The sequence below is a fragment of the Meleagris gallopavo genome, chromosome 2 (assembly GCF_905368555.1).
Source record: "Meleagris gallopavo chromosome 2, MGAL_WU_HG_1.1, whole genome shotgun sequence".
Lineage (NCBI taxonomy): Eukaryota > Metazoa > Chordata > Aves > Galliformes > Phasianidae > Meleagris > Meleagris gallopavo.
The window spans coordinates 72409386-72481474 of record NC_139405.1 but is presented as its reverse complement, the minus strand read 5'-3'; positions in this window follow the sequence as shown (position 1 = coordinate 72481474).

Here is a 72089-nt window from a genome sequence, read left to right as displayed (position 1 = left end):
AGTCCTTATGATCAACTGCATTTGAGTTACGTTTGCAAAGATCAGAATTCATCTACCTCAGTTTAGCCATTTAAAAGTTAGTCATTTGAATTTTAGGTAATCTCACAAAGTTCCCTTTATAATTAAAGTACAGAAACAGATGTCTCTGGAGGATAATTCATCTTCCCACTATTCCTCATTTTAAAACTCTATCTTGGAAGGAAATGAATAGTCCTCTGGAGGTGTCTATGTCTGAGAGGGACAGTCAAGTTATTATACAAATGTGGATAATTTTTAGATGCCTAAATTAGGAAATATTAATCCCATCTTTATTAAACTTTTTCCTTTGGAAATAATTTTGTCATCATTTTATGTTATTAAAAATAAGCAGATTATTATTATAATTTAAAGATAAAGTGTGTTTCTTATAAAATTCAGCCAGGAAATATTTAGTTTAAAGTCAAATTTTCCCCAAAAAGTTATGTCCAAGTGAAAATAGGAGTGTATTACTAAAAGAATTTTTGCAACTCTAATGTATAGAATTTGACTACAAATGCACATGTAACAGTAAATTATGTTTTGTTGCCAAGATGACAGAAGTGAAAAGCATAAAAACTAACATAAACAACTTACAACTCTCTGGGACAGAAAGAATTACAATAATGTATTGTCTTTCTAAAAAAAAGAAAAAAATATGATTAATGAAAGTTCTCACTTTATTGCCAGAAAAGAAGCAGCACATGATAATAAGTCAAATCACATTTCCAATAACCCCAAAATAGGTATTTAATAGCCCATCAGGTGAGTATGAGGAAGCACACATATTTCAATCAAAGACATTTTATCTCACTCATTTCTGCCTATTCCATCTCATATAAGGAAGGACAGAAATACTCTGTTTTGTTATAATTGTTTTTGTTAATGCAGTAGAATCTGTGTTCATTTATTCTTTTTCTTTCAAACAGTTTAAAAGAATTCACGTCTCTGAGAAAAAGTAAAATGCTGTTCTCAAAAACCTACTGTCAAATTATAGCCTCTGTTTTTGTAACAATTTTTTCTATTGAATCTAAAATGAACTAATCTCGTACCAATGGCAGAAGCTATCTTCCAATACATTTTATAATAACAAAATTGATAAAATTTTTCCTTAAAAATTTTTCAAAGAATGCTGCTGCAGCATCTAAAACTCGACCTTGAATAAGGCACTACCCAGACTCAGTGCAATAGATTTATCATTGAAAATTACATTTTATCTGTCATTAGTTCCTATTAGTTTCCTAATCATATTAAAGCAGTGAAAATATTTAGAGACCTGAGACCACATATTTCTCTAAGCTGAACATGACTGCTTTATCATGTAAAAGTGAAGCATATGATGAAAGCAAATTTCAAGATACCATATGACTGTAATGGTACCAATTTGGGACTCAGATATTTGGATTTTCTGAGCTGCTGCAATTAATTTTTTTTTTTTTTTTTTTTTTTTTTTTGCATGTCCAGTGGCTTAAGGTGTCACTGCCATTTTTGTGACTGAAAACTAGCTCATAACTAAGAACATATGAAGGTGATGTCTACATCATTTTGAAATTTGTTTGCTTATACAAACTCTGAACATCAGGTCACCTAAACTAAATTTGTTTAAACCGCAGAAGTAATAAAATAAGAAAGATGAGATTGTAGAAAATTCAAATGCTGTTTCCATTCCATGGAGTTCAGAATTACATTACATACAGAATATAATTAACTCTACTATATTCTATTCTAAATAGCAGGTTAAGAGAGTAGAATTCATCTATTAGCATAAACAGAACTCGAGCAATGACATGTACTCTGCTAACTAAAATATCAGCAGAAAATAAGTTACAAGGGAAAATGAGAATGTAGACAAAATGTCTTATATCCAGAGAATGATGTGAACTATAATTAAAATCACACACTATAAATTAATACAGGATTCTGGAAGATGATGGAGATTTTCAAATAATGGATTAACATATGAAGCAGCGGGAAAATCAGAGAATGAAAAACTCTCTCCTATAAAGAATTTTGTTACTGAAGCTATGTAATTCCCAGAACTCTAAAAGCAAGAGATCAAAAGACAGAATGAGAATGTGTCACCTCATGATTCATCTCAGTTACCTTGCAGTCATCTAAAATCTAGGTTTCTCAACTAGGCTGTTTATCTGAGCTGCTGCTACTGTTCACTGAGAAGACAGGCAACTCAGAGGGCAGATCACCCTTTATTTATTAGAATGGGCTGAATTACCCAGATTAAGTCAATTTTTCTTTCCAATTGTGAATGGAGGTAGCTTGGACAGCCCTGTGAAATTACACTTCTATTTTTTAAATAGCTAATATTAATTTCAATTAATCCCTAAGCCAAAACACTTATGTGCAAGGAATATATTTTTTCAAATATTTGGTTTTGGTCTATGCAGAAAAAAGCATTCAGCAGATTGAGTATCTGAGATACTTCTAGTAAAACAAATGCTATGAATTCATATAAAACCTTTAAATGATCTTCACAAAGTAACTGAAAGGATAATATTTGCAAAAAAAATTTAAAAATCTTTCCCCTCTGAAAAATGTGGAGGTATTTTTAATTAAAATGGACTCTATAATAAAGACGATAGTAAGTAAACAACATATCAAAGGCTTGCTCTTGAAACTTCTTATCCCATTACTGCTGAACAATAGAGATTGATGAAAAGACTATATTTATATGATCCAATATAATCATGTTACTGAGAGGAAAGTGCAAATGTTTCCAGGAAACATTCTGACTCATTTATACAAATTCAGAATCCTAGATTTGTACCTGTTGTTCAAGCTCTGTAAAATCCATAGAAGGAAGAAACATTCTGGCTAAATATGTCTATTGAAAGGATTACAAAAGTTCCTTGGACATAGGTTGTTCTGAAAGTAAATAATGATACAATATTATAATAATATTATATAGTAATATTATTATTATATTATTTCCACAGAAACTACAATTGATACAAAGAGCAAAATAACACCATTTAATAGATCAAATTTTCAGATACAGAACTGGCTGGTTCGGCTTGTTTCCATGACTAGTGGAGTGGAGGCACCCACAGATCCGCGCCCCAGAAAAAGGAAAAGGATAGAGATGGGCCTAAAACAAAACAGTGGCAACAATCTGAGGAGAAACAAACTAATTTACTAAATGAGATATCAGAATGCAAGGTAACACAATATAATACAATATAATACAATATATTTAGAATTGAAGATAATAAATCAAATTAAATGAGAGTGTCCAAAAACTGAAGGCCTTACTTTAATGCTGAGGCCAGATGTGCAGTTGGGATGAGCAGAAGGGAGAAGACTTTGCCAGGGATTTTATCTGTTTTCTGAGAGCTATGTCCTCTGGGGTATGTAGTTCTCCTCTTCTGGGACAGGTACCCGGAACTGGAGAATTAACTCTTTAATTCCCAGTGCGCTAATAGAGATAACCAAATATCATGAAACCATGACAATAACATGATTTGTCAACACAGTCACCACCATTAGACAATTCACCTAGATGAGCTGATTGAGATGCTCTTCATTTTGTAGTGTGCATGGCTGTTTGTCTTTCACACTGTGCTGTTGCCACTGCTGAATCACATCACCCATCGCCTCACTGTGATTACAGCCACTGTGTGGGCTCCGTAAACATTCAGCAGGCATTGATGAATGCTGACAGGTGCCACTTTTTCTGCATGGAGGAATTCAGTGACACACCTTTGCTTCCATACACACTTCTGTATCAAATACCATGTTGTCAGACTGCTCCTCTGCTTCCATCTGTTGCACAGCAACAAAATGTAACAGAATGTTGGCAGAAGGGTTCAACATCTACTGCCATACAACCAGCATCTGTCTCTGACATTGTTGGCCAATAGAATAAAATAGGAGGCATTACTTTTGGAGCAATCTTCATATCATCTATGGTATATTTGTTTGTTTGTTGCATGAGGGTAGTATTTTGAAAGTGAGTTTCTTTTTTTTCTTTTTTTCTTTTTTTCTTTTTTTTTAGTTCAGGCACTTTCTGTAATGTAGATTAAATCCCAGTCCAGTGTGTTCCACATTGTCGGTAATGAAATGTGGGATTTAACACCTCCAGATGTATGCCTGCTATTTCAGTCTCAACACTGTATGACTATTCTATTTTCAATTGAAAAGTTACACAGAAATATATGAAGAATTAAGAATCTATCATTTGGCCTCAGCAAGCCATGAATCAATTTTGTAAAAGCAAGTAAGTTGCTTTTTGATGCTGCCTTCTTGCTTTTACAGTAGCCAAGTGGAGCTTACTTATCTTTATCATTCCATGAGATCTAATCATGCAGTATTTACTCAAAATCCCATTGAAAACAGTACAGATATTTTTCTACATCTCAAAACTATGATTACAGGTCAACAGACAAACAAAGAAAATTCAACAGACCTCTAGTCCGCTTATTAAAAACTAGCATGTCCTAATTAGGATGGAATAGGCCCCTGTGTGAAATCTACTGCTGGCAGTGAAAAGGACAATAATACAATACTACCTTTTTCACAGTCTCAATTTGTGGCATACAGTAAATGAATAAAGATCTAGTTTCTTTTAAAGGTATGGACCAGATACTCAGCTAGGCAGAGCGATATACATCCTTTTCTCCCAAAAAAACCTAAATCAACTTACATCAAATAGAATCTGACCCACTTTTTTTAGGGATCTCTCCATTGCTCACGTGTTCCTAATTTGTCTGCTTTTCTCAGTAAAATATGAAATCCCACTGCTGTTTTGCCATTTCTTCTCCAAAAAATGACAGCAAGAAAACAAGCGTCAGCAAGGAAAAATGTGCTGAGACTGATTTTTGTTTGTTTGTTTGTTTGTTTGTATTTGTCCTTTCAATGAATGAGCAGTAAAAGAAATAATAGATACAAAAGAAGCATATGCTCACCTCATCAAAATACTAGAAATAATATTAAATGCTGACTAAAGAGAATTCTGAAGCTATTAGCTTCAGTAGAGAGGTTTGGTTTTTATGTTTTATTTTTTGGTGTTGTTTTCTGATTTATCTTCTTTGGTTTACCTTAGTAGAAATGTAGAATAGAAAATGAATAAAAGAAGATGACTCAAAACAGAGCAAGGAAATACACGTGAGCAATGAACAGTTCACTAAGTACATCTCTATGAACGAATAACTTTGAAACTCTTCATTCCCTAAACACGTTCATTAAATTCACTTAGACCATGTAATTGTATGGCAAATTGAATCACACTAGTAAGCTGAAGGCAACTTAGGAAAGATCATTATTGTTTATTATTCTCATTACAGAATTTAACTTAATTTGAAATCTGAATTATTACCTTGACAATGAAAAGCACTGGAATCTTATTCTGGGTAAATTATATATATTTTGATAAACATATCTAAGTGTGTGTGTTTATATATCATACATTCCATAACAATCACTTAATTTTTCCAATTAAATGCGTTTCAACAATGCTTTGTTTTTGGAGATAACATACCTTTGCATTTAATATTTCATTGTATTTTCTCTGTCTTATTTTAGCTTGCTTTCTGAAATATTCCAGCTAATATAAGGAATTTCATGCACAAAAAAAAGAATATTTTTACATTCCTGCGTGTGTTAGTCAGATGTTCAAACTATCTCACTATCATTTAAACGATTATATATATAATTTAGAACTTCTGTCTTAAAAAAAGGATTGTTTTTCTGATTTCCCTACACATTCAGTGGAATACAACAAATCATTATGATATTGAATTTGATTTACACATATATATCAGTAAACCAAATAAAATCTGCAGCCCTGTCTTGTTTAAAATCTGCGTTCAAATAAAGCATATACATTTTATAATATCACATTAAATTATGCATCAAATCTAGTATCCGGTCTCTGTAACTGTCAAACATTTAATGCAACAGAGAAAGGCAGATCTGCTCTGGTATCAAAACGTAAAACCCAAAAGCCAGGCTAAGCACTCTGACTTGTTTCTTATGTTACTAAGGAAGATGAAAAAGAAAAAAAGAGCTGTCCTGCAACAGAACTTTATCTTTTAACAGCTTGATAGCCCTCTGCCATTATCAACATTTCTGTGCAGTGCTCTGGCCTCTAAAACTTCCAGCTATAAAACAAAAAGTTGAGAAAAGATTTTATAATGAGTATATACCACCAACATGTATTCTATGTCTATTGTTGCTTTGCATACACCAAAATGAACAAAAAAGATTTTCAAGACTCTACTCTCAGACACTTGGTTGAAGATGGCAATTTGCTGGCAAAATTAATTAATTGCTGTCACTATGTGAAAAAGAAAAAGACAGTAATTACAGGTTTAGGGATATCTGTGCAGTACTTTTCTTGTTTTTTACCAATCAACTCTGCTATGCACTTTCTAAAAGTTAGTGCCTTGTGAAGGACAGTATCCTTATATTTTCATTGAGAGACTTGATTATTTATTTTCTCTGATAGTAGAGGACATGAAAGCTAAAATATAAATATTTTTCATATTGTTTAAAAGATGTTGTTTAAGAAACAGCAATGGAATTCTTTCCTTTCATGGTGTTTAAATGGTGCTGTTTTGCAAAAGTTGTGCAGATGGATACCCTCTAGTGTAGCAGACTCATTATGATAAGAGTAGGTGAGTATTAAACAAGGCATTAATAAAAAAAAGTATAGTTTTTAAATGAAGATGTGTCTTGAAGTATTTGAAAGTCTGAGAATAAGGGACTTTTCTCTTTCTGTAATTAAAAAAGAATCTCAACAGTTTCCTGTTATAATTTACTGAAACAGATTGAATATATGGCAGAGCATCTGTCACTGCTCTTTAATATCAGCAGAAAGATGCAGTTAGTCACTTATTGCTAAGCTGCTTTTAACTTCAGTAATGTATATACTTTTTCACAAACGTGTTTGTTTGTTTGTGTTTTGCTGCAAAAATATTGTGAGTTGTTTTCTAAATTAAAATCAAACATTTCAATACAATATTTAATTGTTAGATAATTATGGATTTCTCCCAGATGTTGGATAAAGTAGGATTTATGCCATTTTCTGTCAGTCAAAATAGTGCAAGCAAGTTGGAGAGGCTTTCTTTCTCTTTGATAAAAGCGGAAGAACAAACACCTTCAGAAAATGGGTCAGGAACCTACAATGAATATATTGTAATATAAAATTTCATTCCAGAGGTATATTAGGTAGCACACCTGGACGAGATGCTTAATTTAAACAAAGTCTGGAAGTTTCATTCCACCAAGAGAAGTCAAGTGAAAGTATGCATTTATCTTTAATTGCAATTCTCTGCAAGTTCAGTGTAAGGCCATCTCACACTGGAAACGGCTTCCCAAGTCATTTTGTCAAAGGCAGTTCTACAACCATGCAAGATTTTACTATAGAAAGTGAATAGAAGGATGAGGACAAATGCCCTTTGTTAGATCAGGGATTGCTAATCTACAGTTGGTTGATATGGTATGACATTCAAAAATATGTATTATATTGTAAACCATTGTTCAAATACAGATTTCTTTTAAGCAAAATAAAGAATGACGACTGCAAAACTGTGAAGCATTTGGCCAGAGCAGTCATCCAAATTTCTTAACTTTATTTAGTAACAAAAATGTGAAAAACTATGTAGATTAGTTTCTACATTGGACAACTCAGGAATTCAAATTACATTATAATACTGACAATTAGGCTTTCCAATTCTTTTACACATATTTAATGCAGTTACAAATTTGTAGTATTAAGTAAACTTGTACTCTAAAATCTGATATGCACAGATAAACAGAGTTTTAATGTGTTGGCCACTATCAAGTCATTCATTTTCATTTTAAATCTCACATTACTTATTACATTTAGCAGGTAACAAGCAAGGTAACAGCAAAATCTGAAGTTTACAAAATTATTTGAGTTAATCCAAACCAGATGGTTAAGTAAAATGTTAGAGAGAATTAGTAAGTAAAGCGAGGAGGGAAATTACATCCAGAATAAGTAAGTCCAAAGCAATCTATACATGAAGAAAATCTTATGTTGCTTGCTTACAACTGTCTCAAGAAAGGAACCATTAGTCATTTTATTAATTGAGAGATATTTGCTTAATCTACAACTGCAGGCTGAGGGGAAACAAAGCATTAGCTTGCATAAATAGCAAAACAATAAATAGCACAGATTTTCAAAGTTCTTTTGTATAAATCAATATTATGGCATCAGCTGGAACACTGTAAGCACTACTGCGTGGCATTGGGAAATCGATTATGCACAAGATCCAAATTTTTATGTATTATTTGAACTCCTAGACAGGCTTTGCAAGATCAAGAAAGAGTCTGCGCAGAGCTGAAGAGAATAATAATATCAAAATAAAGCAATTGAGAATGAAGGCGAAGGCTACCTGCATCTCCTGTTTCCTGTATTTTTTATTCGTTACTTATTTCAGAAACACTATATGTAAAAGAGAGAGAGAGAAAGAATGACCAAAGTCAAAGAAAACACACATTTGGAAAGACTCACTGAAAAGACTATTTTTACAAAGAACAGAGAGAGGTATGATGAGTGCATACCAAATAAGAAATGGTCACAGAAGAGAAATAAATATCTGTTCTTATAGTCTTATATCAAAATTAGAAAGACAGAACAATGACAATAAGAAATCAAGGATTAAAACAGTAGGGGAAGAGACTTCTTTACATGATGTGATATTAGACAGTGGGAATCATTTCCAGCAGCTAGAGAATACTAACAGGAAAACTGAGAAAGCCTGCTAAACTTTACGCATCAAGACATAAAATGAAAACTTAGGGAGATCACTTTAGTGGAATGAAATCTGATTTCATAGAGTGTTTGGTTAATGGCTATTTAGCATAAAGGATGAGACAAAGGAGAAAGAACAAATTTAACAGCCACACACATAACCTCTAAGGAGATAGAAAAGACAATACCAGACATCAGGAATCACCCTAAGCCTTAAAGAAGTTCAGTATATCAAATTTATTATGGGATAGTTAAGGTGTTTCCTAAGATTGTATTGAGTTTACAATAGGATGTTTAAAATAAGAACCAAAAAAAGGAGAGATCTAGGTGACTTGGAAAAGAACTAGCACAGGAAAATGGAGAGGAGTGTGGGGAAAGGAGCTGCCCACATGTAAGCAAACTGACAATATGCTTATAAAACAGTCCATGCCATTTACATTTACATTTACTCTGAGTAGTTTATTTCTGACTATTTTCTGTGTGTGTTCTCTGGTATTTATGTTTGTGTGTGTATGGTACATGCATGCAGTCTACTCTTTTTCTGTAGTAAATCTTCAGGCCGGACCATGTGGCAAACAGCATGAAAGCCTTGGTGCCACCAACTGGAGGAGAGGCTGTGGACCAGAGGGGTCTGTAAGCTGAGGACAAGCAAGTGCGTGAAGTCCAGCCTTGCATAAACCAACTGACCAGAACCAGCTGTCAGCAAATCTCTGTGTGATGTTAGCAAATCTTCATCCTGATCATCAGGTCTGGGACTGTCTGCATTGTATTTTATAGTTGTGAGAACTTCTTGTGTTATTGTGGCTGCTAATTAAGGCGCCTCTCATGTGGCTGTGTTGATCTGTGTGGTGGCTGTGTTAATGTTGTTCATGCATCTGCATGTTTGGAGATGCTTGCTACAGGCTAGACCTGCAAATGGGTGCAACAACACCCACATCAATCACACTGGGACAGGAGGAACACAAAAGATGAGAAGCACACAAAGTTTGAAATCCTTTAAAGTCCTTCAAAGACAATTTAGTCCAACTGCATCTGATCCATTTTTCTCTAGTCCATATTTATCCAATTCTCCTTATGATGACAAACTTGCACTTCTTTTGGATGATGTTGGTAACTGTGCAAAAAATGTACTTGACCACATGACCTTTGGGTTTAACAATACATATTAATTTATTTCTGAAAACTTCCAAGGTAAAAACTCACTTCTTAACTGCTGAATGTTATACAAACAAAGTGCATCAAAATATTCACAAGAAACTTCATTGACTCAATTTTGTTTTTTGTTCTAAATAGAAGAACAGTTTGTGCTCAATATTTGAACCATCCTTACCTGTAAACTTCCCAATTCCAATTAATTGTGACAAGTAGCCTGTAACAAAAAGATTAATATTTACTGTAGTAAGTACCATGCATATGGATCATATTTTATGCAAGATATTTTCAAATTTAATATTATGTAGGTAGCAATTTTCCTGGTTGTAAAATTGAGTTAACTTAAGAGAGACCTATAAAAATTAGGCTGCGTATTTCAAATAGAGTGATAAAATGTCACGATGAAATCCATTACAGTAGCCATTATAACTGTGCATATGGAGAACACTGTTTCAATTTGTTTTTGAATAAATCCTGTGCTGCATAAAGAACTACAGCTCCTATTGAATTCAGTGGTGATTTGACCTGAATATTTTTTTTTTTAAAGGAAATAAAAATTTAAGAATCGATTTTTTAGCAGTGAATTACGCAGCAACGCAATGCCATCTATCATTTCAGCCAAATGCTTAGGAAAATCACCATTTATTTCTGAGGTTTTTAAGGACATTCTTAAATGATGTGCTGATGAACCCACAAAGAGCAGAGCATTGCCAGAACTTTACAAGCTTTTTATTTTTAAACAAGCAAAAGTAGGTTTTCAGAGAAAGGCTTCCATTTGCACATAATAACAGGTGCAAAATTCTACCTTTTTTAGTAGCATCAGAGAAGTCCAGAAGTAGCATCCAGAAGTCTATACTAGTACCTTCCATGAAATTACAAATGCTCCCAATACGCTTTAATTGCCCGATTTACCTATTAGCAAATAAAAACTTACTTCTATAATTTATGAGCAGCTATTGAAGTTATTGTAATAAAAATCTATATGATAGTCATGAAAAGAGCAGTCTAAAAATAATAGTTTTGTTTTTTCCTATTTCTAAAAAATACTTTAGAGCATATTAAAAGTTAAATATTAACGATTCTGTGTATTTGAAGGTACAATTTCATGTAAGTGCTGAATGGCCTCTTTAGGATTCAGTTCAGCCATCCAGTGACCACGGACAGAAATACAGAATTTATTTTCTCAAGGAAATCTTTGATTTCTTTGTTACAATTGCTGAAATGATAATATTTGTGATGATGTAAAATTGATTTTTTTCCTTTTTGTTAATATGGAACCAAGTATATATATGTGTTACATATTTAGGTCACTCTGAAAGTAATGCCTCCTATTTATTTCCACGACAACTACAAAGAAAGTAGAAAACTATCAACAGATACAAAGGTTGACACTGGCTGTGTCTGGCACAGGGCAGCCCCAGTCTCTCCACACAAAGGCTGTCCCTGCTCTTCCCATTGCCCATATCTGGACACGGACACATAGTGCACTCTGTCTTGAGGAACAGATTGTAGTCTGGTCACAAAACTGAAAGAATATCCCTAAAACTCCTGATGAAAAACAGAAATATGTTCTGTACACTGTGGCTGACTGCTAGTCTGGGATTCACACCCAAGAAACACAGTAACCTTTTTCTACCACCTGATCTTTCTAATGCCTGAGCCTCCTCCTGGAAGCCACTCTTCTACAAGCTGTCTATGCTCTCATTTCAGCTATAGAAGATGTAAAAAAAAATATCATTACAACATCGTGCTGTTTTTCAATATCTTCAAGGCATTTTCATGTTATGTAATATACAGACATAGCACTTTCATCCATAAAGGATAGTTTCACAATTCTTGTTTCTAGAAATAATATAGTGACTCTATAACACAGACTAGAGAAATAACATTGTGAAGTCGTGTGTGTTCAATAAAGGAATTAACAAGATGAAAAATATTCTGAATTGTGGCGATCTGCTAGCAGGATCAGTAATAATTATGCACAGTTTGATTACAGTTCCTTGTATATGTTTAGCAATTTTTTTTCTGTGTGCAGATGCAATGGATACTCTTGGGTACCAAATAAGATAATAAATGTAAGTTAGGAATAAAAGAAGAGTTTTGCAGAAAAAGTGAAAATATTGATTTTTGTCTCTTGGACTGCATTTAAAGATTTTCAATTAGTAGTTTCCTTAAATCTGGGTACTCAGGACTCTCTAAATACTTTTGTTTAGGACTGTTGTGTTTCTCATTTTCTATGCCACTGTCCCAAAGCACAGACATTTACTTTGCATCACTTTTAGCATATTTAGTTATTTATGTTTTAAAGGGACGAAGAAGTATTTCTAGCATTTAAATGCATGGTAAAAAATGCAGCTATGTTTCTAAAATCATCAGGAAACAAGGTCATGGGATGTGTAAATATATTGAACATTCTGTGTGTTAAAAATTGTCATGCAACAAGCACATGGAATTGTAAATGCTAATATTAAAAAATAAGCTATTACAATTAGTCATCATTTATGACTTTTTGCATACAAAAATGGAAACAACTATTCTTTAGCATTACACATACATACACAACAATCATTGTTCTGACAGTAAACAAAGGGTATATGCAAATTATTCTGCCAAAACCAAACACATAAAACAGAAATAGCCTTTAGATTAAAAAAAAAAATCTGAAGATGCTCCCATCTTTTTCTTTTCCCTTTGCTCTTTTCCTTTGTATCTTCACAACATTTGGAATATGTCCAAAAGACCTCCTTTGTTCATTCACATTTCAAAATGAGTCGAATTTTTATAAAACTAAACAAAGAGGTTATTTCAGGACCTCTTTGGTCAGGACAAAATAGTCTCTATTTTGACCTCTTTGACCTCTCAGGACAAAATAGTCTCTATAAATTCCTGATTGTTTTAAGCCCAAAATTGGGATACTTGTCAAAACCAAAAATAACAATATTTGGGGGGATAATAATGAAAGTGGCTGGTCAAATAAAGTAAACAGATGCTTTCTTTTGATCCATTTCCTTTTTGGAGCAGATAAGAATTTTTCCAACTCAAAACATTTCAAATTAAAACATAAGACAAGAGGAAAAATTTCAGATGTCTCTACTATGTTTTCATAAATCCTCCTTCTGATCCAGTTCTTTTTCTGCCATCTTGCAGCTGTCTTTCAAACGTCACTAATATTGTTTCCCATTTCCAAATTTTCAGTGCTAATTAACTAATTACAACTCTGAAGTAAACTATGTCCTCAAATGTTTCAAAATGCATATACTCTGGTTTCACGTGGAAGCTTCTAATTTACACTGATAGCTTGTGAAAGACAGAAACTATTCATGGAAAACAATATATTGAGTGTTATCATCAAAGAGAACACATAAAGGACATGTAGGTCCATTCTTTCTATACAGTATTTTGATTATTTGTTGTGTTGAAATGTCTTCATATCAGCAACTTCTTCTGTCAAGGTCAGCTAGCAACATTTCTCAAAGATTAAAACTCAGATATTCAAGAAGTTTTATAAATGCTTGTTTCTGAGTAGCTTTTAGACCTCAAAACTCCCCATCTAAATTGTATTAGTTAAAATATTCCTAAGATTCAATGTTTGTTGTTGTGTTTTTTTTTTTAATTAAGAAGCATAGTTTCTTCAGAATAAAAAGTCCATAACATTTTCCAAAAACATGAAACTTTCACATTTGAAATCCAACCTTACTATTCAGCATGATTTTACTGTACAATTTGTCACAAGTGTGATATGTAGTTGAAACATTTCCGTTAGTTTATGCTCTCAGTAACATTTGACAAATACACAATCTGAGAGGAACACGACTATTGATAACCGTAATTTCTAACAATTTGGTTTCCTTTTCACTAAGATATTTAAAAATATGCTGCATGTAAATATAAGTATAGTTATCAAGAGCTTCCCTAGGAATGATATGTTTTTAAAAGATTCTGAATTCTCATTATTTTTCCAAAGATTTGAGTTTGAAGTTCCCTCTGGAACAATGCTGACAACCTTTAATGCAGCTGTAAATGCATTTCAGCCATTTTGTCTGGAGAGTCAAAGCTACTAGATATATTATCAATTATCTTGGTTCATTGAACACATGGACTAGAGAACATAGATTCCTTAATCATGATTCCTAGCCTCAGATACTATTTTTGACCTACATACACTGTTGAGTTAGAAATGTTGGCTCAGCATGTCTATTAGGATATCTTTCATTCTGGTGTTCTACCAAAAAAAAAAAAAATCAGAACTGAAATTCCCCAGTCAGCACGAGTGGTCTGAACAAGTACCAAAACATGTTTAATACTGTGGAAACATATTATACAGTATATATTACAGACTGACTCTAAACATTTTTTTTTCTTTCAGCAAATAGACTCTATAAAGAAAGCTGCAGGGCCCTGAGGCAAATCAATTTTTATGGCCATAAAATTGTTTTGGTACTTTATTTTCTTACTAGAAGTGAGGAAGAATTTCTGATTGATGGTGTTTTCTGATGTTCAATTAATTATATACAATGATAAACAGACAAGGTTATTATCAAAAAATAATGTCAAAAATTATCAACAAGGAAGTACAAGCAACAGAAAACCTGCAATATACTGTGATCTTATTGTGTGTATAGAAAGAGGAAAATTTGAGCAGCAAATAACTAGCTCATCTAGTGTAGCAAGGATGAATCTCAGTAAGTTTCTGCACAAATTCTACATTATTGCAATGCTAAATTATGGGGTGAAAGTTGTTTTGACGTACTGCACATTTTGATCAATTCCTGGATATGAAAGATGGACCAAAAGACCAGAAAAAGCAAAAATTCAATTTACAGCTATGCAGAATGCAAGAAGGAGACTACTTCAAGAATTATAATCCCTCCCTGCAAAAAGACCCCAACACATATAATCAAATAATCAATTTATAGAGAAGTAGAAAATATAAGAAGCTAGAGTAGACTTGTCAGAACAAATCACATTAAGAAAACACACTTCTTTCTAGAACCAACTAACAGATTTTTTGGGTTGTGTTATACATCTTGAATTAAGGGAGGCTTTTGACACCAGTTAACGTGATGGTATTGCAAGCCAATTAAAGAAAAAAAGATTGTAACAAGTGAGATCTCCCATAGTCAGGTTGCACTAATGTTGGAGGAAGGAAAACACTATCTTTAATTTACATAAAATACGTGGTGTTGTTCAGCCTAAGAAAAGGGAGAAGGATAATATTGCTCAAGCACAAAATAAGCTGTTACAGATGAAGAAATTTTCCTTTTTTTTAATTTATTTATGGTGGACATAAGAGGTTGTAAACTGCAATAGGAAAAATCAGGAAACCCTTAGGAAAAAAACTTGAGTGCTTTGGACTAGGGATTCAGACTTTTGGGCAGAAAGAGAGAAAAACAGAGGAGTCAGGGCATTTACTCTCATTGGAGAAATTTACAAACAAAGAAAGTCTGTTTGGAATGGAATAGGAACTGTTGATACTGCCTTGACAGAGGAGACAAGATTAAATTTAGTGCAATACAATTCAATTTTTAGATGCTAACTCCCTTGCCACTGAGGTCTCTGTTGTTCACTCAGTACCAGCTTTCAAGTTCATTGGTGGCTATGTTGTTTCAGTTTTGAATATATCTAGAAAAAGACAGATATAACAACCTCAAGATATGATAAATTGATTTGGAAGCTGATACATATGTGCTGCCTCACTTATCTTTAGTGCTGCCTGACATGAAATAGCAAATCTGAGGTGTGTATGTTTTTGCAGGGAGGTTACAATATTCCACCACAAAGGTAATAAATAATAAAAAGCAAATTAGAATTTGTGAAGCAGGAAGCCTTATTTTAGATTATGGAACTACCTTGTGTCTCTCTTGCTCCAATTTATAGGATGGAGTGGAGGTTCTTTTACTATATGGATACCTGATGCTGAGATTAAGACACAAGAGATCAGATGTTAGTTCGACCAGTTTATTACAAATCCTAGTCATCTACGGAGATGAGGAAGGGAAGATAGAAAAGATAGGAAATTAAACAAAGGAGTCTTTGTAGAGAGTAAGAAGGAGATAGTCACCATCATGTGTCCAGCATGTGCCACGCTGAAGTTATTTGGTCACAGGCTAGATCTTCCACCAGTAAACACTCCTGAGCGCTCTCTTCTGGAGGCAAACAGCTGCAAAGAAAAATGCTTTCAAATGCAAAATTGTCCACATAATGATGCTGACTGCCACATGGCAGCACCCACCTCTCATGTTCTAGAGAAGTCTCTTATCACTCTTATCACAAAAAATGCCTCAGAAAACAAGCTTTGAGCCAAAAAGGAAGAGTTCGGACAACTTGCTTACTTTACTTCGTTTGCAAAAGGTTACTATATTTTATTATTTTGTCGGGCATTTTTCATGGGCATAATGTCTTTATTCCAGCAAAATTTCCTGGAAAAAAAATTTGAAAACAACAATTTAAGAAAAAAACATAAAATAGGCTCTTCTTTTACCCAGTAGATGCCTCTTCAACTACTATAACATCAACATCAACCTCTGAAATTGTGGACCAAAATAATAAAATAGCAAGCATTATTTTCAGAACAGACCTCATAGACCCATCCCTTTCTCCCCTGCATCCCCCTCCTCTGCTGTGGGTAATGTTGCCAACCACTAAATTTGGCACTAGATCACATTGCCCAGGGTCCCATCCAATCTGGACTTGAACAACTTCAGGGACGGGGCATCCAGAACCTCAGAACCTTCCTGGGCAGTCTGTGCCAGCACCTCACCACCATCTCTGAAACCAGCTCCCTCAACCTTTCTTCATAGGAGGTGCTACAGCCTGATCATTTTTGTTGCCCTCTTCTGGATCAATTCCAACAACTCCACATCTTTCCTGTACTAGAGGCCTCAGGCCTGGACACAGCACTCCAGATGAGACTTTTACAGATAATCACCTCCTTCACCCTGCTGGCTACCCCTCTTTTGATGCAGCCCAGGATACTGTTGGCTTTCTGGGCTGCAAATGCACAGTGTTAACTCATGTCAAGCTTTTAATACAGCGGAATTCAAAGTTCTTCTCAGTAGGGCTGCTCTTGCTTCAGATTGTACTTATATCTGGGATTGCTCTTCTTGCACTTCATTATATTCTTGTGGACCCTGTTCTAAACTGCCTTTCTTGGACTCTTCAAGCCTAGGAGAAGACAAGGTAGGTTATTAATCTAATTACTCCTATCATCGTTTCTCTGTTCTTCCTTTAGTGCAGATGAGCTTCTTATCACATAAAGAGTACTACATTATACTGAGTTATTCAGTGATTTGAAATTATGTAATGATTGGAATACAATTTCTAGAGAAGAAAGACTTATGAATATGTTTTAGCGCAGTTCATCTTCTTCTCTGAAAAGTATGAAACTGTTCCTAAATTACTTTGGTAGATTTTCATCTAACAGAATGGCTTGTCCCATAAAAACAGCAGTATGTACAGTTGTAACAAATTCTTTCTGTACAGTAACATAGATGTTTTGCTTTAGAGATAAGAATTAGGGAAAACATGATGGAATTAAATAGAAATTTTAAAACTATTTTAACTTTTCTAATTTCCATTTCACTTAAAGAGTTCTCAGAAGTTTCAGAAATAATCTGAAGATCACTGAAAACATAGATCAGTTTTCTTCCCTATATTCTGCCAGCAGCATTCCCAAGAAAATATGATGCCATTAGTTCCCTGCTCCTACTGGTAATATTAGTAATTCTCCCAAGAGTTCCTAGAGTGCAAAACATGAGTTAATGTTAATCTTATATCTTTTATTTATCGCAGCAGAAAATTCTCCCTGGTTCATCTGAGGAAAGCATACCGTTTTGAGCATCTGTTCCTTATCATCTATACTTCTAAATCAAGATTTTCTCTGTGATATCTAAGAGAATCACAAGTGTATTAAACTAACAGAGGAAGATCTCTTTATCTTGCCTTCCTCTCCTTCTGCATTTCTCCTGTAAATGTTATTTAAAAAAAATAATAATAAAAAAATGAAATGTTCTGCTTTGACTTATTACTTAGTCCATTAACTCAAGAGCTGTTGCTGTTGTTGCTGGGAAACATTGGAAATGAAGGGGGGATTTCACATTGTGCGAGAAGTTTTAGATATGTTATCTCTCATTCTGCTTACTTTTCCATGTCACCTGATTCAAATGCCAAGCCCAAATCCTCAGGCATACAAGCATGTCCCATTTACTTTGTTTCTTTTTCCATGCACGAAAGGTATACCTAATGTTTTGTTGCAGTTGTTTTGCCTTCCACTAAAGAGAAAGGAAATATCATTACCAAATTCACTGTGAAATAAACTAATTGAAACTGTTGCCATTACAATAATCATAAGCCAGGTCATTTATATATGGATAAATTGAAATGTCTGCAGATGTTCATCTACAAAATAAATTGCTCTGTACAGTAACATTAAATACAGAAGATGTTATTCATAATTCCAATGTTATGTTTTCTTCAATACCTGTAATTGATGTTCTCCTCGAGGTTTAGTCACTATGCAATTATTTCTCTTCTATATGAATGGAAATACGTAACAAAAGGAATATACTAAGTAACGCGTAAAATTTATTGCATGAAGAAATTCTTTGTAATACATGTAAGTGCCTCTGTTCTACGCTTCCTGGAAACAAAAATATTACATGGTTTTAGCAAAGGTAGTTTTGATCTCAACGTAGAAATAATTTCAGCACCTCCATTCCCTTAATTGGATTTGATATGCATTGTAAACCAAGCAGTACCTTCAATCAGCTGCAAAAATAAGCCAAGCTTTAAAAATCATGCAGCTGCAGACATTTACAACACGCATTCAGAGTCACTAGCAGGTCTATGCATCGTTTTTCTTCCGTACAGAAAGGCTAAACAAACCATTCATACTTGTAGAGACTGAGGTTAGATGCTACAGAGCACCAAATGTCCAGAGATGTACTTAACAAAAATGTGGTTCTAAATATAATCTTACTTCCAGGTGGATTTCAATTATGTGTTTAAACCAAGGTACACATTTCAGAACTTTGATAGATGAATATGAAGTTTTTGACTCTTTCTGCGATTATGTCGTAGGAAAGAAGAAGTAACTTTTGATAGCTTTTTCAAGCAAAAACCAATGTGTATAAAACAGACTGGAACATCACATAAGATGTAATTACATGCCTATGATATATGTCTTATTCAAAGAATTCTACAAAAACATCTATACATATATACTGTTTAAAAAGTACCTTTTTAAGTGGTAACTCTGGGACATTACAGTATCTAGCCTATGAAAGCACTGGTGAACCTTAAAAAAGTCAGCAAAATACAATTGTATGGGTTGCATGGGCACATCTCTCATCACTGTGAGCAAAATGTTTACTTTAGGAAACAGTACTCTACTCAATTTCAAAGCAAATTATTTGAATTTAAATTCCATGGGAGACTTCCCCCACTTTCTTGTAAGCCTTGTTGGTTTAAACATAAAAAGCAAATGATGGCTTTGAACTCCAGAAGTAGATGCATGAAGTTTTGCACTTTTCCTAGTTTTAGGCAACACAGAGGAGATATTTACTACTTATTCCTTATTCAACTGATAGTCAGATTCCTTTCACCTTTGACTATTAATGTTTCAGCTGATGTTTTAGCTAGACTAAAAGTAATTCATTTCCCTTTATGAAGACCACAGTGCTCCATATATAAACACTGAGAGTTTTATTTTTGTTTACATTTGCATCCAAATATTCTCAACATCATAGCATAATTTTTTATTTTCAAATTGTGCTTAGGCTACAATACAGCTCTTATTTTTTCTCAAGATCTTTCATTCTTACACTTTTCATAATAGCAAGAGTAAGGTAAATTCCTATTTGTGGCATAGGTATTTCTTTCAATGAGTATTTACTTGGGTAAATGATTGTCAGCATAATTGAGCAAATATAGGAAGAGTTAATTAAGCACAGCAATTACTTATTTCACGTATTTACAGAGAGAAGTCATTAGATCAGTATCTGGATTCTTGAAGTTATAGAGACTGGGGTTTGAAGGGAAGTCAAATTATCTGTGGAACTCAAAATGAAATTTCTATTCATAAGTAGTCCTACTGCCCATAAAACACTATCTTTTACCATAAATAAATAAATGAATAAATGAATTAATGGGCCAATGACAATCTACTGACAGAAAAAAGGCAGGTTGAGTTAATCAGTAGGCGGAGTTAGTGTATACAGGATTCAGTACTTATTGGTGATTAAGCCACACAATTCAGCGAAGAACTTACACCCACAAGAACAATCCTTGTTTCAGAAAGGCCGTAAAATGAATTTATGTCAGCCAAAGTTTCTATTATTCGTAGCTTAGGAGCCTAACTAGAACTCCAGAGCCAGATGGTTGCAGTATCGTTCAAGGCATTTGCATGGAGAATGAAAGCTGGAGACCTCTTCTACCAGTTCTAAACTTGAACTCCCTCCTCTCTCTTCCCAGGCATGTTCTATATGGATAATATGACACTAGCAAAATTCCACTGCCACTTCCACAATTCTGGTGACTTTCAGCAGAAAACAACTAACTTCAGTCTATAGCAATATTTATGAACTAACATGTGGGAACTAAGAAGAAATTTTTGAATAATTATTACTTTCCTGTGGTCAGTTATGTAAGTATTGAATATCTTAATTCTTAAAGACAATTTCCTAATTCTTAAAGACATTTTCCTAATTCTTAAAGACATTTTCACACACGCTTCCATGTTTTTTGGATGTTTCTTGCTGGCTATGTATAAGCTTAGCAGGTATGACCGCGGCACGTATGATACTTCTCATCAGCAGCTGTTTCTGAATTTCACACCCAGAATGGAATGTGTATCCATGAACATAGACTTAAATCTTTGAGAAATGGCTTACTTTCATGAAGATGACACAAATTTGTTAACATTGTGAAATTTTCTCCTGGATGTCAGCGTAAATTACAATGTCTTCAAGTTAACTATTAATTATTGATGAGATTTTAAAATTAATTTATTGAGGAAATTTCCTAAAATTAAAATATGCTTAACCTTCCCTAATTGTCAGGAAAAAAGCAACAGCATAAGAATACTCAGCTTCACTCTCATATTTGAATGAATGTTCCATTTAATATTTAAGATGTTCTAATGATTACTGTGTTTGTTGTAAAATTACACAAAGCTCCAAACAGGCCTAATTTAAAGCCTACTAAAACCTTTGAATAAATTTCATTGTCTTCATTGGTAATTGGATCAGACTTCTGGACAAAAGGAATAATGACAAATAATGAGTAAGAGAACAAAAATAAACCTGGTTCTCTCATGAACACAAGGTAAAAGCTACCATGTATAATGTAAAAATGCAAGTGGGGAAAGTAACAAAAAGACAAACAAAAAACACAAATGGGATATCCTGAACAACATGCTCAATCAGATCATTTCAACGATATGCTTGCTGGTGACCTTCCACTAGGCGATAAGCATAACTGGAAATTGTAATGTATTACGAATTCCAATGAACAGTTCAAAAGCTCAAACTCTCTTTTGTCTGCCAGTCATTAATTCATACAGGGAGGGAATGTTTCACAGTTAGTGTGAGTGTGCTAGCATGTAATTCAACATGTGCTAAACATCAATGAATCCTATCTTAAAATACATACATATGCTCCAGATAATGACTTCTAGAATTTGCAAAACTATTATTTCTCATTTTCACTTTGAATGTGTACAATACTCAGTGGAAATTTCAGTTGTGCTTGTGTCCTGATAAAGGCAAAACTATTTCTATAACCTAAAACTCTTTCCTGAAGACTCAGAAGTTGTCAGATTCTTTTTTTGTGTTTTTTTGTTTGTTTGTTTGTTTGTTGCTTTTGTTTTTGTTTTTGTTTTTGTTTTTTTTGTCTAGACTTCATATTGTCATCTAGAGATAACTTTATCCCTGCAAGTATGACAATTTTTCCCATCACCAGTGTTATATTTACTGCTACATTTTTATGTAAGGTACAATAATATCACATTATACATTTCTCATTTGTTCATTACTTCTTTTTTCCCTTAGATTTCTAAACCTTTCATTGAGTAGAGATTTATTGGTGCTTGTTTGCCCGACTTAGTTAGTTATCTAGCTACTCATATAATTTTAAGACAAGTTGATATTTATCTGGTAGAGAATTATACCTTTCATGAAAATATAGTAAACATAATTTTGGCCATTCTGTACCACTCTTTAAATAGATATTTCCATTTAGATAACCTGCATAAAAAGAAATGAAAAGTCAGTCTAAAAGCGAAGACTGGAAAATAGAGGTGAATCACAAAAGGCAAATTCTGTCATGTTTGTATTACCTTTGTTGAATTAAGTACTTGGTCATAAAAGCCTCACTGTTTGCTAATTTGTAGCTGAACGGAGATGCTAGTATACATGAAGCCCTATTAAAACCCAGAAGGAGCTATTCATGCCTTAGAGGCTGCCTGTTTATAGTTTCAGAGGATTCTAGGCCTATGTACCAAAAATCCTGGCAGAGAACTCAGTATACTGCTATTCCAGTATATTTTTACTAACCTAAATGACGTCAGTTTCCAAAATTGTTCAGTGAAGTTGATGATTAAATTATAAACTTTAAATATTGCAAAATATGAGTTATGTTTTCACAAGGAGAAGGATATATATCACGCTGGAGGTTTTTAATAGAACATATTCAGAGAGTTTCAAAAATATGTTTCCCTTGTTGTTTTGTAAGATGACAATTATTGACCTTGTATGCAGATATATATTAAAAAAAAAAAAAAGTTATTTACGAAGATTCATTATTTAAATTATCATCCATTACACAACTTAGACTACAGGCTAAGATTCCTTGAGTTCTTCCAAAATGTGAGCTTTCAGAAGGCCTATGGGCAGTTCATGTACCTCATGTAGACAGCTACCAATCTTGCAATGTGCGTATATACCTCTTTGTGTTTACTCATAACCAGAATTGATTTAGTTACCTGCTTAGATAGATTATGTAACACTCCATTACATAGGTATATATGTAAAGAAGGTGCTGAAGGTGCTAAGAATTAAATTAAACAAAGCATGTATGTATATCATTAATCCTTGGCTGTGGTCAACAGAAAAGAATTATGGTAACATTCAAATGAGCTATTGGGTGATATATCCGCTATAAGTTTCAGTTCTCATCCACTTTTAGCTGTGTGTATGCCTAAGTTGTGACAAAATCAATAAACTTCCATTTAAATTATCTCTAGAGTATTTTTCATTTACTGGTACAGAGAGATGTTGCTGTATGTTGCTTTGAGTATGACTAATTTTGTGGCTTTCATTCAGAGGTTTCTATCTCTCCTTATTTACTATAAACACAGCTGATTAACATCAAAGATCCAGCACTTAGAGAAGTGATTGTGTAATTGAGCCCCAGAAAATACCACATTTTGTGTTTTGAAACCTTAGCAACAATGTACATAAGCATTTAGAGCTTTCACTTATTTTTTCTATAAAGACATTAAAATGAAGTATAACAAAATTCAAATGTACACTTAAAATTTACTAAAAGATAGAGGAGGTGGTTTTTTTTTCAAATTTAGAGAACTGTGTTCATGCTGTCACACAAGGACAGCCAAAGGTGTAGTAAACTAGTGCTACTGTTAAGATCTATGAATCTTATAATATTTCTTATTATATTTTAACAGTTTGCTCATTGCTAAGTATTTTAGCCTAAGAAGAGATCATCCAGAATTCTCAGGTTGTAATAACTTGGGCATGTTGTGGAGGAAATGGCAGCTTATTTTTTTTTTCACGATTACATAAGAAATATTTGTTGGCAAGATGAGCAATGAGTGCTGCTCTGAAAGTAATACCTCTTATTTTATTATGTAGGCCCATGACATCAGGGGTGGATATTGGTGATATGACAGTAGAGGTTAAATCTCACGCCTGTATTTCATTACATTTTTTTGCTGTTTGACAGATGGTGGCAGAGGGGCAGTCTGACAAAATGACATCTGAGATGGAACTGCAGATGAAGAAAAGATGTGCAAATGAATTCCTCAAAGAGGAAAAAAAAAAATAGCACCCACTGACATTCATCAATGCCTGCTCTGTGGTTATGGAGACTAAACACTGGGTGTTAGCACAGTGAGGTGGTGGGTGATGTGTTTCAGCAGTAACAACATCAGCAGTGGTTCTCCTCTCTTTTCAGGAGCATGGCATGAAGGTTCTTGTTTATTGCTGGCAAAAATGAATGGCTAATGGTGGTGACTGTGTTGAAAAAAAATGTTTTGTAGCTGAGAATTTGCTCCATCAAATCGTGTTATTGTGCTCTTTGTGTTTGTTGTCATTTTCGTAGATATAAACAGGAAGCATTACTTTTGGAGTGGCCTACATATTTTAGCATTATTTATAGAAATTAAGGTCTCCAGTTAGGCAAAACAGGACAAGGGGGTTTTAAGTTGAGGGAGGGAAGATTTAGGATGGATGTCAGGGGGAAGTTCTTTACTACAAGAGTGGTGAGGTGCTGGAATAGGCTGCCCAGAGAGGTTGTGGATGCCCATCCCTAGAGGTGTTCAAGGCCAGATTGGTTGCCCTGGGCAGTCTGGTCTAGTATTAAATGGGGAGGTTGGTGGCCCTGCATGTGGCAGGAGGGTTGGAGATTCACGATCCTTGAGGTCCCTTCCAATCCTGGCCATTCTGTGAATATCTTTGAATTCTGTGAAAAATTTATCTATGCATGTCTATCATTTAAATCTCATCAATTTCACTGTAACTACGTATATGCGTAGTTTGACTACAATTTAAGACCTTCTCAGGATTATGAATCTTAAGAGTAGACAGGTGTTTTGAAAAATCTATGCTAATGGTAGCAACACTGTGAGACTAATATATTTTAATAGATTTTTGTTATTCATTCCCCTGATGTTTCATTAACCACAGTCTAAGGTTCCTTGAAATCTTTCACAAAACGTGAGCTTTCAGAAAGGCCATGATCATTTCACAGAATCACTGAATTGTAGGTGTTGCAATGGACCACTGAAGATCACCGAATCTGGTGCTAAAGCAGTTTCCCTTCAGGAAGTTACACAGGAAAGTTTCCAGGTGGGTTTTGTGTATCTCCAGAAAAGGAGACTCTACAACCTCTTTCGGCAGCTTGTTTCAGTGCTGTGTCGTTCATTTCACAGAATCACAGAATCACAGAATCACAGAAACACCAAGGTTGGAAAAGACCTACAAGATAGTCCAGTCCAACCATCCACCCATCACTAGCAGTTCTCAGTAAACCATATCCCTCAACACAAAATCCAAACTTTCCTTGAACACTTCCAGGGTTGGTGACTCCACCACCTCCTGGGCAGCCCATTCCAGTGCCTGACCACTCCTTCAGAGAAGTAGTACTTCCTAACATCCAGTCTAAATCTCCTCTGGTGCAGCTTGAAGCCATTCCCTCTAGTCCTATCACCAGTTATACCAGAGAACAGGCCGACCTCCAGCTCACTACAACCTCCCTTCAGGTAGTTATAGAGGGCAATAAGGTCTCCCCTGAGCCTCCTCTTCTCCAGACTGAACAATCCCAGCTCCTTCAGCTGCTCCTCATAAGGCCTGTGCTCCAGACCCCTCACCAGCTTTGTTGCCCTTCTTTGAACCCGCTCCAGGTCCTCAATGTCTTTCTTGCAGTGAGGTGCCCAAAACTGGACACAGTACTTGAGGTGCAGCCTCACCAGAGCTGAGTACAGGGGGACAATCAGTTCACTGTTCCTGCTGGCAGCACCATTTCTGATGCAAGCCAGGATGCCATTGGCCTTCTTGGCCACCTGGACACTCACGTTCAGCCAAGCATCAAACAATACCCCCAGGTCCATTTCCTCTACACAATCTTCCAGCCACTCTGCCCCAAGCCTGTAGCGTTGCCTGGGGTTGTTGTGGCCAAAGTGCAGGACTTGGCTTTTGACCTTGTTGAACCTCATCCTATTGGCTTGAGCCCAGCCATCCAGCCTGTCCAGATCCCTCTTTAGGGCCTCGCTACCTCCAGGCAGATCGACACTTCCAGCCAACTTGGTGTCATCCACAAACTTGCTGAGGGTGCACTCAATGCCCTCATCCAGGTCATCAATAAAGATATTGAAGAGGACAGGGCCCCAGCACCAACTCCTGGGGAACACCACTCATGACAGGTCGCCAGCTGGATTTAGCTCCATTCACCACCATTCTCTGGGCCTGGCCTTCCAGCCAGTTCCTTATCCAGCCAAGAGTATAGCGGTCCAAGCCACAGGCTGCCAGCTTCTGCAGGAGAATACTGTGAGAAACAGTGTCAAAGGCTTTGCTGAAGTCTAGATAGACTACATCAACAGCCTTTAATTTCATGTAACTCATGCAAGGACCTGACCCTACAATCACAGAATCACAGAATGGCCAGGGTTGGAAGGGACATCAAGGATCATGAATCTCCAGCTCCCCTGCCACATGCAGGGCCACCAACCTCCCTATTTAATACCGGACCAGGTTGCCCAGGGCCCCATCCAGGTAGTCAGATTTATTCTACACAGAAAGAGTATCAGCACTTGACTGCATGGTAAACATTGCAAAAAGAATGATCTGAAAGAAGACAGTGGCAGTCAGCACATGACTCAGAAAATGACTCTTCCAATCCATGGTATAACTTTTAGGTTGATAACGGGGAAAAATGGGCAGAAGAGAAGGGTCTGGGAAGACTATAGTTCAGCAAAGCTACAAATCAATTATTACAGTACTTGCAGTTTGCTTATTTGCTCTTTGATTTGTCATGTTTCTCACTTTTAATTAAAATGTAAGCTGTCATTAATTTAGAGTGATATAAAGTGCAAAAGCATTAACAGTCAGATCACAAAATGTTGGTACGTTTTAAACCACAGGATTTTCAAGTGCTTCAATAGTCTTCATTCGTGGACAACTCACAGGAAAGAATCACTCTTCAAGAAGTTGCTAGTACATCTAATCTACAATAAAATGCAGGTTAATCACAGAATCACAGAATCACAGAATTGTAGGGGTTGGAAGGGACCTCTAGAGATCATCGAGACCAACCCCCCTGCCAAAGCAGGTTCCCTACACCACGTTGCACAGGTAAGCATCCAGGCGAGACTTGAATATCTCCAGAGAAGGAGACTCCACAACCTCCCTGGGCAGCCTGTTCCAGTGCTCCGTCACCCTCACCATGAAGAAGTTCTTACGCACATTCGTGCGAAACTTCCTGTGCTGCAGCTTGTGTCTGTTTCCCCTCGTCCTGTCTCCACGTACCACTGAAAAGAGACTGGCCTCACCGCTATGGCCGCCACACCTCAGATATTTATAAACCTGGATCAGGTCCCCTCTCAGTCTTCTTTTCTCAAGGCTTTAGCCTTGACAGACCCAGTTCACTTAGCCTTTCTTCATAGGGGAGATGTTCCAGGCCTTCACCATCTTTGTGGCCCTCTGCTGGACTCTTTCCAAGAGATCCCTGTCTTTTTTGTACTGGGGAGCCCAGAACTGGACACAGTACTCCAGATGAGGCCTTACAAGGGCAGAGTAGAGGTGGAGGATCACCTCCCTCGACCTGCTGGACAATTCATTTACTATCTTGATGTAAAAGATTAACCCTGCATGCAAGTACTAAAACTGAGCATTTTATATAAGGCTAACACCTTTTATTGTTTTAATATTGTCTATTGGAATTTTTATATATACATGCACAGACAAACATCCATATATACATCCATATATACATTTGTTTGTCTGTATTTATGCCTTATCTACAAATCAATTACACAGAATTGGAGATAGAGAAATCAATTCTGTAGCACTAAACTCTATGAAATAGAGTCCCTACAGCTGCCTACAGCTGCAGGATCACATCAATGTGTTATTTTCATGTCATTTTCTTTTAAAAAGAAACAGCACCACCTTGTATTCTGAAATAAAGCTACAGCTATTTGGTATCTTAGTGGCTATACAGTATGTGCACATGCACAGAAACATTTATTCACCAGAAAAAGGAAAAAATAGAAATGTCAAAATAGAACACTAAAACTTGAAACTTCAGTTCAAGACGTATTTTTAGAAGAGTATTATTACAAGGAGATGGACGAGTATTTGAAATTGAAGTTTCTTGTTACTGAAAACCCTTGAGTTGTGTTCTGGTTTTGAAAAAGATTAGCCTCAATTTGCATTATCCACAGAATCATGCTATTTGTTTTCTGATCTAAACAATGATAGATGTTTGTGAAAATGCTTTAGAAACAAAGTTCCAAAAAGGTCTGTATAAATTATTCATCAACTATACTCATTAGCTGATACTTGCTCTGCTGCACTCTAAATGTTTGTCATTGAAAGCAGAAATGATGCAATATGATGTAGGTAACTAGCCATCCTCCACTGAGAAGAAAAGTGAATTTTTATGCAAAGCACAGCTGAAAAAATTATTTGTCCAAATTACATACTGAAAATTTATGAATACATTAAAGGTAAATTATTATCTGTCCATAAATCATTCTTAATAAAAATGAATGATATTTGTAACGAGTTTTTAACTGTTCTTAGAGACAAACCCATTTCCTCTCTTGTCGCATCATGCTTGCTAAGACAAAGATGGCTGGAAAACTGCCCTTCAATCAGATGATCTTTTTTAACTATTGCGTTAGTGTACCGAACTAGTGTACCTTCCAGAAGTGGAACTCATTAAAACTGCAGTCAAGTACTGTGTCATGTCTCGTTTTTTTACCTCTTCATAGCTTACAACACCCTACAGTGGGCAGGAGACAAGTGTTCTTTCACTACCAATTTTGACTTTTCTATTTCTAAACACTGATTTCTCCCATGTCACTCATTTTCCAAGATCTAAGGGCAAGATTCAACACCCAGTAAACCTGACTGAATTGCAGTCTAACCCTTAGGTGAAACCAAAATGCTAATTCTCAGAAAAGAATGTGGATTTGACCTCAACTTCTGCTAAGAATTTTTAAATCTCAGTATACACATAAAAACACAGTTAAACTTATGCCTATAAATGGTCTTGGACAAACTACTAGATAAAGGATTTTCTGAAATTTCATGGGAACCTTTAGAATATGTAAGTCTGAACTTTAAGGGAGGGCAGAGCATCTGGAACCATGATATCAGCACAGCTGCAAGTACTGGCTCTTTTTTCATAAGCAGTAATCGGGATTAGTTGAGTACAAATACTGCTGAGTTAGGCACCTTTAGAATTCACTAGCAAAAAAAGTATTTTGATTTTCTGGTTTGCAGAAATAAAACAACAACAACAAAAAAACCTGATGTGGCATGTATACAATCAGTTCAAAGGCACACAGAAGACTCCTGCAAAACTTGGCATCACTTGCAGGTCAGTCAATTCTAAGAGATTAGTGAGAAAGGAGAGACAACAGGAAAAGAAAGACTAAAGCAAAGAAGATGACTAAACATAAAATGGTGACTGCAGAAGAAAAGGAGAAGGTATACAGAATTGGCATTTTTATTAAAAACCACAAGAATGACAGCATTATCTGAACCAGAGAATGATTTAAGATCTTCAAACATTCATTGGATTCATAGCTACATAGCTATTAGGCTCTTCCTGCCTAATGTTTTCTATATCTTTCACTAGCAACTTTCTTTTGATATATTCCAAGTAATTTTATCATTCTGGAACAGATTTTTTAAAAACTTGTAAGGATTTTAAGAAAATTTAAGCTGGTTTTATGGCAGCTGTTGCCCAACTGTGAAAGTGCTAGAACTCCTTCATTCATGAGATCTCTCATGTAGAACCACCTTTTATGAGTTTCTCTGCTTTTTGCAATTGAAACTGAATTCCAAAAAGAACTTTCTTCCATCTCCATAGAATTGGAGCAATCCTAAAATCTACAAGAGGAGAGAAACATTCACAAAATACAGTAACAATGACTTAAAAAATAACATGAACAAAAAACGCCTTATTGCTTTTGCTCTCCCTTTTTTGTTTGCAAAAGCTAGGCCATTCATCTAAGAGAAAAGGGTGATGTTCCTGATGATCCTCTGATTTTTTGTGATTCAGGACTTTTCACATAGTTGATGCAGTAGATGGTAATCAATGTTTAGGAGAGTTAATGGGCAGATGGAAGATTTACGTCCTTAAAAAAAAATTGAGAATGGCAGAAACCCATTATCATGAATAGAAATTTGGATTCCCTATCACGCTTTTCATAATCTTTTTATATACACTTTTTCTTTGATATCATGGTAGAAACAATGTTGTTCCGTTTCTTGAAATCCCCTGCCTGTGGGACAGAAGTATATATATATAATACATTCCCAAGAGCAACTATTGAAGATAATGAAGTGTAATTGACTGTTACTATTTCATAACAATTTCATAAAGTAAAAAATAAAATGTTGTTTGACACGAACAACCACATTTTGATTTAAATGTATTTTGCTATTTCTATAATTCCCGTGCAACCACAGCAGAAGCAGCAGATCTCCCAGCTTTTATGCAGAGCTCCACATGCCACTTTCAGTTAAAAAATAATAGTTGTAGTGGACGTACTAAAGCCCTTTCCTGTGCATTTTTTGTATAATTCTTAATAATGACTTATTCCATGTATGCAATGCATACATATACATAATGTTGTTTACATCATCTTTAATATATAGCAATTTCTAGAACATTCCACATATAATATAATAGGGGTGTTTTGTTTTGTTTTGTTTCATCAACAAACATAGGTTTTTTTTAATATATGTATATATTTAATTTCTGCATTTAGTATTTGTGATAGCCTTTTTGAATTATTCATAAATATTACTCTTTATTAATTATCTTCTTTAGCTACCATAAATAATTTTGGACTAATAAACCACTACATTAAAGTAAATGTAGCCATTCTGTTTCTAGCCTGAAATGTAATGGAAAAATCCTTTTATCCATAGTCTATTTTTATTTTCATAGCAAATTCATATATAAGAATAAATCAATTATATCTTGAATATGGAAAATTAAGTAAGAATTTCCTAAGGCTGAATCAATGTTTCTATGTGATATTATACCACAGTCTTTAACATTCCTACATAGAAAACAGTTTCAAGTTAATTTGCATTTGCACTAATTATTAGTCCACATACTAAGTTTGCTTTGAGTCTATGAAATGTTCTCTAGAAATAGAAAAGTGCACTGAAGTTAATATATTGAAATACAGTGTATGCTCTAATTTATGTAATTATAGCATTGCAGCTGATGGGGTTTGCTTGGTGGAATATTCTGCCTCTTCTACTGAAGCTGAGAGCATGAATCTTCAATTAGAGGATGAGAAATAAAAGAAATTTATTACATGTAGTCCTTGACTAGCATCAGTTCTTTTCCTGATTATACTAAATAAGTGAAGGGAAAAATGGTTGTTTCAGGTGCCCATTGTGACACGAAAGGGCCAATGACTAAGAAATACATGTGCCTGGTGAAAGTAGAGGTCCCAGAGAGTTTCATGCAAGGAAACATTCTGCATTCCTTCCTAATATCTCCTCCTTGGCCAACAGAACATGGTTTCACAGCTGTTAATGTGTGCGGCTTCAGTTCCCTCTTTGTCATTCATTCCAACATGAGCACTTGTCAAAAGTGGTAAGCTGCTTTTCTGTATTTTTTCTTTACTGTGCCATAAGCAAAAACTAAAAATAATAGAGGAAGAATTATTAGAAATTGATGCAACACTTGTCCTTGGTAGAGATATTTCTCTTTCCTACTTCTTATAAAGTCATAATATTAGTGTGATTACTGTATGAAAATCCAATCACAGTGTGTGAGAAGAAAAATAATACAAATTTGAAATTAGAACAAGCAGCTTAACATCTTTCAGAGGTGCTCCTCCTGGTATTTCTCTCTCATCAGGCTCTGGCAAGAAGCCCAAAGCCCGAATGGTTTCGTACATTTCATTTATTAAAATTCACTGGAAACAGATTAACTTCCTTTGTGCATTATTTGTTATTGTTTCACCTGCCATAGAAAGAAATAGCAAGCACACTGATGAATATAATGAAGGTGGCCTACTTTCAGTGTGATGAAACTATATATATATAATTTAATTCTATAATGAAAATATAAATGCCTTTAGTTCAACTTTTGGAATGCTACTGTACAAAAGACACTTTTTCTAGTTCCTACAGAAAAAAAGAAAAAAAGGAAAAGAGAAAAACAAAACACAAACTCCAGTAAGGAGATGCTTGCATGAGGAATTGAGAATCTAATCTTCCATCCTCAAACAAAGCCCACCTTCTTCTGCCACGCTGATGGTTTGTACTAGTTTTGGATTCAAGTTCTCTTTTATTCAGTTTGAGTGAGGTCTAAAATGCGCATATAAAACTACAAGAGTTTCAGCTGAATCTTTAAATGAACACAGAGATTATAGATACACGATTATTCTTACTAACTGAAAAGTTTTCTACGCATTTCACTTTTCAGCTTTGTTTGTTAATGATATAGATCTCCTTTCTGAGACATTAATATCATGCCACTTGGTTTTATGCATATGAAGTAGATGAGCATAGGTTACAAAGAGCACTTGTAAGTTGGTGTAAAATCTTCCCTGATCACAGTGTATCATTCAGACCACAGCCATCATCCAGAGATTACCAATACATCTTTATAGTACAAATTTGAAAAGATGTAATTAAAACTGCTGTATTTGGAGTTATTCCAAGAACTGAGTCACAGTCAGCATTTTTCCCCAGAGTAGATCTACTTTCAACAAAGTGAATATGGAACGTAACCCTTACAAGTGATGAAGATGTAACTCAAAAATAACAGATTTGCTCCTAAAAGACTAGTGTTAAAATTTCAGATAACTACTTCAGAAGGCATGTTGTGCTTGCTTTTCATAGTTGCAGATGAATAGCCTTCTCATTTAATATACAGTTGCTTGCATGCTATTTCTTTCAGGTATATCATTCAGCTTTTGTCTCTCTGTTCCTGAATTTTGAACATCAGTGTCATCGAAATATTTGACACTGTATCCTTTTTTAAAATTTACTTATTGGATAAGTGTCGTTTGTTCATTTATTTTTCCCCATGGTGTTAACATTCTTTAAATACTACAGTAAGTCACTTGTGGCTGCCTTATGTATGCAGTTTGTTTAGCTCTCTCTTTTCTTCTCAGAAATCAATCCCATCTCCCTTGCAGTCATTTTAGTACTTCTCCCTCAGCATTATGTACCTAGAAAAACCTCTCAGAGTTCTTCATATATTTCAAGTGTTGAGATGCCTGGAATTGAACATAGAATTCCTTACACAACCTCATAAGAGCTATTCAGAGATTAACACTTCATTTCTGCATGACTTCACACTTCAGTAGAAGCAGACAAAAAATCTCATTTGCCTTTTTCCCTAGAGAAATGCTGAATGACCGCATTTACAATTTAATGTCCACAAACATCCCAATGTCTCTCTTGCTTTCCCTAAACAATTTCAAGTCCATTTCAAGTTTATACTATGTTTAGAATACTTTGATTCAGATTAATTATTTTCCAGTATGCCAATGGAGCTTGACAAATTCAAAAGTTGGGCCCATGTAAAGGTATTGATGTTTAACAAAGCCAAGTGCAGGATGTTGCTCTTCAGTAAAGGCAAGCCCAGATGCATGTACAGACTGGGAAAAGAACTTGAGAAGAACTGGTGGGTGAAAAACTTTACATGAGCCAGCAGAGTGCACTTGCAGGTCAGAAGGCCAACAGTACCCCATGCTGCATCGACCGAGGAGTGGCTAGCAGAGAGAGGGGTTTGATTGTCCCCCTTTACTCTACCCTTGTGAAAACCCATGGAGTACCCGTGTCCAGACCTGGGCCGCCAAAACAGGAAAGATGTGGAGCTTTTGGAGGAAGTTTAGAGAAGGGCCACAAGAATAATCAGAGAGCTGGAGGACCTCTCCTACAAAGACATGCTGAGGGACCTTGGCTTGTTCAGTCTGGAGAAGAGGAGGCTCCAGGGAGACCTCATTGTGGCCTTCCTTTATTTAAAAAGAGATTATAAAGAGAAGTGAAATCAATTTTTTACAATGGGTAGATAGAGATAGGCCAAGGAGGAATAGTTTTAAACTAAAGTAGAAGAGATTTAGATTAGATGTCCAGGAGGATAGCAAGGCACAGGAACAGGCTGCCCAGAAAGGTTGCAGATGCCCTGTCCCTGGAGAGCATAGAATAGAAGCAGGAAGAGGAATAACAGAACAAGAACAAGAGAAAAATAAAAGAATTAAAAAGAAGATAATGAAATTGAGCACTTGAAACGTCTGAGTTGACAGATATAGACCAGTATGTTAGGTGGTAAGGAGAAGAGTTTGATATGTGTGCCTTTTTTTCAGAGAAGAATATGGAAGGCTTTTTTTGTAGGTGTGTTACAGAAAGCAGGAGGTAGCAAAAAACCCACTAGTTTGCATTCTTAAATAAAACAGCCATAAGCAAGTGCTTGCTATAATAAATAGAATAAATAACCTCCATTACAGAAATGTGTGTTTTTCCTGTTACACTTCAACACAGTTGATGGCTTTTACCCTAAGATTTGCAAGTCTTTTTAGCTTACACATAAAAATAGTCACCTAATTAAATTTCATCTATTTATTCCCTTTTAAAGATAAAAGTTTACAAGTACCTTGCCCATATCATTCATATTAGCATGCCTACGTGCTCATGAACTACTCAGGTATTCCTTGCAAATAAGACAAATGTATCTCTTGGGAGTGTTCTCAAGAAAACTAACACAAAAACTATATAGAAAAGTATATTGCAACATCTTCCTTGCAGGATATTCTACTCTCCACAAGCACTTGCAATAGTTCTTTATTTTATTCTTCTTTCCCTAGTCCTTCGTTTATCTTTGCTCTGCTTACTACACTTCATGTAAGGATCTTCTTTTTCACAAAATCACACAGAATCACAGAATTGCATGGGTTGGACAGGACCTCAAGAGATAATTGAGTCCAACCCCACTGCTAACTCAAGTTGCACAGGTAGGCATCAGGCAGGTCTTGAATATCTCCATAGAAGGAGACTCCAACACCTCCCTATGCAACTTGTTCCAGTGCTCCATAACCCTTACCATAAAGAATTTTTTCCACATGTTTTTATGGAACTTCCTGTGATTTAGGCTGTTGCTCCCTGTCCTGTCACTACAGAACACCAAGAAGAGCCTGGCCTTATCCATTTCCCTCCCATCTCCCTTTAGATATTTATAAACATTGTCAGATACTCAAGCTTCTTTTCCCTAGGCTGAACAGACCCAAGTTACTCAGCTTTCCTTATATGGGAGATGCTCCAGGCCCTTTATCATCTTAGTGGCCCTCTGCTGGACTCCTTCTATGATATCCCTGTCTTGTTGAACTGTGGAGCCCAGAACTGTACACAGTAGTTCAGATGAGACTTCACAAGGGCAGAGTAGAGGTGGAAGATCACTTCCCCTGACCTGCTGGCCGTGCTTTTTTTAATGCACCCCAGGATTCCATTGGTCTTTTTGGCCACAAGGGCACAGTGCTTTTGCACACTTCTCTCTTTGACAGCTGGTTGATTCTTTCTGCAGGCAGGCTGAAATAGGATTAACAGATGTTACACACTTAGAAGATATTTTTCATGACTGGTTGATTTTTTCACCTATTCAGAGGTAGATGTTTCTTGGATAGATCATATCTGAATATGAAGATAGTGAGAACAATATCATATAGCAGATTTATATGAGAGTACACATACAAACCCAGAATGTAGAAGATGAAATGCATTTCAAAAGGAATTGGACTATGAAGCCTGAAGAATTGCTCTTACTACTGAGCTCAGATTTGCAAAAGGTATTTTGAACTGTTTGATAATAAAGGCAGTAGTACTATATCTGGATTTATATTATTCTAACTGTTTGAAAGTAAATTGTGCTTTAAATAAACTGTTATTTTATTTCTGATTTTTTATGGAGCAGAGATCATCTATGACTTTAATTATCATCCATATTTGATCCTTTATGTCAGCTAACATAATACATAATGAAAGAATTTGTGTATACAATAGGAAAATAATGCATCTGAAGATATACAATAAAAGAGTACGTATTTGAAGCAGGAATATTCTCAGAAATAATTATAAAAATAATAGAGTCTATTAATTTCTCACTGACACCTGCTAGAACTAAAAAACACTGCTGCTATTTCATGATATACTTTAAGTTTTATTCACTTTCTCCATATTTTAAAAAACTGACATCACATCATCAAACCACATCTTTCTGGAGGAGTAAAAAACTCAGTCCAAGAATTTGTAATACATACCATAATGTTGCAGGCTATGTACGTAGCTCTCAACATTATAGAATTAATGGCATTATTAATATTATTTATATTCACTGTAATAGCAACTGTACATCAATATAATGGTACATAAGTAGCCATTGCTTTCATCATCTTAAGCATTAAAAATGTTGTTTACCATTCCTCATTTTCACACATAGTATTGTTCTGTAAAAAAAAAAAAAAAACAGTGTAGGCAAAAAAGGCACCTTAAAATATATACATGTATTTTCAAAGTACAGCAGAGAGATGGAAGGTCACTGAACAATGTAATTGATGGCAGCAGCAAAATGTTTCCTATCCTGCAGCACTGCTAGACTATGTTGATCACAAATGCCAAATCAGATCAAAGTATAGAAATGCAAGGTAACACCCTCTATTGTTCACATTGATTGCATCAAAGGAAATTGAATGTAAATTAGGAAAGCTCTGATGAATGGTTGGGCAGCCAAAAGAAGTACAATAAAGTGTTGGGTTTCTCTCTCCCAGCAGAAGCATACACTGTGTTACCCAGCTAATCAAAATGCAGAGTGCATATTTCAGCAGATTGAAATCAATTGTAACATGAGATAGCCTTTTATTTTATTCATCTTGACTCTACTGAGTGATAGCTTTACCTTCTGCTGTTCAGCAACTTTCAGAATAATGCACAAGTCAGTGGACTTACTTACTTAATGCTTGTGTGTTGAATCTTTATTTAATGCGTTTACCAGAGACTGGTGGTGCAGAAAGCTGCAGTTTCATATGCTTTCTTGAAGAATGTGTGGGTCACAGCTTCAACAGAGGAAATTTCGATTTCTATGCATGATATAAAGTTTGTACATCGATGGACTCACATTCTTTAGTTTTAGAGTGGAGAACAATGGCTATACCATTTTAACATTGCTGCCAGCCAATTAGTAGAGCGCCATTGATCACGTAAGTTTACAAAAGACCAACAGGCTTCCCACATTGTAAGACAAGAATAAATTCTGTAAAATTTATAGCCAAATTACTGGCAGCTGAGGTGCACAGTGAAACGTGGTCAATTAAAGTGATCACTGTAAATCCTGCTTACAGCTTGCTGTGTAAATAACAGTTTATAACAAACATAAATAACAACAAAGTGGCTCAGTTTAGCAGTGAGACAAACTGTTGGTGGTGTTCACATACTTAAGTGTGGAAATGAAAACAAAGCAAGTATACAGCAGGGAAAAAAAGTGTTTAACCACAAAGGCAATGCTTTAAGTGGCATTTTAACAAACAACAAGGTAAAAAACAGCAGGCTGACAGAACATAACCAACCCATCAAACTGAATTATAGAGAAACAGAAGAAGTTAAAAGATAGATAAGAACTAATTTAACTGAGATACACATCTAAAAAAATTTGTAAACAAATGTCTATCATCAGCCTCGAGTCTGCCTTCTGGATCTCATACACTCTTAAACTTACTGGTTTTCTTTTTCACAGTTACATCTTATGTCCTTTTTTTTTTTTTTTTTTTTTCTCTCAATTTACCACTGCAAATGTTGATTTTTCTCTTTCATTGAGGAAAATGTTATCTTGTCTTTTTAACTTACAAAAAGAAAAGTTATTCCAAGTTTGATAAAAATGATGAACATTAAAAACCTTCATGGTAAGTTATTTATGAACATTCTAAGTGCTATTCATCTGCAAGTTTGCTTATTTGTTTTTAACCTAAATGCAGTATGGTATTGTATAGCTATAGTAGTATTTGTAACACTAGTGTAGAGAGTAAAGAAGTTTCAAAATAATGGATTTGTGTTTTAGAATGCAGAGAATGTGTTTTCTGTTTATTTGAGTTTCCAGGTGTTTAAAAGAAACTTTTCTACACAGAATTCTTTAAATCCGAGGAAAATAAAGACAGCTTTCTCCATCATCACCAAAAAGAAAATTAAATGAAGAACTGTAACAGAAATGCAGAAATTTTAGGTTCTTACATCTCATCAGAATACTGCACGGGCATCTTGACAGTCCTCTCCTTACTGGCACTTCAGTGTAGGGGATAATTCAGTACTTAAGAACTATCATTTAGTCAACTACATCAAGTCTGTAAGTTAAAAACTCCAAGCAGGATAATTTAAAATTATCTTTTGCTGTGCCTAAGACTTTTTGCAGATCTGAACCTCAATGACTACCAACATTCTAAAACGAAGAACAACTAGCAGTATTTCCTAAAAACTGAGGAAAAGAGGACTAGGAAATACAGAGTTGAATGCAGGCATCAACCCCTGTTATCACAGATAGCACATTTTATAATATTTTCCATAAATGTATCAAATTTCAGTTTAAAACTGCTATGTTGTTTCACCCTAGTGCTCTCAATTGGTGGATAGAGCCAAAATCAGAATGCTCTGTTAGTCAGCAACCTTACTCTAATTTTCAGCCTGAATTTATTACAGCTAGTATAGCTAGTTTACACTAATCTCTTCTTGTACCAAAATGATTCTCTTGTTTAAATAGCTTTTTGCCTTTTTGGTATATTTGTAAACAAATTCATATCCCTTCTTAACTTCCCTTTGCTTTATTGATCAAGCTAAGCTCTTATTTTAAAAGAAAGTCTCTCCATTCTCCTAACCATCTTACTAACGTTTCTCCTGGCCTGTTCTAATTTATCTTTCTGGAGTTTGTCTGATCAGGATTTTGCACAAGAGAGGTTTTATCAAGGTCTTACACATCAGTGCTACCATTGCCCATCTTTGCTATCTCTTTTGATTCAATTCAGAAACAAATTTCTTATTTTCATAACCAAATCCCCTTGGCAGCTCTAACAACCAATGGTTGTTCAACATACAGTTGAATGTAGGTTCAGGTAGAACAGTTTTCTGCCTGATCTGCAATTTTGCTATTGAATTTTATCCCATTCTTACTGTAAATTTGACTGTTGTTTTTACATTATTTACTTTGCTTTCTGAGAGGTAGTGAATGTTGGTTGGTTTAGCTTGGTATTTTTATTTATTTTACAAGCTCTGCAAACTTATGCCTTGATAATTTTATGTTTATATTTCATCAGCACAATATTGTGTCACAGTACAATATTGTATTCAATTAAGAGAGTTGAAAAGTGCTCTCCTTCTTGCTATCTCAAAATGTGCTACGTATCAAAGCTATTTCAACACTCCTAGTTTTATTTCTAATGAACAAGTTTGTCCAAGAGTCCTGGTTTTACCGGTATTCCATATCACAACTTGTTCAAGGAATGATTAGATGTAGTGTTGAGTGATATGGTTTAGTGAGAACAACTGGTGATAGGTGGATGGTTAGACAGAATGATCTCATAGATCTTTTCCAACCTTGGGATTCTATGATTCTTTGACATCATCCAACAGGCTGTTAGATGCTGAAGCACAGTGCACTCTGAAGCTACGCTTCCTAGGTCCTGTGAGTATAGAAATGTCAGCTATTCCCACATGAATTCTGGCTGTTCAAGAGGAAGATACGTTAGGGGACAGACTACAGTTCCCTGGAGTCTCCAGTGCTCCCTATGTGATTTCTGATCCTGGGTAACAAGGGTAAACTGGCTCTCTCCAAGTTTCCAGTAGTGCAGCAAGCAGCACAATCAGAACTTCTCCCTTTCCCATTTGTTTGATTTATTACCTGTAACTCCTTTTCATATCACATTCTTACATTCTTTTATCATTTGTAGTAAATTAGTTATCCCTCCTTATCTTGGTCACATTCTTTGTACTTTCCTGCCTCCCAGAAAAGGGAAGGATGGGCATCAGGGAGTCCTGTCACTGGTGACAGAATCAACTAAGCCTCAACATTAAGTTACATATGGCTTGTCTTGACATGTTGATCTAAATTCAGTAATGCATATGTTTCTCTCTTCCTTTACCATCAGGCCACTAATTACATTTTCATTTTCATTTTTGTTTGTGCTATTGATTTTCATATCTTTAAGGGCATGCATTTCAGTTTCAAGTTTAGCAATTGTCATTCTATTCTCTCACTTCTGCTTCCAAAAAAGATTTTTGCTGATTGGTCTTTCCAAATGAGCACTTTCTTTTCACACAAAGTTCTGCCAATTTCAACAAATATCATTACATTTTAATTGTGAAAAATAGAAGTCTGTTTTGAATAACAGTACTACCCACTTCTGAATCATGACGATAGGCATAAAGCATCTATTTGTTTTTGTAAATGTAAATGTTTTCTCAAGAAAATCTAAAAATAGGCCTTCTGTATTAACAGTATGCTTATCATTACATAGCTTGTCTGATGTCAGAAGAAATCTAAACAAATCCATCATCATTATGTGTAGAGGTTTTCAGCTCAAGTTATCTGTCACAGTATGTAGTTATATACATAAAAGGTTGGATCTATATCAAGAAGATGGAAAGTCTACTTTCTTCTCGTGGTATTTTTGAGTAGTTGATTTCAAAAGCATTTAACGTGGATGTTGCAATTTAATTATTCATCAGAGCGAACATACTTTTAAAAAAAGCCTGCTGAAGGTAACATACAAACAATGATGAAAAGCAAATTGAAGAGTGTAGTTGATACAACATTACTAACTTTGTGTTTGTAAAAGGCAGTGATATTGCCCTCTAATATTTAAACATAAAAGTAGGATTTCTCAATAGTCTAGAAATAGAAAATCCAATGGAAAAATATGGTGACAATGAACAGTGGCTGTCAAGTTATTTGAGTTAAGAAGTGCTCAATTCTGCGATATGACAAGGGACAATTAATATTGACTATATAAAAACTAGCAAACAACAGAATGCATTGCAAATTGAGACACATGCATACACTGGCAGATTAGTCAGCTGGTTGTGACATTGGTTGTGCCACTGCTTGTTGTCTATGGCACTCCAGAGGATTAATTACTCTGTAACAGCAGGCCTTTTTGTTGCTTAGTTTTGTATGTGCAAGTAATTGAGTGTGCAGCTACGTAGAGGACATGCTGCTGTGACCATAATAAAGACAGACAGCAAGAGACATGCCATGACAACACAGCCTACAGATCACAGTGCCATCACAAGGAAAGGGAACTGTGGACCAAATCATAAGTTTTCCTTTAGTCTAAGGTTCACATCTGTTGCTCCAAGACAAGTTGCTCTGGTTAATTGGAAGTAATTTACATAAATGCAATAATAAAGAATTCTAGATATTGCCAGAATTGTTATTGTTCCCATTCAAAGTAAAGCACCCTAGGCCAAATCATCAGCTGCAGTAAATTAGCATACCACAGTTACATCAACAGCTACATGAACTACATCAAATGAGAATCTAAAGAGCTGAGTTTAGAAGCTATAACTATTTGAATCACGACAAGTGTGCTGTTAATTTTAGTTTAGTAATTCATTGAAAGAAAAGACTGCACTACCTATCCCACCAGAAGGCAGTAGAGCTCATGATGAGAATTAGGTTCATAGTACTATACTCTGAGAGTGGACTTCAACAGATTGCCTATTCTTGATTCTTCAGAATCCAATAATACCTTCTACAAAAGTTGAAAATACATCAGCGTCAAAGCCATTGAAAGTATGTACCACAAAACCAGCATTTGGCATCCTGGCAGACACTGTGTTTTATTTTGTGTCTTAGTTATTTAGTATGTCCACCAATTACATACTAGAAGCCATCTCCATGTTCACATCTGATAGGATAAATCTAAATAACTTCATGTTGTTGTTTAACACAGCAGGCAACTAAGTACAGTGCAGTTGTTTGTTCCTTTAGTTTAAAGCCCTTATTCCTTGCCCAGTCAATACAAGTCCTTGCTGAAAAGCATGCTGGTCAGAATATCTTGTTCCAATTCCATAATTTCCCCCTTCCAATAACTCAAACATTTGTATTTTCACATTACTGTCCTTTTTTAAAAGTATTTAAAATCCAATTTCAATTTGACACAGTGATCATGATTCAAAAGATCAGATTTCCATTTTGACCTTGGGCAAGCCATAAATTTACTTAATCTCAATGTCTCATCTGTAAAGCATGTACAAAGTTGTTCCCTACTTCAAAGTGAGAAAAAGCCTATTATACTTTGTAAGTCAAGCATCACAGAAAAGTCTGTATTTACAAGTAGACTAGTTATGTACTGAAATTGTTCTATATGCATTCTCAGTTCCTTAAGGTATTTCTTCAACCTTATGCCAGTGTTTTAGTTCTTCTATAGTCACTATAGTCAAGTTCACTAGTGGAAGAGAATTGCCTCATGAGGAAGTCTGGCAGCAAATAAACAAAAAGCGTTCTATTGCAACAAGAAATTTCATCTATATTATAGGCTATGTATAAGGAGACATTATAAAAGGAAAGAGTATCTAATGCATTGTGGAAAAATAATGTCGGAAAGGACGAAATGGACAAAACATTCAGATCTCTTTTCTTCACATTTATAGAAACATTTACTGTTTTAAAGACTTTTTTTTTTAAGTTTTTTTTTTTTTTAAGTTATTTATTTATTTATAAAGTTATTTATAGGCTTTTAAATAAATAATGTCCTGGTTTATATTCGTGTTCCATATCATGACATAATGCAACAGGCTGTTTGGTGCAGAGGCAATGTGCACTGTAGAGTCGTACTTCTTGATTCTTGATTTTTTAGCAGTCTCATGTTAGTTCTTACTGTCCAAGAGGATGATACATTAGAAGTACTACATTTCCCAAGAGCCTATACACGATCTCTAATTCTGGATAACAGGCTTCCAAGTTCCAACAGTACAGTGAGCAGCATGATCGTAGCCTTCCTCTCTCTCCCATTTGAGTTATTAATTTTAACTATTTTTCTTACTATTTTCTTATATTCTTTTAATCTGTAGTAAATTTGTTATATTTCCTTATCTTAATTGGGTTGCTTTTCTTTCCTTCTCCCAGAAAGGGAAGAAAGGGGCCTCCTTGCCCTATTACACTTGAAATCAGGGCACCCTAATATTAGAATGTAAAAAAATTTACAAATGATGGAATTTCACAGTTTCAGATTTTTTTTTCTACTTTTCTTGTAATCTATTTGATTATAATTATTTTTATATTAAAACCTTTTTTTTTTTTTTTCCCATAATTAGTGGAACATTAACCACTTCTGGGCTGCAAAATTCTAAGAAAAATTGCAAGGATGGTATTGTGTTCTAGTACGGTATCAATAACCAACCAACCATTCCAACTGGAAAAGATACATTTTCATCTTTCCCTTTTACAACTACTAAAATCTAATTAGCAAAAAATGACTGCATTTCAGCAGCTTCAAAATCTGCTTGTGCATTGATTGTTCTAGAAGTATTTCAGATGTCTAATTCTCTCAGCCAACAAAATTACTGTATCAGCTGCAAACTGCAAAATCTGGAAGCACCAAAAAACATAGTACCTTTCTTCAAGTTTTGATTACTGCAGCTGTTATCAAAGCTACAACAAAGTGACTCATCAAGGCAGTGAAACTACACAGAGAATGATGAGAAATACTATAGCAAATAAATATAGGTTAAATAAGTAAGGAGAGAATTTTGACTAGTTTTTTAGGTTTTAGACTGTATCATGGGGCAAAAAGCGTAGGGGCCCACAGTGAGAAGACGTGGTATTAATGAGAAGAGAACTTGGAAAAGTAATTGAATACAAAGGATAATGAATACAGAAGGGTTTCTTTGTCTTAACTGTGTTTAAACTGATAAACATTTTATTTTGGGTTTCATCTTACTAACATCAGTGCTAGCATCCAGTATACTCAGCTATTACTGGAAAGGATTCAGCTCTACAGGTACTTCTAGAATGCAATATGAAGATGATCAGACAAAGTTCTTATTAAGATATGTCAGTGTAAGGGATCTGTTAGGAATGTGTTGAACTGGTGATCGTACAGCTGGTGAAGGAGTGTGGCTGGCCTAGGGAGCACAGGCAAATTGTTTGCATCTGTCCTCCCCATGTGACCAGAAGGCATTGACCAAGAGTGGAGCCATCCTGGGCTCATACAAGGGCCAGCCACTGAAAGGAGAGCATCTCTTGGACTAAGGCTGCTTTCTGAGGAGGAGTGCTGTGTAGTCAGAAGGCCCCTTCACCAGTTGGGTGAATTCAACTCCTCTTTCTGCATATGACTATCTGTCTATCTGTGAATATTTTCCCTGGTACTGCCGAGAACTGTCAGAAGTAATTTTGCTTATTTATGAGCAAAAACGTCAATAATAAAATAAATCCCTCATGGTTTCTTATCTCAGCTTCCTATCTTCCTCATGAAAGTCCCAGAAGGTCCAGTCCTACAGCTATTCAAATTTATCATTAACTGTGTAAATTCTGAGGAGTGTGTAGATCATAACAGAAAGTTTATCCGCAAGTACAAAACATCGTGATTTGTGCCTCCATTGAAAAATCTCTGTTTCACCCAAAACTTAAATTGGAGTATCTGAAAATAATATTTCCTTTCTGTCTCCGTCCCATGCAAAGAATGAAAGGAAACAGGCAGAAGAACTGAATGCAGGTAGTTGATGTTATTTTTCCCTTTTCTTTTGTTTTCTATGATGATCTTTTTGTAGTGTTGAGATGTAAAAGAACTTGCAAACTATACAATTTCACACTTTCAGATTTTTTTCTTGCAAGCTTATGCATATGCATATACTGGTACGTGGTGTCTTTTAGATTTTCTCTCTTAAATATGTTTTAAAGACGTTCAAAAAGTTTACCACAGGCCCTTGGAAAGTGTGATAGAAACAATCTCCCAAGTCTGGACAAGTGCTCTATTTGTTATCTTGAAAAATCTGCTTTTCTGCAGCCCTATGAATAAATATTTCAATAATCCACAAAGTAAATGTCATGAAAGTCCACCCTGGAGTATCTTTTAGCAGAGTTTGTAGTCCTAGAGTGTTTTGAAACTGATTCTCTCATACCACGAGTAAATGCTTCACTGCCTAGGGTATGGAATAAGACAGAAAGTATTTGCTTCTTTATATATGTAGCATTTTCTTTTTCCCCATGGTTATTGTTGTTTTACCCCTACCAATTTTCTTCAGTATATCATAATTCTTAAACTATGTTGTTTACTTTAAGTTTTGAGGAAAGAAAAAAAGTATAATTTTTATTTCTAATAATACATTCTCAGTGAGTTCAGTGAAGAAATGAAATTTCCCAGCTAGTGTTAGAGGAAATTCAGTTGTGTTATGATAAATGAAAGTGGATGAATTCACGTATTTAATGTAGGTAAACACCAGAGTACATGACTTCTGCTTACCTCAGCTATTTTACTGAAGGTCTCCATTTAGCATTAAACAAAATCTGTGGGACAGGGAAACAATGAGTCACACTTTTCTGTGTATTTCCTCATTCCATTTCATATACATCTGGGTATACTCCAACATCAGCTGAAGGATTGTGCTGTACTTCTTTGCTTTTATTATTGACAAATATCTTGAAAATACTGAGCACTGAAATCCCTGAGAGCAGGAGAACACTAATAGCCAAAGAACAACTTACATGTTTGCAATACAAAAGAGGGATATATTGATTTTTGAGAGCTGACCCAAATTAATAGTGCCAGCAAATAAGGAGACACCATCAATTATTTGTTTAGCTTTAGAAATACTGGTGTTATGAAAAACAAAGTTGCCCAAATAGGGTGAAAGAAAATGCACACATGCAGAAAACTTCACAGTCAAGCATTAGCAACTATGAAGTGCTGCAGCTGTATAATTGTTTAAAATAATTCTATTTTAGTAAAACAGGATAAAATATGAGGAAGAAATAAAATCAAGTAATCAACTGGGAATCTTTCTGTAAGGAAAAAGTGTGTATGTATTATTTTTGGCATAGTACACAGCAAGAGGAAAAAAAATTAATCTGCAAATCTAACTGACATTAGTTTTGACATCAGTCTAAATGCCAGCTTAGAAGTACCAACCTTTCAATGGTACTCAAAGGGATATGTGAACTTCTTCCAGTCATGCTTTTAAAAATCCGATGTCTAGCTGGATGAATCAAAAAAGGGTTTTCAGATCTGCTAGATACCTGCATGTTCTGCATGTTATTACCACTGCAAGCCTTTAGTTTCTGTACGTTTCCTATTTCTAAACATCCCGTCTCATTCATATATCAAAACAGTCATCTTTGTGTTTTGCACAAGGTTAAAGTAGATGATCGCACATAGGATGCAGCCCAGAAAATCAGAGGATCTGTTCTTAGTTCCTCAATTAGATTAGCTTCATATATGAAGCTTGGTCATACATGAAGTTTGAAATTCTATGTTCATAGCAAAACATCCCAGTACATAAACCTGTTAAATGCCATACCTCAACATAAACTTTGGATTTCATGTGCCATCTAAAAGATGAGGTTAAGGAATTTGGTCTTTGAAAATCTCAGTAATTGCCCTTGCACACGGAGTGAAGTTTCTCACAAGTCATGGTTTTTAGAAGCTATCTCCGAAAGTGGGAAGTTCCCCATTTCTATCTTTACATTTTAATTTGTTGATGTTGTGGATGGCTCTGCAAAAGAAAATGCAATACAGTTTAACATTCTGTGATATAAAGTCTGCACTCAAGTAGGAATAGGAAAAAAAAAAAGTTATTGCCTTCTACTATACTGTAACCAATGTCCAAGGCAAGAAGATATGAAATTGAAATGGAAATTTTTAAAAGTTATTATTTTCATCATACAACTTTGATTCAGCACGCAGAAAGATGATTTTAACTGATGTATGCTTTCTCCTTCTTTGCATTAGATCTGAATTATATTGATGAGACATTTTGGAATATCTGTTTCAGAAAAATCAGAAGGATTTTAATTTCTTGAAATATCTCTGATAAGTGAAAGTACATACAACCTTCCACTGACATATGAAATGCCTCATAAGACAGTATGGAATCTGACTGAAGCATACAGGTTTGCATTTTGGAAAAATGCACTTTTGTATTTTAGTCACTCAAATCAGGTATAGATCTAACTGTAAATCTGTGAAATATAAATGTAACTTCAAATTCCACAGGTAACTACAATAAATTTGAAAACATACTACTGTTTGCTTTAATAAAACCACTAATAAGGTCAGTAAACAAAAGTGTTTTCTTTTAGTACATAAAAAATGGATCGCTGTGAACTTGCAGTTGGAGATAAGCCATATGCCTTGACAGGTATTCCTATTCTGTAATACAGTGTGTATAAGGCAGTGTAATTCCTTTCTACCCTTCTGCGACTTGCTATATGGTTCTTCAGGCATCCATTCTGCAAAATATATAGATTAGGAGAATATGATAAACCCTTAAATATGCCTGGAAAAAAAAAAAAACAAAACACTGAATATGATTGCAAAACTAACCTTTACAAAAAGTAACCTAGCTTCTTGCTTCCACAATACTATTCTTCCAAGGCTGAGAATTCCCAAACACTTTTCTGGAATCACATGTAAGAAACACCTTATGCGAAAGATGTCATAATTGAAAAATTATATCCTACTCTAAAAATCAGTCTGACAAATCTGTCAAGATTATTTGAATATCTTTTGTCTTTATTTGTTTTATTTTTTTTTTCAGCCCAAATAAGAACTATATTTGAAACAAAAACATAGTGAATCCATAATAAGTCACTGATGGAAGTGCAATTATTGGTTCCTAGTTCTGAAGACTGGAAATCTTAGAGGTTTACACTAGAAAAAAAAAATCTTGCTTGTCAAAGCTGCTCTCTAACCACTCATATTCACACATGACCACATACACAACTATAATCATGGATTTGTTCTGAGAACAGCACATTATCAGGATATTTTAATAAACATATAATGAACTAGTGAAATGGAAGTTAAGCATAATTTCATGAGAAGAATCACATTTGAGGGAGCAGTTAGTGTGTCAGTGATTGATTTTTCTTTATAAATGAACATTTTATGTCATTTCTTGTGACAGAAAATGGGTATAAGTCATACATCAACAGACAAAATACGTTCTGAGTAGCTATTTAAAAGTGAATAAAAGACTTTTACAGCGAACCAATATGCCTTTTTCCTTATTCAACCATGAAACTGACATACCTGCATGTTTTGAAATTCAGATTTAACTTTCTTTCTTCACATAAAAGATGCATACCATTTAGTTAAACATGTTTGAGCTTGCTAATTGTTTTTTTCTACACAACTTCATATAGTAACTATCTCATAAGCTTTTATTTTAGCCTTTATATGTGTGTGTAATTTTTTCTTTTCCTGATTTTTCTAAATTAATATTCTCTACACTTTCTACATAACTGAAACACCTTAGAGATTTCTAAGACAGTGAATTATGTTTTTTCCAGTTCTCTTAAGAAAGACGGTCCAATAGCTATAACCTAAACTTTAATGATATTTTCACAGAATCATAGAATAGTGGCAAAGGACTTCTCTAGTCCTGCTCCCATGCTCAAAGCAGGGCCAGCTCAGGATTGTGTCCAGCTGGGTTTGAACTATCTCTAAGAATGGATACCCAACAACAACTCCTTGAAACCTGTTCCAGCATGCAATTAATCTCACAGTTGGTCAAAATAAAACATTAATTAATTATTATTTTTTAACGGTGTTGGTGTGTTATATTTATGCAAAATTTTTTGTGTTTCAATTTGTGCCCTTTAATTCCTTCTTTGTCACTGGGCACCATTACAACCTAATCTCTAATTCATGACACAATTAGGTTCAACAGAGCAAGAGTAAAATAAGGGTGAAAGGAGGACTATTAGCATGTTCTGCCAGGAAAAATTGAATGACTCAGGTTACTTAACCTAAAGTAGAAAAGACTACAGACAAGAGACAACTGCAAGATTATATTTATGATGCATATAGTGCTTTTTTATTTCCCCAAAACTCAATCATTCTTCATGACGATGGCAGGCAGAATTGGAGAAAACACATTGCTGTAAGGAAGATAAAAATTCAAAATAAGGAAAAATGTGCCCTTTGAAAAAGTAGGGGAGCATGTAAGTTTCAATCTCCAAAACTAGAAAAAGACAGGTATATATTAGGAATGACATAAATAAGACATTTTGAGCAGCAGTGAAAAGGCAAAAATTAATATTGATTAGAGCGAGAAACAAAGCTGCATAAAATTCTAGAATTGTAACTTATATTATGTTTTTATTCTTAAAAGGTGAACTAGAATTAAATTACTCCTGAGAAATATATTAATAACTGGAATCAGTTCTTTCTTACAGAATTAAAACAGCACTTCTGTGCTGCTTATGTTGAGTCAGTATTTGGGGCTTCCTTAATCTATTTCTTTCTAGATCTATGATTTATGACATCTGAGCACTGACCTTTAAATTTCTGCCCTGACAAGCAAGTTTATTTGCACTCCTTGGTTATAAAAAAAAATATGGCTTCCAGGCCAGTAAGTATTAGCTTCTTTAAGCATGCTTCATTGTCTCACACAAAATCTTCCAGAATTTGTGACAAGCAAACCTGTTTGTTTTAGAAGACACGAAACTAGTTAGAACTCAAAGCCAATTTATACTGCATAATGTTCCTTATTTTGCTCCTGTAAAGGCAGCAGAAAACTGTCCTTCTATATTAAACTGGATTCTGAAATGTGAAGCAGCAAAGAAAAACAGATTTTTTTTTCCTAACATGAATATAAAATGAGAATTTCTATTCATCCAAAATCAAACATGACACATGTAAATTGTCTTCTACTCACAAACAGTAAATGTCAAATTTTCACTTCTTTTGTTTTGACAAATGTGGCATTAAAGAAGGCCTTAATTTAGACTAAATTTGATATAGAGTTTGGACTTAAAATTGGACATTGGACCAGGAGGCTTTTTTAAAACTCTATGTAGATACAAATGAAAAATGTATATATGTGTACATTTTTACTAGAAATGAATATAAATATTTCCTCTTTAGAGAGAACTGGTTGAACTAACATCTTATCAGATGACAGTCGTTTGATTAAAAGTATATCTCTAAAGTATTCTAAAATTCTATTCTGATTTCAGTTACTGGGATAGTTCTGAGAGAAATCTCACTTGTATCGTTATGTTATTACCAAATGTTCACTTCTGCTCTTGATTTAGAGAGCGAAAGGCTTAGTCCAGTGAGGTACGATTCAAATAAATGGGCAATTCAGAATTTCATGGAGATGAAATCTCAAAGAGCACTATAGCATGTAGAAAGAACTTTGGTAGTAAGAAGATTTATAACTTTAGAAACTGATCATTTCCTCAGATATTTTCAAATCCAAAGACATAACAAAATCAGTTATAATGATGCCATGAGTGGATGTTTTCTACAACACTTGATAAAAGATTGCTGTAGAAGTTTTCAGGTATGTAAATCTGTACTACACTATCAGAGACAGGTAAGAAGCTTGTAAATATGTGCATTCCAGAAAAGTCAGTGAAACACGGCTCAGACTGACAATGAATTAGCAAGGTCATATGACTCTGGTTTCAGTTTCCCACAAATTCAGTCAAAAATGCAATATGTGTACAGTCCAGCAAGATCTTTAGAAAACAAATTATCCATCTCAACATTCAAAAAGCACTTTCCTGCAAGGAAAAAAATAGATAAAAGTAATTAAAAATATAAAATAGAGGGTTTAAGGAAAAAAAAAAATAAAAAGGTTCGGCCAATGGCTAATTAAAATGATAGAGGCATTCATCTGACTCACTAGTTAGTCACAGTACTCTAAGTAGTAAAAATAGTGTCTCATTAGTCTTTTAAACATTTATTCCTTATTCTACACGAAATTGATACTTAATCACTTTCCTAGTGTACAGCAAGCACATATTACACAGGGAAAAGTTGAAGAACAGAAAGCTTATAAAATCTGTCAGTCTCTCCTACAAGTTAGGAATGATTCATTATAATGGGCCATACTCGGCAGGGTGACTCTGAATGGAAGCTTGTAATTAACTTTGCTTCATATTTTATTGATAGCATTTGCTGTTTTCTGAGATCTGATCATACATTCTGAGTAATGTGCAAACCTATGGATCATGCTGTGCTTAGATAGCCTGGCATTGCGGGATGTATATGAAGCTAAATAGATTGTGAAGAAAGTGTACCACATCCCTTATGATTTCTATACAAATTTAGATTCTGCCTTTTTCATCACCTGTTTGATGCTGTTCTGATCTCAAAGCACACTTTAGATTTAATATGAAACACAAAAGTTTATTTCTTCTGTATCCAACCAAGATTGGTCATAGTCACCTGATAGAGAATAGGAAAAAAATACTTAGTTTCCCTTAGTTACAATAAATATATATGACCTTTGAAATACTATAGATCTTACACTTCAAATCTGGAGTTGTGGAAGCTTTGCAATTATAAACCTGAGCAGAGATGAATGGATATGGATGAGCCTTCTGTTACTCTGGATGCAAATCACCCACAAATTAGGTAAAATATGTAGGCTTTTTGTAATATGGGTAATTTGGCAAAGTTAAAAACAAATTTGCAAAATCCCTAAAAGACCATGGATTATTTAGGAACAGATGGTGTGAAAGGCATTTGAAATCCCTCCTGTAGACTATGTTCTACTTCATATGAAAAGAAGCTCATGGAGCAGAGTCTACCTCCAAATGGCTTTGACCCTGGTCTTCACATCTGCTATCACTTTCCTGATCAACTAATTTTTCAGTTTCATTTTCAGTATGAAATAATGTCAGTGGGATTTTATCCTCAAAACTCAGAAAATGGGATATTCTAAAAATGTAGCTTAATTCTCTTCAAATAAACTGGATTTGATTTTACTATCAGCAAGGAAGTGTGCTTATGATACTTTTAAACTCTAGTTCTGACTGTGACTTTTTTTCACAAGTGAAGGAGTTTAGTATGATTTTAAAAGCATTTCAAAATGATTATAACATGTTCTGCTGTGACATTCTTCCAAATTCTAATCAGTATTTCTACATCATATCTTTATGTGGCTTTTGATGAGATCCATCAAGATTCAATCACAGGCTTCACTGGAAAATCACATTTTTTTTCCCTTTGTCTTTCTTTTTTTGATTCCTGTGGTAAATCCTCTTCATGTTTCTAAAGCTCAATAAAATCTTTTAAGCTTCAGCTATAAAACCTCAGCTTGAGGAGAATCCTCAGAGTCATGTGATGAATTAAGTAAACATTAATGGAGTGTCACAATTCAATTACATAATTAAAGGCTGCATTGAAGACAAACAGGAAAGAAATTAGAAATTCAGAAGCAGAAATACTTCTGAATTCTGTAACTATTGAGTGCTCAAGCTTGCAAAAAAATCTATTCCTTCAACACTATTTTTCTGCCTGTGCACTTATTCAATCTTGACTGATAACAGAAGTAAATGACAGACAAAGCTGTGTCATGGGCAAATCTAAAATTCTGGCGGTGATTTCTAATTAAAACCTAACTGAGAAAACAAGTAGTGAGGAATGGGAAGCCTTTTGTAAGAAACACAGCTTACCTTTTTGTTGTTGTTGTTTTGTTTTTGTGACAAATGAAATATGAAAGTGTGGGCTGAAACACAATTCTATATACTGGCAAGGAGAGGCATTTAAAAATGTGTGACTGGTTTAAGAACTCATGGAATGGTTCAATGATCATGAAGCTTATAGAAAGAATTATGTTTTTGTCCTTTGTCTTCTAGTTCCAATTTTAATAGTATACTTAATTTGCATTTCCAAGCAGTATTCTGCCAAAATGACAGGTAGATTTTGATGTAAACTTCCGGTTGCAGGACGCGTTTGTCACAAAACACTGAAAATGAGATTCTTGCAATGAAATTCCCAGATGGGAAGCCTTTCTGCAGTTTCATACTGGTTCCAAATCATTTTTCTTGAGGTAGTACAAGCATTAGGGAATTTCTCCTCTACTCTTTTCAATAAACAGTTTCTTAGTTTGACAATCTAAACTGTCTACAGTGACTTTTAATAGCTATCTATCAATAGCTTGTCTTTTCAAGCAATTTAAAAATCACATAGGCATATATGTCACTCAGTTTGTATTGAAAATGTCTACAATGAGCTATAAAGCACAGAAATTTTTCTATGACACAAAATATCTAGCACAGTAAGGTTCCAATCTAGCTTGACTAAGCTGTAAACTTTATGCAAGAATGATGCATTGAGTCATGGTAAGATGGTGATCCTTTTGTAATTTTACTTACCTGAAAAAAAGCCACCAACACCAACGATAATGCAAGTTAGTTTCCATGAAGAAAAAAATAAAAATAAAAATGAGTTCCGATTTGCACAATGAAAAGTTTTGTTTGTTTTTATTTGCCTGCTTCTTGATTTTTTGTTGAAAATGTGTTTCAAACCACTCTAGCTCCTGAAGTCTTCGAAAGCCAGCTATGAATATATACACATCTTTTGAGTTTATCTTCATTTTAAGCAGTGAGAACACATCAGGGAGAACAGTTACTAGAGTTGATCTCTCCTATGCATCCCTTAAAATGCAAGTAACCTTTCAAAACACATCTATACACAGCTTTTTCAGCCTTCTGATAACTCCTGCATCCACTTAGAAATACTTTGATATCAGTCAGTTTTATAGCTTTTTCCATCCCTTCTCCAATCCCACAGCTGTTTCTGTTATACACAGAAGAAATGAGGGAAATGTTACAATCCATTCTAGTGCTACTCAATTGATGCATTGGATAATTAGTGCATGAATCATCCTCTGAGGGCAATATAAAATTACTGCAGATGTTCAGATGATATCTTGAGATCCCATCCAAATCTCAAATGGTTTTAAAATTGCCTAGGTAACGTCTTTTTTTTTTTTTTCATAGTTATTAGTCCCCTCCCTGAAAATATTGAGGTCACTAAATTAAAGAAATGTGGTGGATAACATGCTATTTTTGCTACCATCAGCGAAAAGGTTTTCTTCTATGAGGTTTTGTCAAATAAAAAGCTTAGTAGGCCACTAATGGCCATGACCTGTGGCAACCTTGTTGTACTGTTTAACTGAATTATTCCTTTCCCTAAAACTCCAAGTAAGCCACTGAGAATGCTAGGTCAGCATATATAGTAAACAAATCACCAATCACCCAACAACTATGGTACCATCTGCCTTCAGAATGAAAGATCTCTTCCCAAGCTTGAACTTTTGGACCTTGGATTTGACCCTGTCTGAGTTTTTGTTATATTAACAAATGATTTTGATGATAAAACTGTGAATCTACATATGGGACTCGTGAGGGAAACACATCAGTAACGAATTACTTAAATAAGTCAGGTTGTTTGACCCAACCCTGTCAACTCTCTAAATGCATTTCCTTCTCACCCTTCTGTATTGTCACTGCAGTTTAATTTCTCCCTAATCTTCCATGAATTCATTTATACAGATTGCATCAGTGCTTTTGGCAATTAATTCCACATTTTTTATTTTATTTGCATGAAATAGCTCTGCTGGAACTCCTGTTTACTTCCAATTTCAGTTTGTTTCCACTGGTTTTTCAAACAGCAGGTTACAGTTAATTAAAATTAATCTGAAAATAGAAAAAAAATAGTATAGGAAATGTTTGTAATTTGATACATTATTTTTTTCTTTACCAACGTTCTCAAACTGCATATTATTAATACAGTTGAACAAATAATTACCCTAAATCTCATATTAAGGTAATTACAAAAATAAAATGAACATCTGTTATTACAAGTGCATGATGCCAAGCCATAATATGAAGGCTAGGGGTTAACACAGGCAAATTGGACACAGTACATAAACTCAAGATAAATTATTGTATGGTAGTGTAATTACATTCCAACCATTATGTTAATTATAATATATATCAATTCAATAATTAAAGAAAACAAGCTCTTCCTCTGGTTTTCTATTCATATTCTTCTGAGTACTGATTTATTCTGTGTCAGCTGGGATGGCACTGAACCATAAATCTGACAGCAGTGCACAGTGATATCATTTTTAATATGTAAAAGAAAGCTTAGTCTACACGCTAGATTTGAAAGAACTATTTTGTTAATTAATCTAGGTCAAAAGTAAACAAGATAGAGCAAACAGGGCATAAGAAAATCCACTTGCTGATTGTCCAAATAATTATATTAAACATGTATTACCTTAGAGATACTGATCTAAATTGTTTCTTTAAAATGTCTTTATGGCAAAATTAAATTAGAATGGGAATATTCTCTAAGTACAGGCTATATTAGCAGAGAACAGAGAACCTAATCACAAAAGCATGTGGTTGAAGATACTTTATGTATCTTCTTCAGTAAAAATGTGATATTTCCAATATCTCCTGGACACAAGTTTTAAGAAAACTTTAGATACTGACACGCAGGCAACATAATCTGACACAGTGAGTTTGAAGATGTTTACACACTCTTAGGAGAGAAAATAAAACAAAACATTAAAAAAAAGAAAAACCTCTTGGCTGCGAGGTGCATTTCTGAGTTTTTTGTTTGTTTGTTTGTTTCTCCTGTTAAATGATGATAATGATGTTTAGTAACCTATGAAATGTTTTATTGTATATCAAACGTCTACAAAGCAAAAAGTAATTCTGATTGCCACTGGTGGCCAGTGTGGAATTCATTATTAGACATGTTCTCACAAAGCTCTTCTGAGAGCCTTTTCCCATTGATTCCTCTGCTAAGGGACACGGGCAGGTACCAAACCCTGGCTTGAGGTTAAACTGACTGAAGAGAATAGAAGAAACCATTGTGAATAAATGCTGAATATAACAAATAACAAAGCAAAAATGTGATAGAAGTTGCAGACAGAACCATGAAGAATCAAGTATTACAGATGATTAAGGGACAGGAAGTATTTCACAGATAACTAACGGGCAGCACTGGAGACATTTCAGGCAGTGGAGTCTTGTAGCACCAAAATCACTGTTGAGAAAACAAACAATATATACTATGGCATACAGCTGCAAATAAACCCAAACTACAGTTTCTGCTGACAAAAAGAAAAGGACTTGTACCTCAGCAATGCCATTGATTTCAGTCATCTGTGTACCGCATTAATCAGTGGAGGTGCAGGGAGTGGTACGAACAATATTCAGCTTCCCGTAGATAAATGGATATTTGTAACAGGACTGGGATTGCATGGGTCAAGCTTTGGCAAATTGAATAGAGATCAAAATCAAACTAAACTGCTTTGAAATTGCCCATGCCCAAAATCTAAAAAAGTTTACCTCTGATGGCTCCAGGAGTACTCTCTCTGTATTGTTTGAACAGCCTATGCATGTTAAGACAGATGTGTTTCACAAGGTAAGTACTGTTCATAGTGGTAATGAATTCAGTTATTTTGGGCAAGAGGAAATGAATAAAGTGTAGTGTGGATAACTGACATTCCAGTTCCCCTGCTCCCTTGGACATTACTAACAGAACTGTAGCACAGTGAGGACAAATACCTGAGTTCATTTTATGTGCATGGTGTGTTTCAGCTTGATTGTCTTCCAGTACTGCACATAAGAGATTTTTCAGTTTTACTGCAAAACTCTATGTATGTATAGAATGTTATGCTACTTAACCTACCTGCTACATCAAGCAGGTAGTAAAGGAATCTTCTTGAATTTAATCTCATTTTATTTATTTGTAAGCTAGATGATGTAATTATTAATACAGTAAGAACCAGAAGAACATTAAATTTTATACATACTGTGTATCCATTTTGTATATAGGTAACTAAATTGTAGACTGCATTTGTTTTATGATGTCAGCCATAGGAAAAGTCTTTAGCAATGAAGATGCACCCCGGGTGAGAGAGAATCAAATCAAAGAATATTTAAGCAAAACATAGGCCTTGGTGGTATGCACCCACAAATGCTGAGTATCAATCATGATAACTAGAAGCGTTCAGAGATTGCAGGAAAGCAAATGTCATTCCTACTCAGTCTGGAGAAGATTACCTTGCGGTGGGAATCTCATCGATGTCTACAACTACCTGAAGGGAGAGTGCAAGAAGGATAGAGCCTTTTTCAGAGGTGCCAAGTTGCAGGACAAGCGGCAATGAATAAAACTGAAGGTTCCATCTGGACATAAAGAAGTACTTTTTAAACTGTGTGTATAACTGGGCAATGGTACAGATTGCCCAGAGAGGTTGTGAAGTCTGTTTCTTGGAGATCTTCAAAAGCCACCTGGACATGGGCCTCAGCAACCTACTGCAGGTGTGACCTGCTTGAGCAGAGATGAGATGGACCCAGATGTCTTCTTGCCAACTGTCTTTCAAGAGTAGACAAAACATGAGCTGAAGACCATATACATTATTCTGGTAACTTGCAGCCTGCTTCTTGCAGTCCTTCCCCTTATATGACCCAAACTGAAGTCATAACATGGCCCAGTCCCATAACTTTGATCCAGTTTATCTTTTAACTTATATATTTATATCTGTCTCTATCAGTTATCTTGCCAGAAAGGTTAGAAACACTGATTCACTGCTTAACTTAAGAGAGAAGTTGAGAGAATTTCATGTGCAATAGCACTGAAAGTTTCACTAAAGCTATAACATTATTTGCCTATTCCTTTTGTCCTATAACATGCTAGGTTAGTCAAAGACACAGCTGTATTTGATTGACAGGACTTGTTTTGACATGTTCTTTCTCAGTACATTGTTAATATTTATATGAACTGTACTGATAAAAAAATCTAATTCATTAGTGACTCAGGTTCATCTCCTACAGGCAATAAAATACTGAAAATACATTTGCAACATTTGATGCTATTTTAAGAACTTTCACAAATAACTTCTTCAAACCTTTCTAATAAAGATAACATTCTGTGCGCACACTATAAAGCAAATATGAAAAAGGAAATGTCTTTAAGTTACTCTTTTTCTGAATCTGGGTCATTGAATGTCCAAGATTACTGCATTTTCTTTGAATTATTTTTTTTTTCCTCAGAAGCTCAAGTGTTCTGACAGTCACTATATTTTCATTAATCTGAATTAGCTGCACAAAAATTAAGAACTTCATCCATTTGCCTATCAGAAGTGTCTGCATCACTATTTTTCTTCTACTATCCTAGTATACTGCGTGGCCTCTGCTGATAGTCCAGGACTCTGAACTTCCATACACCTCCTATTATATGCCAGTCCTATATTTGACTAAGATATTTTAGTGCATTTTAAATAATACAAGTTGCCTATGTTTAGACTACCAAATGAAGTCCAAAGCATAACTTATATTGCTGAATTATTTTATTCTTACTAAAATATGGATGGGTTTAAATCTATATTTAAAATTACATGGGGAAAAAATAATATTTTCTATTTGAGGAGGTTTCATTTGCAATTTCAGTTTTAACTTGAAGATATTTCCCTAGCAGTGCAAGGTGGTTTCCAGGAAATTAAGCCTCTTTATCAATAACTGCGCATCACAATTCAGGATCACAATTCAACAAAAGCAATTCAATAAAGTGGCATTCAATTTCTTCACTTAAGGATGTATTTTTTGAATTTGCTCAGCTGAATGCAACTGTAGTGCCAGTCTTTGTTTGACAAGATAACACATACTACTTTGTAGTTCTATTACAGCCTTACTATTTTCTTCTTGTCTGCTATTACTGAAGACTTAGGACAAATATCATCATCAATCGTGTTCATGATCTCTTGAAAAGCATTAAACACTTAGTGGTGACACAAAGAATATTGTTATTATTTGGACTTTTAACAAATCTTTTTCCAATTAAGCAATCTAAAATATATGAAAACACCTCTTAAGTCTCTCATATTTCAATGTGTACAAAAATACTGCAAAAAGGTGAATCAAAGCATGTTGTCACTGTGTCACTGTCAATAATGAAGTTATTATACAAATAAAACCAAGTGGAGCAAGAGAACAGCTTGTTCCCCAGAATATGGCACAGAATATGGCGCATATTAGGAGTGAGAGTTCATTCCTAAGATGCTTGATAACAGTTAATAAGGAAGAAAGTCATACTTCAGTTTCTATTGTAGAAAATGAAACAGAAGATTCAATAATATAACAAGGAAAGATCATTCAGCACTTGCTATAATAAATTTCCTTTCTCAATCAACCATTCTTTATTTCTTTTTAACACTCTGAAATGCATCATATTAATGTTTTATATTATTTATTTGATCACTGTTTTCTTCAGAAGAAAAGTATAAGATCAAACAACTAATGATAAGTCCCCCGATACAGACCTACTGAGGAGATTAGGCTGCTTTATTTACACTGTCACTAGCATTAGTTTTCAGTAAGGATCTAGACTTACATTCTTCAACAGAGTATTTCAGATGCCAGCTGAAAAATCTCTCCTAAATTAAAGTATAAGTACCTTTGAAGGTCTGCAGAGGAGTAATCATTCCACTTCTTGTGTGGGTTAGGTTGCAGTTAGCCAAAGAGCCTTTGGTGGTCTCTGAAATTTAAACTAGATCTTTAAAAAACTAAAGTACTTATTTTTTAGGGACCCTGGCTTACCCAGACTCAGTCCCAGACCAGGTTTTTCTTAGATGCAGCAGGAAAACTTGTTTCTGACATTTTGATAATCTTGGAAAATAGTTGTTTTTTCAATTCACTCAAACAACTTTCTTGATCTTTTTCTTCTTTGTCTGAAAAGAGAAGGCCATAAATTAGATAGCAGAAATTTATTACGTTGGTTTTCCACTTTTTGCATCATAACTACACAGATGTACCAATTATTACTAGCAATAACTTCGCTTCCAAATAGACAAATAATCTCTGTAGTTACTAAACAGAGTGAGTCAAAGTACATTCTCTGACAAATCTTTAACCCTCACATTTACTGTTAGGTCCTGGGTATCAAGTTGGGTCTGATGTTGAAGAACTCTAAGCACTGAGACTGGAAAACCATATTCCTCATGGACTGGTGGGAGATGACAAAGGATTCTATTTGCTGTCAGTAAGTTTGTCCTTGCTTCAGATGGGATAGAGTTGATTTTCTTTCTTCTGTCTTTCATAGTCAGACCAGTCACCCTTGGGGTATTCAGTGCCCTGACCTGGAAGATAGAGATGGGGAGCAGAATATACCCCCTGCAATTCAGGGAAATATTTAGTGACCTGCTGCTGCTACTCCACATGGACTGTGAAAAGGCCAGATGAGATACACCTGAGGGTATCGTGGGAGCTGGAGAATGTGATTGCCAAGCTGCCTTCTGTCTTTTTTCAGCAGTCCTGGTCAACTGGGGAAGTCCTACATAACTGGAGACTTGTCAACATGACACCCATCTACAAGAAGGATCAGAAAAAGGATCTGGGGAACTACAGGGCTTCCAGTCTGACTTCCAGATATCAGGGAAGGCCATGGAACAGATCATCTTGAGTGAGATCACACCGCATGTGTGGGAGAACCAGAGGATCAGGCCCAGCCAGTATGCGTTCATGAAATGCATGGTTGGTCCTGCTTGACCAACCTCATCTCCTTCCGTGATAAAGTGACCCTCCTAGAGGATGAGAGAAATGCTGTTGATGTAGTCTACTTTTAATAAAGCCTTTAGCACTGTCTCCTACAGCATTCTTCTGGAGAAGCTGGCAGTCCATGTCTTAGACAAGTGCAAAATTTTAAAACTATTCAGAGCAGTGGCTTGTATAAAAGTGCTCAACATTTCTCCCTGCAGCAGCCTCTTTCCACACAAAACACAGGAAATCAGAAGGCAATTAGTCCAGCAGATGAAGGTTAACATTTGTACATAATGAGCCCCATCATTTTCTTACTGATATTTGATTGGAGTTTGAATGATGTATACCATCCTGCACTAGATACAACAGAAAACATTGTCAAGGATTCAAGGTTGGTGGGGGGGGAAATAATGTTTTCTAAAAGGAGTAGTGTCAGATAGAAATGTATTGGCTTATTATTTTCTGCAAATATAATTCTGAGATTCTGATCTTTTGAAGTTATACCTATTCTTGGAAGACTCGTACTATTAGGTCTTCATGATGCAATCAAAAGTGACCGTATGAAAACACAATGTGCATGTTCTTTATGGGAGATTGCACTGCCTTTGCATGTCATGTTTTGTTTTGTGTTGTTGTTTCGGTTAGTTTCATTGACTTTGTTTTCTTGTGGATATTTTATCTAGTGCTAAATTAAAATAACTAGGAAACATTCATTTTGACTTAGGATCTCTATCACACATATACGTCCACTGTATTTTGGTTGGTTGGTTTTGTGTTGTTGTTTTTTTTTTGTTTGTTTGTTTGGCTGGTTGGTTGGTTTGGTTGTGTTTTGTTTTTTTTTTGGGGGGGTGGGGGGGGGGAAGAGGATGTGAGGGAAGAGATTGGGCTTTTTTTCTTAATGTGCTGTATTCAAGCATTACCACTAATGCTTTTACAAATGATTTATGTTATGAGAGATGTCATTAGAAAATAGAACAACATTTGATGTTAGCTGTGTCATTAAGTTCTATAGTGGAACATTAATTATTGATTTTTGCCTGAAAAGCACCAGAATGTTGTATTAGAGCTGCAATGAACTGTTCACCTTACATGCATTCAACAGACCTGTGACATTCAAAGGTGACAAAGTTTAGCCTTGCTACTACATTCAGTGCACTCTGAAGGCTGCAACAGAATTGTAAACACAAAGTTGCCCAATAGTAGGATATTTTACTCTAACATTTTTGTTGGACAGTATATTACTGAACTCATTCTCAGTTATTTAGTCCCTATTATTCCATTTTCTGCATTCCCTCCCTTTCTGCAAACCATGCTTTAAGTCATAAGGGTCTTATATACAGTATATTAGTCTTTTTAATTGAGTAGTTCTTCTGGTATCTTGCGAACATGAAAGAGCCTTGCAGGTAAACTCATGGATTTGCAGGCAAGTATCTCTCTCCCTGGTAGGTGTCTATCACAAGCATATAGTGGTTTTCTTCTGTGATAGAAGATAGAAGACTACTCAAAATTTATCACTGGGAGAAAGTAAGGCCTCCTCCTGCTGCAGAGCCAAAAGCTCCTTGGTTTTGCAGGAATTTTGATGTTGCCTTCGTTAACCTGAGCTACTGAAGAGTTATAGCCCTGCTGATAAACTCTCCAGTGTGTTGTCATATCACGTGATGCTACATAGCAGTTATCTGTCCTTAGATACTATTATTCATAATGCCTTATTTTTAGAATAATGACTGACATGGTAGAACTGGAAAAATACTTTAGGTGGATATCCTTAATCACCTGTGCCCAGAGCTAGTTTTGTTAAACTCCTCTTCCTCCACCCCGTTCTCTTCTAACAAAATGCTGACCAACTTGTCTCTCACAAAAAAGTGCAGAATATTCAGTTCTGTCTTACTAAGTTTGTCCTGACTTTGAGAGAGCACCTTTCCACTTATGGCCATTCTTATACCTAACAGACTACTGACTGTACTCTTCACATTCACAAAACAGTGTAGAAAGGTCATTTTTCATACAGCACTTTTCTTACTGTAATTGCTTTTTGTCTGTCTTTTTTCCTCTTGTTGATGGCCATTAAATGTGGACTGATTGACTGTTACAGAGATACTGGTCAAAACTTGCTCTAGAGATGACAGATTGATCATTCTGTGGGGGTCTGAGCATGTGAGGAATCAGTCTAAGGGGCTAACGGATCAGTTCTCTTTATGCTATCATTCCCAAATTACAATTGATCTGATTGAGAAACTACTGCTATTGCAAATGCTATCAGGTCTTCAGACAAACCATAACAACAGACAGTACTATCTAGTGAATATAGTTCTGATAATGTTCCAGGATGAAAACATCTGTATTAGACTGAGAAATCATAAGGGAAGTTAAACTACACATGCGTTAAGTTATAAGAAAGTAATCCTAGTTGCTAAAAAAAAAATTTCTACCTCTGTTACCTGCACAAACAATTGTACATGTTAAAGGTTCAAGTTGCGTTTCTTCTTTCAGAATCATCTGACTGCTGGGTAAGGATTAGGTACATTTTGCTCCATAGGCTCTCCAAGAGAGCAAGAATTAAAAACAGGAAGTGATTTGAAGATCCTTGGATCCTAAGATATATGAATAATTATATGAGGTTTCAGCAATATGAGATTTTGAATAATCTGAACCAACTGCATCACAACAGAAGAATAGAAAAGATGAATTCCTTAGGTGAAACTGTGTTCTGCCACTGTAGCTATGTTGGTAAAATATAGATATAAAATCAGTCTGCCTGACAGATAATGCACTGACAAAATCTCTAGACTGGCTACAGCTAGGATAGCAAACAAGAGCATAGCATAGGACATGAAAAAAAAAAAAAAAAAAAAAAAGCATGGTCTTATGAGCAAAGGTTTCATTTTGCCACATATAAATGATCTCAGAGGGGGTGCTCTGTTAACATGGGTAAACATGGTATATGGGAGTAAAGTCTGAGATATAGATACAGATGGGTTAAACAATTTGCTCATAACTACAGAGAGAGCATGAAAGGGGAAGGGACAGGTAAAAATCTAGAATTCATCAGTCTGGAAGCAAAACATAGAAAATTTAAAGGGACTTTCTTGCTACTGTACAGCATGCCTCATATTTAATTTCATGATCTCAGATATCATCCACAGCTCACATATTTGTACCATGAAGTACAGCAAGATAAGCTTGTTATTACTTTCTTTCTACTTTCTGCTATTTTAACTCTGTAAAATATCAAAACTACCTGAATACAGAGAATTTCACAGATGTTATTTCAAAATTAGAGGTAACCAATAGCTACTGCACAGAAAGCAGAATTCATTTGCAAGAATTTAAATCTCCCGTCTGTAAATGGACAATTAAATCCAGCTCAACCTGCAAGAAGCCAACAGCCTTCTGATGACTGTTCACTGCACTGTGTAAATTTACTTTAATTCAGTATTGGACAGTACCCAAATAAAAATATGCATCTTCCACTTCTCAGTGAGTGACACATGTACTGATGGTATAGCCACCGAATCTCATGGTCCCATAGACAGCTCCTCCAGCATTTGGCCTTTTGCCTAGAGGGACTGATAGGCATCAAAGTTGGAACAATTCAGCTATGTCCCCATTACTCTCTGCAATTTTGGCCACACTAAGCCTTACTGCCTTCGTTGGAGGTCTGTGTAAATTTGAGGCTTAGCCATGTGAGGCATGTTAAAGTGGAGAGGCATTGTTTTGTAATTCAGATCTAGTCTATCATACCCAATTCACAACTGTACTCCAAAGGAAACAACTATTCAAGTAAGGATGGTGCATCTAAAAAAATAAATTGTAGAGAGGTGTATCTAATTACTGAGCAGTCTGCCGTAAGTTAGACAAATTTCTACTCCTGTGCTTGTTGCCCCTGGCTGAGCTCAGAAATTGGGATTTGTATCACCAAAGCACTGTCATACGAAAAAAAAAAATTAAGAAAATTCTGTGTTTCTACAAGCCTAGAAAAATCCCTGATCTTTCCTTAACTTTACCATTATTCAGTTGTTAGAATAAATCACAGCTAACATTTCAGATTTTCCATGTATGTGTCAAAAAACAAGGGCTAAATAAACCTCAGCATAAACTTGAATATACAAATTATATGCACTTAGTAGCCTAATATTTAATAAGGATGCCTGGCTCCTTTCATTTGCTTAATAATACTGGTAGAATATTGGAAAATAAATATAAATTTTAAAAAATCTTCACTACTTCATATCTATTTGTGGAACCAGAACAAGTGTTAAATATGATGAATTTTAGAAGGACATTTGTCAATGCGGCATGCACGTAGAAATAATGCTGCCAACTTCTCTTTCATCTTAGCAAGTGCCATGTATTTTCTCAAAAAATACAAAGAGTGTCATAGGACCATTCCCCATAGAAGAAAAACTAAAAATAATTCATAATTTAAAAGTCTCTAAAAAAGTATGATCCATACTCCCTCTAAAATGAAAAAGCTTACAATTATAGTAATATTTGAACCTTTTCTGTTTTTTAAGTAATATGTCCTAAACTTCTAATCTAGTTTATAAACAATTTTATTCCCACTGTATTTAATCTGCTTTCAGGCAAGAGGTATTCATTATAATCAAAACATATTTATTTTATTAGAATTTTTTTGTTTACTAGAATTTAAAATGTAAACAGCCTTAAACACACTACTGCTGCTTTTGTTCTCTAGTAAATAGTAACTTATAGACATCTTTAGATTTTTGAATGCTAGAGTCATAGTGGCCTCTATTGTTGTCATATTAGAATAGCATGTATGTAGGTTGCTCCAAAAGTAATGTCCACAGATTAGTTCCATGTAAATTACAACAGATATAAAGAGCACAATAAGACTATTTGATAGAGCAAATTCTCAGCTAGAAAACACCATTTTTCAACATAGTCATCACCATTAGCTTTGCATTTAGCATAGCTTCACCAAGACCAGATTGTGCCTCATCAATCTGGTGGCCTTTTATGATGGAATGACAGTATTGTTGGACTAAGAAATGGTCATCTATCTGCATTTATGCAAGGTTTTTGACATGGTCTCCCATCATATCCTTATCTTTAAATTGGAGAGAGATGAATTTACAGGGTTGACTGTTCAGTGGATAAAGAATTGGCTGGATGATAGTAACCAGAGGGTTGTTGTCAATGGCTCTAAATCCAGGTGGAAGCCAGTCCTAAGCAGTGATCCCAGGGGTCCATCTCGGGACCTGTGCACATCTTTATCAACAACTTAATACTGTGGGATTGAGTGTATCCTCAGCAAGTTTGCTAATGACATTATGCTGAGTCGTGCGGTCAACCATCCAGAGGAATTTGGAATGCTTGAAAAGTGGGCCCATGAGAACTTAATGAGGTCCAATAATGCCAAGTGCAAGCTGTTACACTTGGGTTGGGGCAATCTCAGATATGAGTACAAGCTGGGTGAAGAACTCATTGAGGGAAGCCATGTGGAGAAGGACTTGGGAGTCCAAGTGGACAAAAAGCTGGAAATGAGACAGAAATGTGTACTTGCAGCCCAAAAGGCCAGTGGTACCCTGGGCTGCATCAAAAGAGGGGTGGCCAGCGGGGAAAGGGAGGTGGTTGTATTCCTCTATTTTGCCCTTATGGGGCTTTATCTGAAGTATTTTGTCCAGGCCTGATGCCCTCAGTACAAGAAGGATGTGGAGCTGATGGAGCAGGTTCAGAGGAGGCCATGAAGATGATTACAGGACTGAAACATCTCTCCTATGATGAAATGTTGGGACTTTTTAGCCTGGAGAAGGCTCTGGGGAGACCTCATGGTAATCTTCCAATACTTGAAAGGAGTTTACAGGTAGGAGGGGGATTGATTTTTTATGCATGAAGATAGTGATAGGACATGGGGGAATGGATTTAAACTGCAAGAGGGGAAGCTTAGGTTTGATATTAGGAAGAAATTCTCCACCCAAAGAGTTGTGAGGCACTGGCACAGGTTGCCCAGAGAAGTGGATGTCTCATCCCTGGAGATGCTCAAGGCCAGGATTGATAGGTTCCTAGGTAGTCTGATCTAGTAGTTGGCAACCCTGCCCACAGCAGGAGGATTGGAACCAGATGATCTTTGAGGTCCCTTCCAATCCAAGCCATTCTATGTTTCTGTGATTTTTGCCAGCAATGAACAAGAGCCTGGATGCATCACTTGTAAAAATCTGCACTAGTGAAGGTGACACACTATTGCTGACACCACTGATGAAATGCACCACTGCTGAAATGCCTTACTATACTAACATCCACTGTTCACTCTGCATAAACATTCAGCAAGCCTTAATCAATACCAGTGGATGCAATTTTTTTTTTCACATGGAGTTCAATGACACCCCTTTTCTTCAAACACAATTCCATGTGTCATGGTTTTATGATTTTTGGTTATCGGTTATGATTTCGTTATCCACATCATAACATCATATAGTGCACTGGGAGTTAAAGTGTTAATGCTCCAGTTCTGGGTACCCGTCCCAGAAGAGAAGAAGAACTACATACCCCAGAGGTCTTTGCTTTCAAAGAGGAGATATAATCCCTGGCAAGGCCACCTGACGTCTCTTTTCCCTTTTTGCTCTCTTCCCTTCTGCTCATCCCGACCGCACACCAGGCCTCAGCATTAGCGTAAGGCCTTCTGTTTTTTCAGACACTCTCTCTCATTTTGTTTGATTTATTAGCTCCAATTCTAGTTATATTGTATTATATTGTTTTATAGCGTGTTATCTTGCATTCCGATATCTTATTTAGCAAATTAGTTTGTTTCTCCCCATATTATTGCTGCTGTTTTTTCTTGGGCCCATCTCTCTACACTTTTTCCCTTACCCCTTTCCAGGGCACAGATCTATGGATCCCTCCGCTCCACTAGTCATAGAACTGGGCCAAACCAGCCCATAAACGGCTGACACCATGTCAAAAACCATTTTGTCAAACTGCCCCTTTGCTGCCATTTGTCACATGGCAACAAAATGTAACCGAATATTGATGGGAAAGTTCAACATCTACTGCCATTTCACCAACATTCTCCTCTGATGTTGTGAGACCACAGAATAAAATAAGAGACATTACTTATGGAGCAGCACTCGTACCTCCACTGTAGTAAATATACTACCTTTAGATGTTTTTCATTCTTTGAACATACATGACAATTGTTCTTGCAAATTAAACCACCGCCAACTACCTCCTATTGACAGACAAATCTTGTAAGAAATACTGTGATCCATCAAACAGTAAGTGAAACCAATCACTGTTTCGAAAATTAGAGTAGTATGGAAGGCCCACACACTTTTCTCAGCATGCTGAAAATATCAGGAAAGTCACAAAAACTATATTTCTCTCTTATAATGAAATCATCAATTGTGTGAAGATAAAAGATGGAACTGCATACAACTTTGGTAATCAACAAATACAGATTAGACCTGTTTTCACTCTACGCTTTTCCAATGCAATGAAGGCATTAATGGAGGAAAAAAAGAAAAATCCTTTTTTCCAAGTACAGTTGAACTCAGTTTAAATTACACAGCATGAGACTATTTTTGAGACTATTTCTCTTTGTCTTCGTGACTATTCAAAAGTCCTTGATAGTTTATTTAGATGATATTGCTAATTTTTAGATGAACTCAGGATGAATGTCACCATAACCTATTAAATCTGAGAACAGTTTACAGAAAACAACATAGTAATTACTTCATAATAGTTGTAGATGCTATTTATATCAACTTTTCATGTATCAGAATGAGCTTTTAATCACAAAAAACTTGAGTATTAGAATTATCTATTTTAACCTTTTTTTCCCCAACACTATCAGGAGAGAATTCAGTGAGGCACTACATTTCAATTTTATGAATTACTGAAGTCTGCTATTAGATATTCTGTTGAAACTCCCTTGTTCCCTGTCCACTAAGGAAACATGACTGATTTTCCTAATTCTCACTATTATAAAGTAATTTATATTCCTTGTGCTTAACAACATATGACAAAATTATTTCCTTTAACAATTTTTGAGCCAAAAACAATCCCCTTTACTATACTGTTGAACATGTGAAAAAGAAAGGAGCCTTTTACACAGAAGAATGAGACATGTCCAGATACATTTTTAAGATTTCATATTGTACAGTGATAAATATCATTAATATTCTGAGGAAAAATAAGTCTGAAATAATAAATAAAGATCTTAGCAATCACATCTAAAGTAAATAATGCATATATTTGTTTTTTTTATGTAATTTTTTTTAATTAAGTATTTGTTGATAATGCAAGTTTTAAAAGAGAATGCACTAGGCTTTGCTGTCAATATGCAAGAACCTGATGAATGAAACTTGGATAACATAAACATACAACTTAGAAAGGAGTCAGGCCTAGTACAAAGAAATCAAAGTTGTTCAGACACTTTTGTACTCATATTTCAGTGTCTTTGCAGCAAATAGATACAGTATAAGAGCTGCTCTGAAAGCAATGCCTCCTATTTTTTTCGGCATGGATATTGGTGGTATGGCAGTAGAGGTTGAACCTCCCCACCAATATTACATTATGTTTTGTTGCAATAGTTTTGTTGCAGTCTGACACAACGGCATGGAAGTGTGTATGAAGCAGCAGTGTGCAACTGAATTCCCCTCTGTAAAAAAGTTTTACCCACTGACATTCATCGACATTTGCTGAACATATATGGAGATAAAATAGTGGGTGAGAGCACAATGAGGCGGCACCATCATAGCAGCTGTGAGACATTGGGTCACCCCCACTGGTGCAGATTTTTGTAAGTGTGGCATGCAGGCTCTTGTTCATCACTGGTGAAAATGGATAGTTAATGGTAGTGAATATGCTCAAAAAGAGTAATCTGTACCTGAGAATTTGCTCTATTAAATGTTTTTGTTGTGCCCTTTGTATCTGTTTCCACAGAAATACATAGAAGGCACTACACTCATAGCTATCTACATGCATTCTAATGGGCAACTTGATTCATGATATGAGCAGATCACTCTGTCAATCTCATAATTTATGTGGTTGCAAAGTCACCCATTTTATGTTATGTTAAATTCAGATAGTGAACTTTTCAAGCTGCTATTTCATTGATGTCTTTTCATCAGCAAGAAAAAGATATAATCATCGAGGAGGCAGAAAGGAAACAAAATAGACATTCATATATGAGATACTTCACTTTGACAGATGCTTGCTCCCTTTCAGATATCAGTAAAGAAAAAAATTAAAGTAGCTTCTAATAGTACAACTAACTGGGAGTGCCAATTAGGAGAAATAGTACTCTGTATGTGTCAAGGTATCTGTTTGCCTTCTGTCAGTACCTTATTGCTTACCCTGAAGAATAATTGCATTAGGTAGTTAGCTAACTCAGTACAAATTGTTCAGTTGTTAAACAATTAGCATTACTGAAATAAGCACCAGGATTGTCTCCTAAAAGGTTTCTTTTTCACTGTCCACACAAGAAGAGCTTTAATACACACAACAGAAATATTACTTCATAACAAACTGAAAATGGGCAGTAAGTGATGAGGAAAATACAAAACTGCAGGTTAGATAGCACATTACAAGAAAGGTTAATTTACAAGACCCTTCTTCCATAAAATGTCTGCAGGGCACGCTGAGCAAATGACAGTTTATTCTAGAGATACAGTATTTTTTCCTCTAAGATGTGCTACGGTAAAAATGGGGTGGTGACCCGATTTCAGACTGCCCAGACATTTCGTTATTATTATTATTATTAGTTAATAATTATTATTTTTTTTATTGAAATAGAAGCATTGAAGACAGGATTTCATAGAGTGGCTTTTTTCTCGTCAGATTCAGAAACTTGGTGGAGAAATGTGCATTTAGAAGAGTTAATAAAACTCTTTTTGCTTTTTAATCAATTTTCGGATCTCCGTTATGTCTGTGTTATTCCACGCATAGGATCTGGACAGCTCTCATTTCTCACAGGCCATTTGAGCAAGAAGGAGGTGCTTAAAAGCATCTATGTGCTATTGATGTCCAGAGGCTACTAGAGATTGCCCATCTTTCTCAGAAATTCGTGGCATCCTTGAGATTTCATTTACCATTCCAATAGCAGAATTAAGACAGACAGTAAAAGAAAGAAGTACAGCTGGCAGCAGATGTTATGAAATCTGCTTCTAGAGTACAATTGCTTATATAGACATTTTTGGACAAAGCTAAAAAAGGAAAACATATTTTTCACCCTGGCACACCAGCTGGTGTCACTGTTACAGAACTATATTACTTAGAAAAACACATACTAGAATTTTCATCAATGTTGACAACATGAAAAATGACAGAACAACAAATTAATATAAAAGTCTCTCATTTTACCATCACTCATGAAGCAAATAGGCTTATGTAAATAAAACAATGTAACTATAATTTTTCCTTTTAAAGTGGTTAATCCTTGAATGTTCTTATGGCTATTTTATTTGATAGTGTTGGTTAGGGATAAGTGATGAAGTCACTGATTAAATCAATGTGAGAATAGTGATTGAGAAAATAAATAAACGGTAAAGATACATCAGAGGTCGCTAAACTTCCAAGCCACTGTCCCACAGTATTCAACTTCTTTTCTGTTTTACATCACATCAGATGAGCAGGAGCCCATAGTGATATTTGGGAGGATTTGCAAGTGTGGAGTGCCTATGGGATGGGTGCATACATTGACCATCTGGTGGGAAGGAGATTCATGGGGTCTAGGCAGAGGTTTCAGATGGAGAGAGAGGCCATGCTGGTACTCATGAAAGAACACATGCTTGTGAACCTGGTATGTGCTGTGTGCATGCCTGTATCTGTAAGCGGGACCACGGGACCAGTGAGCCCTCCATGAGTTCTTTGCAAGGCAGCACTTTGTGGCAATTGGTGCAGCCACCCTCATCCATGTTTGTGCCTGCTTTCTCTTGGATACGTGCTGAACTTTCCCATTGGCTGAACATGCAAATGATAGAGCAGCAGCCATGTCTATTGTCCCTTTATTATGGGGATAGAGATCTTGGGTCTCTGAGCCCCTGAAGAGTAGAGAGCCCCTGGCCCAGAGCTGCTGGACACAACAGTCATTTATAAGATACCTTAGTGCACACAGCCTCAAAAGCCTCTTTTGTGATCTGAAAGAACTGGAAGTATCTAACTTGAAGATGTTGGCTCTCATGTCATAAAATGGTATGTAAGCTGCATAGACTGCTACTGAGCTGCAAAATCTTTTGGAAACAAACAGCAGAGGAAGTGAGGTAAATTTAGTAGATTGCTTTCTCAATAACACACATTAGAAAACAACAGTTCTTTACAATTTAAAAGTTTCAGACTGTTTTTCAGCTTGGACCCTATTATTGGAATAGAGGTTGAAGCCAGAGCTTGACAACTCATCGAGGACACAACCTATTCCACTGCCTGAAATGGCTGCCATTATCCAGCTCTCAAGGAGAAGCACATTTAAGCCTAACTCATGTGTAATTTGTACATATGTTTTCATGCAAATATTGCCCTGAACAATTTTTCCTCTGACATTCTGTTATAGCATTCCAAGGTAGTTAAAGATAACAAGTATATCCCACCTCAGCCTGCATTGTGCTGATCAAAATAAATGAAGTTATACTATTCTTATCTGGTAGGTTGCCTACTCCAGTGGGAAACTTGGAAGCTGTTTTGAACTCAGAGGTAACATCTATCTTGAACATAACTGAGTAGAAAAAAATCACATCTCATAGTAGCT